Raw genomic sequence first — 69198 nt, 5'->3', positions numbered from 1 at the left:
CAGTATCGCTCGATCACTGTCACTTACAAAACACTAAACGCATAACTGCAGCGTTCGCAGAGTCAGGCCTGGTCCCTGCGATCGCTAACAGTTTTTTTGGTAGCGTTTTTGTGAACTGGCAAGCACCAGCGGCATAGTACACCCCAGTTGTAGTCAAACCAGCACTGCAGTAACACTTGGTGACGTGGCGAGTCCCATAAGTGCAGTTCAAGCTGGTGAGGTGGCAAGCACAAGTAGTGTCCCGCTGCCACCAAAAAGAAGACAAACACAGGCCGTTGTGCCCATAATGCCCTTCCTGCTGCATTCGCCAATCCTAATTGGGAACCCACCACTTCTGCAGCACCCGTACTTCCCCCATTCACATCCCCAACCAAATGCAGTTGGCTGCATGAGAGGCATTTTCTTTATGTCCTCCCGAGTACCCCTACCCAACGAACCCCCCAAAAAAAGATGTTGTGTCTGCAGCAAGCACGGATATAGGCGTGACACCCGCTATTATTGTCCCTCCTGTCCTGACAATCCTGGTCTTTGCATTGGTGAATGTTTTGAACACTACCATTCACTAGTTGAGTATTAGCGTAGGGTACAGCATTGCACAGACTAGGTACACTTTCACAGGTTCTCCCAAGATGCCATCGCATTTTGAGAGACCCGAACCTGGAACCAGTTACAGTTACAAAAAAAAGTGTAAAAAAACAAAAAAATATATAAAATAAAATAAAATAGTTGTCGTTTTATTGTTCTCTCTCTCTCTATTCTCTCTCTATTGTTCTGTTCTTTTTTACTGTATACTATTCTGCAATGTTTTATTGTTATTATGTTTTATCATGGTTGCTTTTCAGGTATGCAATTTTTTTATACTTTACCGTTTACTGTGTTTTATTGTTAACCATTTTTTTTGTCTTCAGGTACGCCATTCAGCTGCAGCGCGGATTTATTTATCTTGACAGCAACAGCGTTTGCTCCCACAATATATAAAGCCGTGACTCCAGCGGAGGTGATATATGCCGAAGCATGGGGGCAGCAGGGGCGGAGGAGCGATTTGCTCCTACCTTTTGCGGGAGGATGCCCCCATGCTTCGGCATATATAAATGGTGCATGTATGCCCATCATTAGAAGTGGGTGGATGAAGGGAGGTATTCTAGTGGTGGGCATACCCACCGATCAATCTCTTTTTTTCGTTCAGCCCACAGGCTGCATGAAAAAAAAAGATTACAATATATGCCCAACAAGGACCAGCAACGTACTGGTATGTTGCTGGACTTTTAATGGTTATACCAGAATGATGCCTGCAGGTTTAGGTATCATCTTGGTATCATTCTTTTCAGCCAGCAGTCGGCTTTCATGTAAAAGCAATCCTAGCAGCTAATTAGCCTCTAGACTGCTTTTACAAGCAGTGGGAGGGAATGCCCCCCCCCCACCGTCTTCCGTGTTTTTCTCTGGCTCTCCTGTCTCAACAGGGAACCTGAGAATGCAGCCGGTTATTCAGCCAGCTGACCATCAGAGACCAGAGTGGCTCCAAACATCTCTATAGCCTAAGAAACCGGAAGCTACGAGCATTTCATGACTTAGATTTCGCCGGATGTAAACAGCGCCATTGGGAAAGCATTTTATCACACCGATGTGTGGTCAGATGCTTTGAGGGCAGAGGAGAGATCTAGGGTCTAAAAGACTCCAGTTTTTTCAAAAAAGAGTACCTGTCACTACCTATTGCTGTCATAGGGGATATTTACATTCCCTGAGATAACAATAAAAATGATTAAAAAAAAAAAAAAATGAATGGAACAGTTTAAAAATCAGATAAAAAAGTAAAAAAATAATAAAGAAGAAAAAAAAAAAAAAAAAAAAGCACCCCTGTCCCCCACAAGCGTCGGTCTGGCGGCAAATTTAAACAGCAATTGCACCATGCATGTGAGGTATCACCGCGAAGGTCAGATCGAGGGCGGTAATTTTAGCAGTAGACCTCCTCTGTAAATCTAAAGTGGTAACCTGTAAAGGCTTTTAAAGGCTTTTAAAAATGTATTTAGTTTGTCGCCACTGCACGTTTGTGTGCAATTTTAAAGCATGTCATGTTTGGTATCCATGTACTCGGCCTAAGATCATCTTTTCTATTTCATCAAACATTTGGGCAATATAGCGTGTTTTAGTGCATTAAAATTTTTAAAAGTGTGTTTTTTCCCCAAAAAATGTGTTTGAAAAATCGCTGCGCAAATACTGTGTGGAAAAAAAGAAACATCCACCATTTTAATCTGTAGGGCATTTGCTTTAAAAAATATATAATGTTTGGGGGTTCAAAGTAATTTTCTTGCAAAAAAAAAAAAATTTTTTCATGTAAACAAAAAGTGTCAGAAAGGGCTTTGTCTTCAAGTGATTAGAAGAGTGGGTGATGTGTGACATAAGCTTCTAAATGTTGTGCATAAAATGCCAGGACAGTTCAAAACCCCCCCAAATGACACCATTTTGGAAAGTAGACATCCCAACCTATTTGCTGAGAGGCATGTCGAGTCCATGGAATATTTTATATTGTGACACAAGTTGTGGGAAAAATACAAATTTTTTTTTTTTTTGCACAAAGTTGTAACTAAATGATATATTGCTCAAACATGCCATGGGAATATGTGAAATTACACCCCAAAATACATTCTGTTGCTTTTTCTGAGTACGGGGATACCACATGTGTGGGACTTTTTGGGAGCCTAGCCGCGCACGGGACCCCGAAAACCAAGCACCGCCCTTCAGGCTTTCTAAGGTCGTAAATTTTTGATTTCACTCTTCACTGCCTATCAGTTTCGGAGGCCATGGAATGCCCAGGTGGTACAACCCCCCCCCCCCAAATGACCCCATTTTGGAAAGTAGACACCCCAAGCTATTTGCTGAGAGGTATAGTGAGTATTTTGCAGACCTCACTTTTTGTCACAAAGTTTTGAAAATTGAAAAAAGAAAAAAAAAATGTTTTCATTTTCAAAAACAAATGAGAACTGCAAAATACTCACCATGCCTCTCAGCAAATAGCTTGGGGGGTGTCTACTTTCCTAAATGGGGTCATTTGGCGTGGGGGGGGGGGGGGGGTTGTGCCACCTGGGAATTCCATGGCCTCCGAAACTGTGATAGGTAGTGAAGAGTAAAATCAAAAATTTACACCCTTAGAAATCCTGAAGGCGGTGATTGGTTTTCGTGGCTAGGCTCCCAAAAAGTCCCACACATGTGGTATCCCCATACTCAGGAGAAGCAGCTAAATGTATTTTGGGGTGCAATTCCACATATGCCATGACCTGTGTGAGCAATATATCATTTAGTGACAACTTTGTGCAAAAAAAAAATTGTCACTTTCCCGCAACTTGTGTCAAAATTTAAAATATTCCATGAACTCAACATGTCAGGTACTCACCAAGGTCGAGTTGCTGAGAGAGGCTCCCCTTGCAGCTGGGCGCACGACACCCTCTGGAAGTGGCACAGCGGGTATTGGGCACGAAGGAGCACGGGTCGCCAGCAGGTAGCAGAGTAGCTGGGCGGTTCTTCAGGTAGGGAAGAGATCCGTGTAAGGTGGCTGTCACCTCACTGAAGCCGACTGAGCAGGAATCTGGAGATGAAGGCTGAAGCCAGATGCAGAGGGTCAAACACAAGGCAGGAGTCCAGGAACAGGCCAGGGGTCAAACACGGCTAGTCAAACAGGTAGGTAATCCAACACTGGGGTGAAGCAGAGACAAAGTCCAAGAGCAGGCCGGGGGTCAAACACAGGTAGTCAAGCAGGAAGATGATCCACACTAGGATGAGGCAGAGGCAAGTCCAGGAGCAGGCCGAGGGTCAAACACAGGTAGTCAAGCAGGCAGATTTAGGAAAGTAGACACCCCCTAAGCTATTTGCTGAGAGGCATGGTGAGTATTTTGCAGCTCTCATTTGTTTTTGAAAATGAAAACATTTTTTTTTTCTTTTTTCAATTTTCAAAAATTTGTGACAAAAAGTGAGGTCTGTAAAATACTCACTATACCTCTCAGCAAATAACTTGGGGTCATTTGGGGGGTTTTGTGCCATCTGGGCATTTTATGGCCTTCAAAACTGTGATAGGTAGTGAGGAGCGAAATCAAAAATTTATGCCCTTAGAAATCCTGAAGGCGGTGCTTGGTTTTCGGGGCCCCGTACACATGTGGTATCCACATACTCAGGAGGAGCAGCTGAATGTATTTTGGGGTGCAATTCCACATATGCCCATGGCCTGTGTCATTTAGTGACAACTTTTTGTAATTTTTTTTTTTTTGTCATTATTCAATTACTTGGGACAAAAAAATAAATATTCAATGGGCTCAACATGCCTCTCAGCAATTTCCTTGGGGTGTCTACTTTCTAAAATGGGGTCATTTGTGGGGGTTTTGTACTGCCCTGTCATTTTAGCACCTCAAGAAATGACATAGGCAGTCATAAACTAAAAGCTGTGTAAATTCCAGAAAATGTACCCTAGTTTGTAGACGCTATAACTTTTGCGCAAACCAATAAATATATGCTTATTGACATTTTTTTTACCAAAGACATGTGGCCGAATACATTTAGGCCTAAATGTATGACTAAAATTGAGTTTATTGGATTTTTTTTATAACAAAAAGTAGAAAATATATATTTTTTTCCAAATTTTCGGTCTTTTTCCGTTTATACCGCAAAGAATAAAAACGGCAGAGGTGATCAAATACCATCAAAAGAAAGCTCTATTTGTGGGAAGAAAAGGACGCAAATTTCGTTTGAGTACAGCATTGCATGACCGCGCAATTAGCAGTTAAAGCGACGCAGTGCCAAATTGTAAAAAGTGCTCTGGTCAGGAAGGGGGTAAATCTTTCCGGGGCTGAAGTGGTTAAAGTGGTTGTAAACCCACTTTTTGGACTTCTACCTATAGGTAAGCCTAGAATAAGGCTTACCTATAGGTAGTGGAAATATCTCCTAAATGTGCGCCGTTTAGGAGATATTTCACTTGTAGTCCGCCGAAAATTCCAACGGCTCATGCGCAGGGAAGAAACAAAACTAAATGCAGTTTCTTCCCTAGCCTGTGCTGTTAATCGTGGCTCCTGTGGGCATGCCGGAGTCCGCGGCCCAGAAGGGGGAGGGGCCAGAAGATGGACGCTGCCTACACAGGGGACATCGCTGGATTCTTTTACAGGTAAGTGGCACATAATGGGCTAGTATGCAATGCATACTAGCCCATAATGCTTTACATTTGCAGGCTTTACAGTGAGCAAAAGAGGAAGTAAAACCCATCAGGGTTTACTTTCTCTTTAAGTTTTAGCTATAGATACGCCTATATTAAGGCTTACCTATGGGTAGTGTAAATATATCCTATACATGTACAGTTTAGGAGATATTTACTGTCCTAGCAGCCAGTTACGTCACTGGCGCATGCGCTCTGAAGGAATGGCTGCCCGTGCCGTTTCTTCAGAGCAGTGTGCCGTGACTGGAGGCTCCCGCGCGCATGCGCAGGAGTGACGCGATCGCGGCTCCAGTCAGGGCCAGAGCCGCGAACCTGGAAGGAAGGCCTAGTATAGATGGATGCCGTCTCCAGTGATGACTTTGCATCTCTGGAAGGCTTAGTTTTGAGGTAAGTTTTGCATAATGTGCTACGGTTTACAACCACTTTTTTTTTTTTTTAAACGCCCCTATCCTCTCGTGTTCGCACACAGAAGTGAACGCATACGTAGGTCGTGCCCACATATGTAAACGATGTTCGCACCACACATGTGAGATATCGCCGCAAACGTTGTAGGGAGAGACATCTATTTAGTTCTAGACCTCCTCTGTAAGACCCCTTTCATACTGGGGCGCTTTGCAGGCGCTACAGCGCTAAAAATAGCGCCCTGAAAGAGCCGCTCCTCACTCCAATGTGAAAGCCCCGAGAGCTTTCACACTGGAGCGGTGCGCTGGCAGGATGCTAAGAAAAGTCCTGCTAACAGCATTTTTGGAGCGGTGAAGGAGCGGTGTATAACGCTCCTTCACCACTCCTGCCCATTGAAATCAATGGGGCAGCGCGGCTATACTGCCAGCATAGCGCTGCTGCAGTAGCACTTTGCGCTGGTTGTAACCATTTTGCGGCTGGTTTTTAACCCTTTCTCAGCCACTAGCGGGGGGGGCAAAAGCACCCCCCCGCTAGCGGCCGAATAGCGCCGCAAAATTAAAAATAGCGGCGCTTTACTGCCGACGCACCCACCGCCCCAGTGTGAAAGGGGCCTAACTCTAAACTGGTAACCTCTAAAAATGTTTAAAGCGTCACTTATGGAGATTTTTTAAGTACAGTACCGTAGTTTTGTGCCATTCCACAAGCGTGTGCAATTTTAAAGCACGACACGTTAGGGATCTATTTACTTCCTTTTTTTTAATTTTTTTTACATACAGTGACCAGAGCAATATAGTGTTATCAAAGTAACACTGTACTACTCCTTTTTTTTTTTACACATTATGATTTCTTATAACTGAATTTTACAGTTATAAGTAACCATTTTTTCTGAATGAAAACGATTCATTCGGTGTTTACTATTGTGATTAGCTGTGACTGGCCCTGTCTGTACAGTGATCTGTCATGTGATGTGTCCAGTGGACTCAGATTGCTCCGAAGCGCGGCCGATTCATACGACGTCCTCCCAGGATAACAGAGCTCCCACTCGGCCGTCATATTACAATAGGCTGGGTGGGAGGGGTTTAAAGGGTCACACCCCCCATAAGCGATATTTTAGGTAATGGTGAGATCAGTCCCGGGAGTGTCTTGGTGATTTCGGATAGATCTCCCTATCATTGTTCCTGACTCTGTTCCTCTCTACCCGGGAATTTTAGGTATCCTGCCACCTTTGTGTGTTCCAGGTCCTCCTGTTACATGCTCCTTAATATTAAATAAAGCATACTGGGTGAGTGAGGAATGCTCATAATGGTCACATGAGGTGTGCAGACTCAGGAACCTAGCATTGAGATCTCACCAATAAAGTTCCCAGGAGACACGCAATATGGCCAAAAGTAAATAGACGCCTGACCATCGCACCCACTGTATGTGGACAGTTCTTCAAATGATTCAGTTCAGGTGTTTTTAGTGAAAAGTATTAATAATATAAAGATATTTTAATTGTGCACTCCCAACCCTGGGGTAATGCCGCGTACACACGGTCGGACTTTTCGTCTACAAAAGTCCAACGGACGCTGACGGACTAAAGCTGGCTGGTAATCCGATCGTGTGTGGGCTTCTCCGGACTTTCAACGGACTTTTTTAGCCTCAAATCCGACGGACTTTAGATTTGAAACATGCTTCAAATCTTTACGTCGTAAGTACGACGGACCCCGAAATCCGCTCGTCTGTGTGCTAGTCCGACGGACAAAAACCCATGCTAGGGCAGCTATTGGCTACTGGCTATGAACTTCCTTATTTTAGTCCGGTGTACGTCATCACGTACGAATCCGTCGGACTTTTGTGTGGTCGTGTGTAGGCAAGTCCGTTCGTAAGAAAGTCTGCCGCAAGTCCGCCGAAGGTACGTCGGAAGTCTGTCGGACAGGCTGTCGGACTTTTGTAGACGAAAAGTCCGACCGTGTGTACGCGGCATAACAGTTTGGGGAAGGCACTTTTCTGTTCCAGCATGACTGTGTACAATTCCAGCTCCATGCAGATATGGTCTGGTGTGGAGGAACCTTAGTTATGTAACGCTGTAGCCAAATACATTTCATATCATTTTATAGATTTGACATATAATTAAACTGTACTATGGTCCTTTTAATGACTGGGTATGCTGGGCATATTTCTCAGTATTTGTTCTTTATCTGTATGTATGGACTCTGCACAGTACCACTTCTCTTGTCCCGTATGCTAGGTGTTTTTTCCAGTATCATACTTACCTAGGTGGATGCTATATCTGTCCCCCGTCGCGTCTACACTGAGAACCAAACGATCAAACACTGTGGATCGCTCGGTTCTCACAGCTCCGTTAGCAGAGAGCTGCAGACTGTCAGTCACAGCTCTCTGCTCTCCTCACTCACTGGAGCGCTGGGCTGTGGAGGGGGCGGAGCGGCCAGCTCAGGCTCTCAGCAGCTCGCTGAGAGGCTGAGCCGGGTGTCTGTCTGGCGGATCCCGACTTCCATTGTCGTGATGACGCGGACCCTGGACCGTCTTCTGTGACATCAGCAGAGAGCGGACTTCAGCCCACTCTCTGCTGAAAATGGGTCACAGGAGTGCAAAACGAGCTTCCGCTGTACTTCTTCTTTAACTACTTGCGGACCGCCTGTCATCATTGTACGTCGGCTGTTTGAAGTGGAATACCGTTGCTAGGGCAGCAGAGAGCTGCCATAACCCCGGTATCCTCTTCAACAGCGGGCGGTCCGCTTTCAGATAAAAGTGGTCTGTGCGGTGGATTTTCGGTGAGATCACATCTATCGGGCGGGAGAGGGGCCCCCCCGCCGCTTACCGGAGCGGCCGGTAGCGGCGGAGACGATCACGTCCTCTTCCCTGTGAGGCTGGATGCCTAGTGAGGGAAAGATGACCCCCACTCGGCTCCATACCATTGGATGGCGGAAGGGATATCAAACGTCACTTCCGCCCAATGGTCTTAAAGGGGAATTTTTTTTTTGTAAATAAAAAAGACTATTTATTTATTTATTTTAAATTGCATTTAAGCGTAAATGTGAGATCTGAGGTCTTTTTGACCCCAGATCTCACATTTAAGAGGTCCTGTCATGCTTTTTTTCTATTACAAGGGATGTTTACATTCCTTGTAATAGGAATAAAAGTGACCCAAAACATTTTTTTTTTAAAAGGACAGTGTAAAAATAAAAAGTAAAATAAAAAAGAATTTTTTTCACTGAGCTCGCACGCAGAAGCGAACCCATACATAAGTTGCGCCTGCATATGAAAACGGTGTTAAAACCACACATGTGAGGTATTGCTGCGATCGTTGGAATGAGAGCAATAATTCTAGCACTAGACCTCCTCTGTATCTTAAAAATGGTAACCTGTAGAAATTTTTAAACGTCGCCTATGGAGATTTTTAAGTACCAAAGTTGGTCGCCATTCCACGAGCAAGCGCAGTTTTGAACCGTGACATGTTGGGTATCAATTTACTCAGCGTAACATCATCTTTCACAATATAAAAAAAATTGAGCTAACTTTCCTGTTGTCTTATTTTTTAATTCAAAAAAGTCGCAGATACGGTGTGACAAAGTATTTCAATGACCCCCATTTTATTCTCTAGGTTGTCTGAAAAAAAAAATTATATATATATATATATATATATATATATATATATATAGGTTCTAAGTAATTTTCTAGCAAAAAAAAAAATGTAAACACCAAGTCTAAACAATAGGCTCGGTCCTTAACCACTTGCCTACCAGGCACTTACACCCCCTTCCTGCCCAAGCCCCTTTTCAGCTTTCAGCACTGTCGCACTTTGGATGACAATTCATGCTACAATATACCCAAACAAATTTTTTGAATCATTTTCTTCACACAAATAGAGCTTTATTTTGGTGGTATTTAATCACTGCTGGGTTTTTTATTTTTTTACAAAAAAAAAAAAAAGACCAAAAATTTAGAAAAAAAAAAGTTTACTTTTTTTTTGTCAGTAAATTTTGCAACTAAGTAATTTTTCGCCTTCACTGATGTGCGCTGATGAGGCGGCACTGATAGGCTGAACTGGTGGGCATTGATGAGGTGGCACTTATGGGCACTGATGAGATGGCACTGATGAAGAGGCACTAATATGCTGCACTTATGGGCACTGATATGTGGCACTGGTGGGCACTGATAGGCGGCACTGGTGGACATGGATAGGCGGCACGGATAGGTGCTGATGGGCATTGATCGACAGCAGTGATGGGCATTGATGGGCAGCACTGATTGCCAGCACTGACTGGCATCGCTAATGGGCACTGATTGGTGGCAGTGGTGGGCACTATATGCTGGCACTGTTTTGTGACACTTTATTTATTGTAATCAGGGCACTGATGATTAATGCCCTGATTACATCCCTAGATGTCCCCCTGTGAGGAGATGCCGCTGAACGGCTCTCCTCTCCTCACACTCTGTCAATGTGAAGCGAGGAAAGCCGATTAGCGGCATCTCCTTGTTTACATGTGACCGGCTGTGATTGGACACCGCCATTCACATGGTTAAAGAGCCATGGACGCTCTTAATTGGACGCGTTTAATTGGAAAAAACAACTTTATTGAGATGTAAACATGGTATACATAGGTACATTCAACATAAATATATAGTATTGTACATAGCATATGTTTAATAAACTTATTTATACTATAACAATTGTATTGTTTTTGTTTCCCCTCAATAGAGTGGATCAGTTAGGTACATGTCTCGCCATCCTCCATCCATCTATCCCACACTCTAGAGTAGGGCTGTAACTAACGATTATTTTCATAATCGATTAATTGGCTGATTATTATTTCGATTAATCGGTTAATAACCTTTAAAATAAGTGTCGTGTGTAATTTAGTTAATATGTAAAGTTTAAAAAAAAGGCAATTTATTCTTAAATATCTCTATTCAGTAGTAAATGTAAATAACCAACTATATGGTTAGGGTGCAAAATCTCTAATCCACTCTGAGAATAACAGACAGAAGAGATATACTGTATATACTATTAGAGGAGATATTCTGTATATATACTATTAGAGGAGAGATAGTATATATCCTGTAACAGTATATTAAAGGGTGAATCTGGTAAATATCATCAGACTCAGAGATCAATTTTTTTTCATTTAAAAAACAAACAATATCTTCCTTCAAAAAAAATGTCATTTTAAGAATGTTTGTTCAATTTTCTAATCATTAGTGGGGTCAAATCGACGTTCATTTTCAACCACAGTGATGGGAAAATTTGGAAATAGAAAACTTCTTGGTCAAAGGAATTTTCAGACAGTGTATATGGTTTTCGTTCAGAAGTTACATTCATTTTAAAAACAGAATGTTAGAAACCAAGTGAAAATTTCATATGAAATGAAAAATTCTGTCATTCAGCGAATGTACAAAGATTTTTCGTATGAATATTCTCGTCTGAAAATTGATCGGTGTGGCCAGCATCAGGCTCCGTACACACCTATGCAATTTGCTTTTGATCTGTTTCTGCAGTGCTTTTTGCTGTGCGTTTTGATTTTTTGCGCACAGGATTTTGCATTTTTTTTTTGGACAATTTGTTGTTGGGCATATTAAAAAACACAAATTGCTGCAAAAATGCATTACATGTTTTTCTGCAGCTTCTCCATTGAAGAATATTGAACCAAAAAAGCACTGTTTTGTGTTAAAAAAAAAGTCCCTGACCCTTTCCAAATATGCAGCAGCTGAAAAAAGCATAGTTACAGTAGCGATTATTTGCTCCTTTTGTATTATAAGGGCTCATTTTAGTTTTTTCAACCCTGTTATGTTACTGGCCGATTAATCGATTAGGAAAATAGTAATCGATTAATTTAATAAACGATTAGTTGTCGATTAATCGATTAGTTGTTTCAGCCCTACTCTAGAGTATTTTTGCATACATCCTCTATGTGTATAGATCATTTTCCTGTATGGAAGGGTATCATTAATTTCCTTTTTCCAGATCTAAAGTGTAGGGGGCAGTGTCTGCATCCAAGATCGGGCTTTCACTTTTTGTGCTATGAATAAGGTTTCATACATAAATATGGCTTGGTATTTGTCAACTTCGATGTCGGGCAATAAGCCCAATAGACATAGCTTTGGGTCCAGGACCACTGGGGAGCCCATGTTGTCATGAAGGAAGCAAATTATCTGCATCCAGTAGGTTTGTATGTTAGGGAAGTCCCATATCAAATGATAGAATGAACCAGGGACCAGCACACATAGGGGACATAATGGGCTTCTTGTGGTTTGAAACTTGGCTAGTTTCAGCGGTGTTAGGTATGCGGACGCGGCTCTTTACAGAGATTGGGTCGAGCCGTGTCCTAGCAACACGGCGCGGCCGTGATCTGGGACGCCGTCATATGATGGTGGGCAGGCAGCAAGCAGTTAATCACTGCTGGGTTTTTTATTTTTTACAAAAAAATTTTGAAAAAAATTTTTTTTTTACATTTTTTCAGTCAGTAAATTTTGTAAGTAAGTAATTTTTCGCCTTCACTGATGTGCCCTGATGGGCACTGATAGGCTGAATTGGTGGGCATTGATGAGGTGTCACTTATGGGCATTGATGAGGCGGCACTTATGGGCACTGATTAGGTGGCACTGATGAGGAGGCACTAATATGCCGTACTTATGGGTACTGATATGTGGCACTGATGAGCACTGTTAAGCGGCACTGGTGGGCACTGATAGGCGGCACCATTGGGCACTGATAGGAGGCACGGATAGGCGGTACTGATGGGCATTGATAGGCAGCTCTGATGGGCGCCACTAATTGCCAGCACTGACTGGCATTGCTAATGGGTACTGATTGGTGGCACTTGTGGGCACTGATTGCTGCCACTAGTGGGCACTGATAGCTGGCATTATAAAAGAAGGATTCACCCCAGGACTTTAAATGAAGTGGGTACCGTTTTCACCAGTAAACAGAACAGTAGTAAATACAGTATAAGGTTTATTAAAGTAAAATTGTTTACATGCATAGATAATGCCAACAGTTGCCAATTTAAAAAAAAATACATAAACAAGAGATATTGGTACATAGATGTAATGGCAGTCATAGTACACGGGCATCATGCTACCCGACTAGTTTTGCGAGATCCAGCTTACGCTTCAGGGGTGGATGTGTGTAACAATGTACCACTGAGCTTGACCATGGCTAACAGGTGTGCAGCTCCAAGACGGCGGCAGCAGGTGCCTCACCAGGGAGCTGAGGGGGCGGAGTCAGATGGGACCCCGCCAGGGGCCAAGCGGAGAGCAGGCATGGCATGGGTATAGTGATGTATCCCAAAAGACCTTGTTAGTCCATAAAGAGTATAGGATGAGTAAAAGACCTGAGTCAAGGGTGGTAGGGACATGTAGATGGTGGAAAACATATTGTTCCTATGTTTTCCACCATCTCCATGTCCCTACCATCCCTGACTCAGTAATCAGTGCCCTGATTACATTCCTAGATGTCCCTTGCGTGGAGATGCCGCTGATCGGCTCTCCTCACCACACACTCTGTCAGTGTGAGGCGAGGAGCGCAGATTACTGGCACTTCATTGTTTACATGTGACCAGCTGTGATTGGACACAGCCGATCACATGGTTAAAGAGTCGCGGCTCTTTACACAGATCGGGGTCGTGCTGTGTCCTAGCAACACGGCGCGGGCGCCTGAGAGCGGCCGTTCTGGGACGGCGTCTCAGAATGAGAGCTGCTCTGCCTTCATTTGACGGTGGGCGGGCGGCAAGCAGTTAAAGTGATTGTAAGGGTATCGTGTTTTTTTGTTGTTGTTTTTTTAATAACAAGCATATCATAACAGCTCGTTTTGCACAGAGTAGCCTCGAACCTCGTCTTCTGGGGTCCCTTGGCGGCTCTCGCGGCTCCTCCCCACATCAGATAACCCCCTAGGAGAATCGCTCTCCCGAGGGGGTTACCTTGCGGGCGCGCTCCCGAATCCAGCATTCGGCGTCCATAGCCGCCGAATGTATGACTCGGCCCCGCCCCCCGCATCATTGGGTTTAATTGACAGCAGTGGGAGCCAATAGCTGTGCTGCTATCAATCTATCCAATCAAGACCTGAAAACCCCGGGCAGAGAGACAGCGCGTCCCTGACGGGTCAAGTTCCAGGGATCAGGTAAGTATAATGGGGGGCGGGTCACTTCCAGGTGTTTTTTCACCTTAATGCATAGGGTGCATTAAGGTGAAAAAACAAAAAGGTTTACAACCCCTTTAAGTAGTTAAAGCCAGTTTCTTCCCCTCTCCTAGCCGTCGGATTTCAGCTACTGGAGGGAGAGACACGGACATAGCCGAATCCAGGGGGGGCTGATTTACACCCAGATTTCAGTTGTGCCCCCTCGCAGGCCAGTCCTCCCTTTGATGTGATGCCTGATTGGCTGCTGGAATTGGGGGAGTAGATTTCTGCTAGTAGGGGGGGATTGGGGTGGGATGTGATTTGGGGGGCATAATAACTGTGTAGTGGATACTCCCACTTTGAATTATATATAATGTTGAAAAGTGACCCGCTGCTGCAGGCACCTGATAGCTTATCTGTATCTAATGTGATTGGTATATATATGGAATGGTGGGGCTGCGCTGCTGTAGTGATTGCCAAATTAATTTATGCAACAAACCTAACATGACATTGGTGTGCAAGGATGTAAACAATGGCGATTCAAATAATGTGACATCGAGCAAATAAATATCTAAAACGTGAGAATTCATATAATACAATCCATACCACTTCAGGTGCTGATAACAGAGCAATAAATATTAGAAAAAGAAGGTGCAAATACCGCAAAAAATATAAAATACGTAGACATTCATCTGTCAATATGCAGCGATTGATATGAAGACAGCAGAATATTAACAATGATTTATAAACATACGACTCCAAAGTAAAGGGGGAGATGAAGAATCTAAGTCTACTTTCACACTGAGGCATTTTTCAGGCGCTAAAGGGCTAAAAAAATAGCGCCTGAAAAACGCCTCCCCTCCCCCCAGTATGAGAGTCTGAGTGCTTTCACACTGGGGCGGTGCACTTGCAGGACAGAAAAAAAAGTCCTGCAAGAAGCATCTTTGGTGAATACATCGCTCTTAAAACTCCCCGCCATTGAAATCAATGGGCAGCGCTGCCGATGCACCCGCAAAGCGCTTCAGCAGCAACAATTTTACCCCTTTTTCGGCCGCTAGTGGGGGTGAAAAGCGCCGCTGAAACGACTGTAAAGCGATGCTAAAAACAACCACACCCCCCCTCCCCTCTTCGCACCCCCCTCCCCTCTACTCTTTGCACCCCCCTCTCCCCTTCTCTTCACACCCCCCTTCTCTTTACACCCCCCCTCCCCCCTTCTCTTCACACCCCCCTCCCCTCTACTCTACACCTCCCCTCTACTCTTCACCTCCCCTCCCCTCTTCACCTCCCCTCCCTCTACTCTTCACCCCCCCTCCCCTCTACTCTTCACCCCCCCTCCCCTCTACTCTTCACCCCCCCTCCCCTCTACTCTACACCTCCCCTCCCCTCTTCACCCCCCCTCCCCTCTACTCTTCACCCCCCCTCCCCTCTACTCTTCACCCCCCTCCACCTTACTCTTCACCCCCCCTCCCCACAAACCCCCCCTCTACTCTTCACACCCTCCCTCTCTCTACTCTTCGCACCCTCCCCCTCTCTACTCTTCACACCCTCCCCCTCTCTAGTCTTCACACCCTCCCCCTCTCTAGTCTTCACATCCTCCCCCTCTCTAGTCTTCACACCCTCCCCCTCTCTACTCCTCACCCCCCCACTCCTCGCCCCCCTCCCCTCTCTACTCTTTCCACCTCCCCCCTCTCTTCTCCTCACGCCACCTCCCCTCTCTACTCCTCACGCCACCTCCCCTCTCTACTCCTCACACCACCCCCCCTCTCTACTCCTCACACCACCCCCCCTCTCTACTCCTCACACCACCACCCCCCCTCTACTCCTCACACCACCACCCTCTCTACTCCTCACACCACCCCCCCTCTCTACTCCTCACACCACCCCCCCTCTCTACTCCTCACACCACCACCCCCCCTCTACTCCTCACACCACCACCCTCTACTCCTCACACACACCCCCCTCTACTCCTCACACACCCCTCACTCACACACGACCCCTTTCTACTCCTGCCACCCCACACCTCCCCTCTCTACTACTCCTCACACCTCCCCTCCTCACCCCCCCCCCCCCTCTACTCCTCACACCACCCAGACCATCCCCTCAGATCTCTCCACTCCTCACTTCTCTTGTCCCATATGCTGGGTGTAATTCTCAGTATCTGTTCTTATTTTCTATGTATGGACTCTGCACAGTACCACTTCTCATACACTTGTTGTTGCTCTTCTGCATTGTCTTTAGGAACAGACCGGATTGAAATGTCCAGCACTGATGGTTCCATGTGCAGTGTGCTGATTTGAGAGAACCTGGACCACCCTAGGGGCATTGAGGTGGATCCTGTAGGAGTGTGAGAAAGGTTACATTACATTTCATACCAGAGAGTTTTCTTCCTCCTTGCATTAGAAGATACACGCTCTTTTCCAGATTCATCGAACGGGGTGCCAATCCAAAGATAGAATGTTCTGTTATAGACGCCTCTGGATGGAGGGTCATCGTCTCCTCCTCCAGTCTTACTCAGCCCAATGGCTTAGCTATTGATTATGAACTGGAGAAGGCTGTACTGGGCTGACGCCGGCATGAAAACAATAGAGACTGCCAAGGTTGATGGTGCTGACTGAATGGTAAGATGCCAATGCATATCATTGTTCTTCAGTTCTATGTACAGGACCAAACAATCGCTAGTAGGGTTGCACCGAGACCGTTCTATTATTGGCGAGTACAAGTATCCATACTTTCAGACACGCACTCGCCGATACCAAGTACCGATACCCTTGTGGTGTGATTTGTGATTTTTTATATATATATATATATATATATATATATATATACATATACACACACACACATACATACACACACTTCTCTTTTGTGGCCCCTCCAACGAATCCCTGAGCGCCGTAAATGATATATACCCGTATTTACAGTATCTCACAAAAGTGAGTACACCTCATTTTTGTAAATATTTTATTATATCTTTTCTTATGACAACACTGAAGAAACTTGCTACAATGTAAAGTAGTGAGTGTACAGCTTGTATAACAGTGTAAATTTGCTGTCCCCTCAAAATAACTCACACAGCCATCAATGTCTAAACTTCTGGCAACAAAGTAGTGAGTACACCCCTAAGTGAAAATGTCCAAATTGGGCCCAAAGTGTCAATATTTTGTGTGACCACCATTATTTTCCAGCACTGCCTTAACCCACCTGGGCATGGAGTTCACTGGAGTCCTCTTCCACTCCTCCATGATGACATCACAGAGCTGGTGAATGTTAGAGATCTTGCGCTCCTCCACCTTCCGTTTGAGGATGCCCCACGGATGCTCAATAGGGTTTAGGTGTGGGGACATACTTGGCCAGTCCATCACCTTTACCCTCAGCTTTAGCAAGGCAGTAGTGGTCTTGGTGTGTTTGGAGTCGTTATGTTGGAATACTGCCTTGTGGCCCAGTCTCTGAAGGGAGAGGATCATGCTCTGCTTCAGTATGTCACAGTACGTGTTGGCATTCATGGTTCCCTCAATGAACTGTAGCTCCTCAGTGCCGGCAGCACTCTTGCAGCCCCAGACCATGACACTCCCACCACCATGCTTGACTGTAGGCAAGACACATTTGTCTTTGTACTCCTCACCTGGTTGCCGCCACACACGCTTGACACCATCTGAACCTAATAATTTTATCTTGGTCTCATCAGACCACAGGACATGGTTCCAGTAATCCATGTCCTTAGTCTGCTTGTCTTCAGCAAACTGTTTTTTGCAGGCTTTCTTGTGCATCATCTTTAGAAGAGGCTTCCTTCTGGGATGACAGCCATGCAGACCAATTTGATGCAGTGTGCGGCATATGGTCTGAGCACTGAGAGGCTAACCCCCCACCCCTTTAAACTCTGCAGCAATGCTGGCAGCACTCATACATTTATTTCCCAAAGACATCCTCTGGATATGACACTGAGCAGGTGCACTCAACTTCTTTGGTCGACCATGGTGAGGCCTGTTCTGAGTGGAACTTGTCCTGTTAAACCGCTGTATGGTCTTATCCACCGTGCTGCAGCTTAGTTTCAGGGTCTTGGCAAACTTCTTATAGCCTAGGCCATCGTTATGTAGAGCAACAATTCTTTTTTTTTCAGATCCTCAGAGAGTTCTTTGCCATGAGGTGCCATAATGAACTTCCAGTGACCAGTATGAGAGAGTGAGAGTGATAACACCAAATTTAACACACCTGCTCCCCATTCAGACCTGAGACCTTGTAACACCAATGAGTCACATGACACCGGGGAGGGAAAATGGCTAATTGGACCCAATTTGGACATTTTCACTTTGAGGTGTACTCACTTGTCAGCAGTTTAGACATTAATGGCTGTGTGTTGAGTTATTTTGAGGGGACAGCAAATTTACACTGTTATACAAGCTGTACACTCACTACTTTACATTGTAGAAAAGTGTAATTTCTTCAATGTTGTCACATGAAAAGATATAATAAAATATTTACAAAAATATGAGGGGTGTACTCACTTTTGTGAGATACTGTATGTATACTTATGTGCCTCAGAGGGGGCGGGATGACACCAACAGAATACATACAGTGAGAATCTCCTGTTTACACGGCGGCCTCTGTAATAGGATGTTCCGTCTCCTGGGCTGCTATTGGATGATGACTGTTCCATCTATCATAGGAGGCGGGACTTTGTATTAAAGAGGCCGCTAAGAAAACAGGAGCTTCTCCTGTATGTAATTTGTTGGCGCTCATCATCCCACCTCCCAGGCTGCACTGATGGCAATTGTGAGGCTGCATTGATTGGCACTGACTTATTTTGCTTCATAGTTCTTTATTTTAAATGTAAGTTTTTTTCCTGAAACCTCCCTCTCTTAAAGTGAAGGTGCGTGTTATGCGCGAATAAATATGGTATATCAAAATATATCGTTGGGGGCCACAAAAGAGATATCTATCCATCTCCAAATACCACGCCCGAGCTCATCTCTTCACCACACACAGCCACAAAGGCAAGATCATCCTTATTGGGCAGTGTATTAGTGTTCGGACGAACACACTTGGACCGAATTTTAATGGTTCAAAGAATGTCAGGCAATATGGTCGGCCCTCACGCATGTTCACTTCATCAAATCTGGCCCTCTTTGAAAAAAGTTTGGACACCCCTGGTCTATGGGAATGTTTGACCATTCTTCCAGAAGCACATTTGTGAGGTCAGGCACTGATGTGGACGAGACCTGCTGCAGTAAGAAAGGGCAATGTGATTTGAACGCGGTGCAGGAAAAGTGCACAGATCACCGGTTTCTCCCACCATGTTCTACTGTGAAGTGGGGCTTCTAGTGTACAGGTTTCAGCATTCCTGTGAATAAGTGTGAAGGGGGGGGGAGAAAAACTCAACAAAAAGGGATTATTAGTTGTAGGTAGGTTTATTACATAATTAGTTCACATTTGCAGCATGCTGCCGGCTCACTCCCAAGAACAAGAAACAAGTTAGACTATGGAACAGATTTGTTGCTAGAATCTAGTCAACAGTTAGTCATAGGCTTAATAAACTACATTTGCTAGCCACCGGATAGTCAGCTACTCCCACAACATTCACAGTGTAATGTAGGATCTGTGCCATTATTTGCGTCACTTTTACTGCAATCAGATGAATCTGTTATTTGAAGGCACAGAGTAAGAAGTTATTGTCAGAGGTGCTTTGTAAAGCCAGCTATTGGAAATGTTTAGACAGAAAGGTATTATTATACACAAGTTTTGTTGCATATTAGGTTATTTTTTTCCCCAGTATCATTCGGTTTATTTTTGTCTTTGTGCGATTATTGGTACAGCCAGGAATATATAATAAGTGCAGGATGTTCCTGAGGCCAAGAGCAGCTTAGACTTTTATACTATCGATTAACCAGAAAGATTTTTGGAATTCTGTAGCTCAGTTTTTAAAACAATCATTTAGGTCTTAAAGTTTAAAAAAAAAAAATTAGTGGACGGATCATTGAGGAGAAGGACGGTTACAGGTTGGCCTTGTCATTTGCGGTCACATGAGCAGAATGCTGAGTGTAGGTCTTGATCACCCTCTGTAAAACAACAAGTGTCGTTAGCAATTACAAATTAAAACCTTCTGAAGAATATATGTGAATGAATGGACAAGTGTATTTTGTGTTCTAAAGAAAACCTGTATTGAGAGTTAGGCCCCTTTTTTACATGGGCGAGCCGATCAGGTCCACCTCTCAGTTTTTCAGGTGGATCCGATCGGCCCCTCCAGTCTCTTCTATGGAGCAGCGGATTCATGTCTGGTGACTCCCACTGCAGACAATGAGGGACCTATTCCCCATCCATCTTGTGGCTCGGATGGGAACGGACACGTGGTCACGATTGTGCCATTGAAGAGGTTGGGCTGTGTCCGCGCCCACTTTGCATAGCATACCTGTCATCCACCTGCTCAGTGGATCATGCTTCATGGGGGCGCCGTGTGAAAGGGGCCAAACTGCAGGCTGCTGCTTTTGATCTGTTCAAAAGCTGTCTGACTACAATAGTGGGTTACTAACCCAGAAAAACCCATAACATTATGTAGATGGTTCGTTTCTAGCAAACCAGTTGTCCTCCCTGTCCTGGAAAAACAAACCCCATGGATCCATTGAGTAGAGGGGAAAAGCAGAACTCGTGGTAAGATCGTTATCCCATATGCAACTGGAGTGTTAGAAAAACTAAGGTAATGGCAGCAAAGTGTCCTTCAAGCCCAGCAATAAGCAGACAGAAGTTTGTACATATACATTTGCATATTACCTGTGCTAATCACAAGGTTTTGGTTGGGGCTGGTCTTTAACCCACTTCAATACTGGGCACTTTCACTCCTTCCTGACCAGGCCAATTTTCAGTGTTGTTAATTTGAATGAAAATTGTGTGGTCATGCAACACTGTTCCCAAATCAACTTTTTAATATTTTCATCCTTTAAATAGCTTTCTTTTGGTGGTAATTACCGGTAATTGCAGGTGGGTTTTTCTTCCTTTCTTTGTCCCTGTAAAGTAAAGGCATAATGTGCTTGTGTGCATCGCATACTAGCACATTAAGCGACACTTACCTGCAAACGAAGCCCACGTCGTCCCCACTGGAGGCCACATTCATCTTCGCCCATCTTCCTTCCGGGGCCGCGGACTCCAGCTCTGTAACTGGCCAGAGCCGTGTGATGTCACCGGCCGGTCACAGCACAGTCACCTGAAGAAATGGCACCGTAACCAATCAGAATTCAATTAACTTAAATGAGAACAGAAGAAGATGATCTGTGCCTTTTGAATGCCTTAAGCCCCATACACACTATCAGAAAATCGTAGAAAAAAATACCGCTTTCGTAGCAATCGTACGATAAACTGATCGTTCGCACACAGTTTTCGAGAGCTGATCTTGAAAGTCCATCTGATATTATCCGATCGGACGTGCACAAATATTTTTTTCATACGATGCCAGATAGTACGATTTTTGTTTAATTAGTACAGTTGTCGTTCGAAAATGCAATACAAATAACACTGCAACACGTTACATCACTTCCGAATTTTTATTCTGTCGTACGAGAATTTTCGTGACTTTAGTAAACTCTTCAGGTTTAATCTGAAATTAGCATGCAAAAAAAAAAAAAAAAAAAAACCAGACGATCATTCGCCCGATAATCTCATTGTGTATGTACCAGGCATTAGGGTAGGAGAATTTTCAGAAGCTCAATCACTTGCAATTAACAACTAACAATAGCAGTCAACCATTGGACAAATGTAATAAGTGGCTGTCTGTGATTTAAGCTACACAAGCAGCATATAGTATCAATTAATTAGAGACATCTGGTGCACTGAGAGATTGTTTGCAAATTATTGTGAATATATGTAACCTGTGTAATGTATGCCATAAGTAGCCATTTGTAGCCTTCGTGTTGTGATTGATCACCACCCTAAAATGATTTCCAGCAGTTTTAGCTGCGTGACCTCTGTGCTCCTGCCTTTATACCATTTTAATAAATACACCAATCGTATCAAACTGTTTATTTCTATTTTTTGTTCTGGAAAAAGCAGGGGAAGGAGTGAGATTTCCCCAGTTGAAGCAGCAGGAGTCTGACACAATGATGGAGAATCTGGTAACTATTAATCACCAGATTCTCCAAAACAAATATAAAAAGCCAGTGAAAATCTAGAGCAAAACCCTACCTAAAAAGGTACAATTTGGGCTGGATTCACATTTTAAAGGGGAAAAAAAATGTACGCGGGTGATAATTTGGAGCTAAATTCATACCAATAATTTCTATGTGTAAAGTTCAGTAAGAGAACGCAACCAGACTACAGCTTAGACCATATGAGCTATAAATTCTGATTGGTTGCTTTTTGCACTCTGCCATTACCCCTGTGGACTAATTATACACCTGTCTGCCATCTATGCAAAAATAGCCATACCTGGTATTCAGCTTGAAATGCTGTCCTGCGTTGAGAGATTTCACTTTACTACCCGGTCTGTTGGACACAAGTCACATGGACAGGAAGGGCATCTCTACGATAACGATCACAAAGATGCTGTCTCTTCTCCAATGTATTTATAGGTAGGTATGAGTTCATCAATAATGATTTCATCATATGTGAATTTTCACTAAAATGGAAACTCCCAGTTTAGTGTTAGGCTAATTAGGTAAAATCTGCCCAAAAAAAAATCCAGTTTTGAGGGTGTTATTTTTTTTTAAAGGAGGCTGTGTTCAAGGTAGTTTATTTCAGTGTGCTTTGTAGTTGTGCTTTCTTCCTTTTTTTTTTTTTTTTTTTTTTTGCACATTTAACTTTTTGTGTACAATTGCGTTTTAATTTTTTTTTTTAGTTTACGTTCTTTTTCTGTGCAAATGATGGGTTGTTTTAGGTACAACAGGTCTAGGATTATTGAAAGGAGCTTTGGTAACCCACAGAAGTCCAATAAAATCTATCACAACCTTCAAAAACGGCCAAATCCACATCAACTTTTACCATGATCCAAATGCATTTCGGCAAAATCTACTGATTTTCACCACAATTTTGGGGAATGTAAGCTCTTTATTTTCGCTCAACCCATCCATTACTAAAGATTAGCGTTTTATCTATCGTTGCATTTTAGTGAAAGAGGTGATGCTTTGCGATGTGGGCGAGTGGCTATCACTCAGAGATTGTGGAAGCAGGATAGATGGTTGTAGGCTGGACTCACTTATACAATCCTGTGCGGTGTGTAAACTGTAAATGTTGGACTTAATCCTTTCTAGCAATGCCGTAAATGGAACCTAAACCCAATAAACATTATCCGTTATAGGCAACATTTAGAATTGATGAGTGTGCCTAAGAAATACCCTGAAAATTGTAACTTTGGTTTTGAAATCCTTCTGAAAAGTAGCACTTCAGGTATACGAGTGTGCCTAGGCACTTCAAGACTACCGCTGTATATCTGCAGTGTGAGATGTAAGGAACTGCTGCATCTGAATTCTAGTCTCAGGTGACTTGAGATAAGATTAGGGCTTCATGTACATGGACTTTTCTCAACCTCTCCCTGAACGCTGGAACATCACAGCTAGTAATCCACGTTTAAAAATGTGCGTTTAGCACCGTGTGCAAGTCGTGTTTGCATTCAAGAGCATTTACTAACGATAACCTCAGGAGACCCTCCCAAATGATTAGAAAGCACTAAAAACAAGTATTTATTAACTATTTCAGCCATTCTGTGAGAGAACAGTGTGAGTAGCAGCTGAAAAAGCAGTGTGCTTGTAGCTAGCTGTTAATTTTTGATTGGTTTGTTAATATGGATCCCATGATGAGCATGTGTGAAGAAATGCTCCTGATGTTGCTTTTGCTGAGGCTCTAAGACGTAGAAAATTGCGTGAGAGGACCAGAGTTCATCGCTACTGGACACATCCATTGATGGCTCAACACACGTCCACAGAATACTTTTCTAATATGTATGTTCAGCTGCGTAATTACCCAGAGAATTTTTGTCATTTTACATGCATGTCAATTGCCACCTTTGACATTCTCTTGGAAAAGGTTAGACACCAACAGGAGGAAAAGCGTGCCACCAGAGGAACGTCTGTTGGTGACTCTCAGGTATGTGTACATATTTATCAATATCTCTATCTCTATTGTACAGCATAATTGGCTAATGAGGGGAATATCACATGGTATATCAAGCTTGCATACAGGGATAATTGAGTTTTTGGTGTGTTTTTAGCATTTTCAAGGCTCAAAAGTAATAATTAAAATGTTTCCCTTTAAAAACGCTACTAGACAAAAACGCGTCTAAACGCAGGTAGCCGCGTTTGAAATGCCTCTAAACACAGCTCCTGATCACATTTTTTTGGGTTCCAAAAAAAGCCTCTAAAACGCAAGTGCCTAGAAAAGACTATATAAACGAACCTGTGTACATGTACTGATAAGATAACAGAGGGGAGTTCAGGAGCAGTTGAAAAAAATGCCCAACTGCTCCTAAAACGTCCGTTTACCAGCAGCCGTGTACATGAGGCCTTAGTGATGTCATCACTATGCTGTTCTCCTTGGAGGCTCCAAGATGATGAAGCAAAACCACACCAAGATGGCCACCTCCGTACAGTGACACAGTGCAGACTAAGACGTATTGGGGGGGGGGGGGGGGGGGGAGGTTATACCAAAACTGGATCACTCAGTATCTGGTGCAGCTGTGCATGGTAGCCAATCAGCTTCTAACTCCAGTTAGTTTAGTTAAGTTTTGACAATAAAACCTGGAAGCAGATTGGTTTCTATGCAGCGATGCAACAGATTTTGCAAGCTCTAGTTTTAGTAAATCTCCCCCAGTAAGTAAGTGATCGAGAAATGACCTTGTACCCAGGAAGTGGCTTTATCTTGCCTCTGTAGCTCTCAAGACCTCCATAAGCCACGTCTGTTACCCAGTTTGAACAATAACAAGACATGTACGTTTCTTTAACAAAATTGTATATTTTTTTTGTTACAAAACTCATAGCAAGTTCTTCATTGGAAAAAGAAAGGCAATGCAATAAATGTAAACAAACATGCAGGATCACACAAACAGGAACACATTTCAATGTCCAGTTAACCCGTATCACATTTGTCAGAAAGGCCATTATATTCCACACATACAGTATGTGGTTTAATTTCTCTTTTGTATTTGAAGTTGTAGGCAATTATGATGTAAGAATTCATTATTTACATTATATATATCAGTATGTAACCTAAACACAATGGACAGGCTCATCTGTACAAATCTCCCATAAGTGAGAAGAGATCCCCGATTTTATTAAATCCTTCCTGTGCAGTTGCATGGAGGAGACCCCACTTCTTACAGGATTCTAACAAAAGTCAGAAGTACAGTTCTGCTGTTAAGTGAAGTGTTTGGTGGACAGAAGTCCAAAGCCAAATTTACATCAGTAAATTAGGTTTTACTCTAGACTTGTACGCAAAATGCACGTTCAAGCTATTTTGACTGTATTATACTATGAAAAGCTTACATTTCTCTAATAAAACAGGATCTAGCACCTCATCACATGACCTTAGCTTAGCATTGATCACACGGTTTCTACTTTTGGGACTTGGGGAATGATGTTCAGAAGAGCTGACCAATCAGCAGCTCTGCCTCTGCAATGATCCTCCACATCAACAACAACCATATGATTTATGAACTGATCACACAAAGGGATTCTGGGGAAAGTGCAGATTTTTCCAAAAAAAGGCAAGTTTTTTTCACAGCCAAAATCGTTAAGTTTCGTAACAGAACAGGATTATAAAAATAGCCCAGGTATCATTTTAACCATAGGGAAAATATACATTTTTTATTATTATTTTTTTTTTTAAATTAAACACACAACTATAAAAGTTAAATTTTTACTTTGCCAAACTGAGGTAAAAAAATCGTGTCACTATAAACAAATCATTACACTATTAGGTATACACCATGCTAAGGGCCCATCGCCCTAGTCCCATGTGACAACTATCTGGTCTGACAATTGGTTGTTTAGGCACCAAGTGCTACAATGTAGGGAGGCAGTGGACAGTGGAGAGCATCATGTCCCTTTAGGGGAATACCAGGTTTTGTTCAGGTGAGTAAACAGGGATGAGTGTGTAAAGCTATTCGCTAGAGGAAGTGACGGATCGTGGTTCCTAGTCAATCCCCTCCCCCTTCAGATAAAATCACCTCCCAGGGAACACAGTTAACCTCTAGATCGCCCCCTAGTGTTAACCCCTTCACTGCCATTTTTTTACAGTAATCAAATGTATTTTTATAGCATGGACCGCTGTATTAATGCCAACGGTCCCAAAAATGTGTCAAAATTGTACGATGTGTCCGCCATAATGTCGCAGTTACGATTTTGCGCAAACCAATCAATATACGCTTATTGCAATTTTTTAACAAAATTATGTAGAAGAAAACATATTGGCCTAAACTGAGTAAAAATTAGCTTCTTTTTTTTTTTTTCAAAAAAATGGGGATATTTATTATAGCAAAAAAGTACAAAATATTGTGTTTTTTTCAAAATTGTTGCTCTTTTTTTGTTTATAGCGCAAAAAATAAAAACCGCAGAAGCGATCAAATACCACCAAAAGAAAGCTCCATTTTTGGGAAAAAAAAGAACATCAATTTTGTTTGGGTACAACGTCGCAGGACCGCGCAATTGTCAGTTAAAGCGACACAGTGCCAAATCGCAAAAAGTGCTCTGGTTAGGAAGCGGGTAAATTCTTCCGGGGGGCAGGGGCGGACTGACCATTGAGCCACTTGGGCACTGCCCAAGGGCCCTGGGCCACTAGGGGGCCCCATCAGGGTTGCCAGCCTCAGTAAAACCAGGGACAGTATGTATAAATCTGTGTTTTTTTTACATCGGTCTGTGTAAACTGTGTGTACATGTATGTATATACTGTGTGTGTGTGTACTGTGTGTGTACTGTGTGGCCCCATATTCTCTGATTGCCTGGGGGCCCCATAATCTCATATTGGCCGGGGGCCCCATGAGTTATCAGTCCGCCCCTGCCAGGGGGTGAAGTGGTTAAGTGAATCATGTAATGGCAAACCTCTGTCCCTCATCCTTAGGTCATAGTTAACGCGGAGTGACCTGATTTCCTACAGCAGGGGTAGGCAACCTCAGCCCTCCAGCTGTTTTGAAACTACAAGTCCCATGAGACATTGCAAGACCCTGACAATCACAGACATGACTCCTAAAAGGCAGAGGCATGATGGGATTTGTAGTTTCACCACAGTTTGAGGGCCGAGGTTGCCTATCCCTGTCCTAGAGTTTACCTTAAAATTTTTGCTCTGCCAACCTGAACCCTATTGCTGTTGAAGTATTACTATATCTTGGAATGCCAAGATTTATGAAATCAAAACAAATACAAATCTATACATTGCGAAAATACATGAAAAACATTAGGTACCTGGCTCCCATGACAATACTTTTTGTATTCCTGATATTCACTGTTCTAGGTCAGTGACTCAAAATATTGAAGTCAGAGGCAGATCAGAAACATTTTTTTTTTTTTTTTTTAAAGGACAGCAATAGCAGTCTTTGTGTTTAAGGATAATACCCTGAACGTCCCAAAGGGTGTGTGTTTAGATAAATTATTGACTCCAGCCAAAGTTTTTTTTTTTTTAAGCAGAACTCCTGGCAAAATTTATTTTTTGTTCATCGAATGTGCTCTGAGTGTGCCGACGACAGAAACAGTCCATTTTTAAGACCGCTGGAACGCAGGGGTGCCGGACCATACTTGTGTGGGGAGGACCGGCGGGTCAGGAAAGTACATCTCCACTGTCCTCTCCCCTAGAACAAAACGAGCAGTTAACCCGTGCAGTGCTTACATGTCCCTGTTGCACAAATTAAACCCTACAGACTAAGGCTGGGATGCCATTAAAGTTCATGTGCGTGTAAAGGCAGGCGTCCCAATACTTTTGGTAATATAGTGTACATGAAGTGAGATGTGGCTCAGCAAAGTGAGGATATTATGCACCTATTACAAAGGAAATATATGTATGGAAAAAGGTTATCTGGCATCAGTCTCTCAATCAGGGTTCCTCCAGAGGTTTGTAGTGGTTACTGTGGCAGATTGATCTCATCCTCCCCCACCACCACCACCACAACAATGTCTGCATAGTTCTGGCACCAACATCATGGTCACAGTGATTATCAGTATAAGGGGGACAATACACTGACCACCAGTGCAAGACAGGTCCTCACTCTTTGCTTTGTTTATTCCAATATTTTCAACTATATTGACTGATCAAGCTAAAGGCTGATACACATGGGCCAAATATCAGCTGGTTCATCAGAAACCATCTGACATTTGGCCAGTGTGTACAGCAGCCTGTCCAACAGAAGACGCTCTAACGACTGGCTTTTATCAAACAGGTTTGCTGGAAAACCAGCATCCGATCAGCACTTGCAGCCAATGGCTGTGAGCGCTGATCAATGTATTCTGGTGGGGAGGTAGTCCCCCTGTCAGAACACAATAGCTCAGTGGGGAAGATCAATGTACTAACCTTGCTTGTGTTAGTACAGCGGTCAATTTGTTTTTTTCAGCCCGCTGGGTTGAAGGAAAAAAAAAAGTCTACTCATATGTACCTAGCATTGTGTACTGTTAGCTGTAGATATAATCTTTACCAGGGATTTCTTGAGAATTGAAAATTATTTAAAGGGTTCCTCCATTGTATAAATGGCAGAGAAGGCTGTTCTAGGATTTATTCTGTCTTCAATAGCTTTTCAGTGAAAGGCAAACTGCATTCTACAGAGTCTATAATAATGAATTCTTACATGGGTTGCAGATGGTGGTGTATGTGAATATAGCAATTCTGTACTGGAGAAGTTCCATCACGGATAAAGCTTAAAAACACGACATGCAATAAAAACACCAAATTATATATGTGAAGATTAAAGATCACTTATAAAACATACATACCACAGGTTTAGTAACACATGACTATTACAGATGATGGAAAATAAATGAAAGGAACCTGAGGATTTAGGAATACAGAAAGATTTAATCCAGCTGGAATTTATTAAATGTTTATCTGTCAGTTGCAAAGAATGGTTTAGCCATTTTGTATGCCTCCTAAGCATAAAGGCAGATGATAGACATGCATTAAACGTCCAGGACTACAATACCCTTCATGCAATGCATTGCCAGGGTTATTTAATAAGGCCATACAAAAGCACAGTTTGATGAATTGCAAAGTACAGTTACCCACTGTAGCATTGAGATATCAACTTCCATTACTTTACATTACAGCAGTCCAAACAATGAAAGCCTAATTTTCTGAAGTCTTGCTTAGGGAGGTAATGCTTTCTATTTTATGGACAAGATTCTCTTAAATTTTTTTGTAATCCTTGGCAATTATTTTTTTAAATAGTACAAGAAAAATAGAGCATTTTATAAGGTAAAAAATACTTATTGGAATCAATATGAAGGCATTTAAAGTTTACACTTGAAACAAGTAAATTTATCTTAACAGCACAGTGCTGTTTGCTCACCTTAAATGGCAGCAAGCGGTTTAGGATTGAATACTGCAGTAAGAAATTTGTGTCTGTACATAAAAATTTCAATATGCAAGTGAGAATTATTGCTCAAATAACTTTTGGACCAAACAGTTAGTTCCCACCACTGCCAGATCCAGAAATAGAATGGAGCAGCCACGGTTTGTAATTTATGACAGATAATATGAAGAGTTGAGCTTTTTTCTGAATAAACCAAATCAAAATGGAAGTATCAATTTTTTTTATTTTTTTTTAGTATGCTGCACCCAATACGTCCTTTCATTTTTAAGCTGCCAGCACCTGCATTAGTTCCCAGCATTGAAAAAAGAACGAAAAAAAAGCATAAATGGTGCCACCTAAAGGGCATAGGAAGAAATGGTTTCAGACAACTCTGAAAGTTTTTGTTTCAAAAGGAAACTCATAGCTAGACATACGTAGGTTGCCATTGGAGCCCTCCGCTGAAAACTCTACTTCCCTGACTGTCATGAGGATGCTTTGACATCAATAATATGAGCCAGTGACCTGAAATAAGCTAAATGATTAGGTCTGCGATTGAGATGTATTGAAGTCATGCAATCTGCATTTTAAGAAGAGTCAAACAACATATTTCTCTTATGCAAGATTCACAAGAAATTTGCAGGGTATGACAACCAGTCACCACCCAAAACTGAAACATCAGTTCTGCATGAACTAACCATTACACCTCAACAAAAGGTTTGTGCTTCATGCCACTTTGTATCTGTTAATCAATAGCTAGTGAGCCGATAAGTCAAATGCTACTAAAGAAATACAAAAATGGCTTAACCAACGTATAGAGGTGGAACAAGAAATGAATTTAGGCTTTCTTGGCCAATAGTGCAAAGAAAAGATGTGCAGTAACTACTAATAATCAGAAATGGCATTTAAACTTGCCTTTCATTACTGTTGTAGAAAAAGATTTCTAATTGGTGGTTTTTGCTCTTTAAATTACTGTTAAAAATGCACACCCACCTAAGTTTATCTGCACCAAAAATAAATTTACTGTACTTGTAAAAAAGTACATTTTGACAGTGTTCTGCAAATACTGAGTAAAGTAACACGGTAAAGTGGCTTTCCACAACAGGTGTCCCAATCCCTTCACAGTGATTGGACAGAAGGGGGCACCAGTACTGCAGGTCCAATAATATGAATAAAGGTTACAACCCCTGTGACATAAAAGTTTGTGGTAATCAGGGGAACACTTCCATTTATGAAATGCAGAGGTTATAACTCATCTTCAACATGTTTCTTGGCAAATTTTCCTGTGAGTTTTTCCTGAGCTTCCTTCATTGCTTCAACCACTGTAGGGAGAACAAAAAATGTTTGATACTTGCTCTTACAAACTAACTCCAGACACATTCATCTACATATTTTTATGCACAGTCCTCTCGAGTGGTAGGTTCCGTTTGTTTTAAGAAAAGGTCTACTAAGCTTCACATTGGTGCAGTGGATAACTTTTTAGTTTCCTCTGGCACCATACCCGGTTTGATTATACTCTCCAATTCCCAGTCATTGGAAACCAAAATTTTCATGGACTGCACTGGTGACATCCAACAAGCCAGCTGTATGCCATTTGGAATAAGCGACACTATAAAATTAGGCTGTATCGGTGTTAAGAACCAGCAGTACTGGATGTACACTTAGGTCAGGGGCATAAAATAATTATTCACAAAGCCCTACCCACTATCTTACAACAGGAATAAAACACTTCATAGGAATTGTGATGAAAAGGGAGACAGTAGATACCTTCTGTTTCAAGAAGGATCTAATATGTTTCACGCTAGTTCAGTGGAGGGCTTTTTGTTCTTTTTCCATCCATCTCACTAATAGGCTATTATGCTTTCTGGCATTTTATTATTTCAAAAGGTTTTATTGGGTTTCACACTGTTAAGTAAAATATATTCCAAGGTCCGTTTGCACATAACTGACCGTTTAGAAATGCTGTGGGATGAAAACCAGCCTATGTCTTGTGTACCAAACAAAGTGACAGCCATCTTAGCATGTGAACTGATAATGTTCACATGCTAAGAAGCTGAAAAAAGGTAGTATATAGACATCAATGTCTAGGGGGAAGGGATTAGGACGGACTACAACAAGAACGTAGAAAGTTTTGGGGGAGATTTTCTGGTATTTTTCATACAAAACAAAAGCTTACATTTTCCAAAAATTACCTGCTCAGCAATAGGCAGAATCAGCAGCTAGCACAAGTGATTTTCTATTTACTAAGCCCTATAATTTAGTAGTCTTAAAACTGAATTGCGATGATGGCCATAAATGCTGTACTTCAAAAAAGGCACTGTCCAAGCATAGCAGGACTTCTGATATAAGCTGTACAAACTAGGCCAAAAAAAAAAAAAAAAAATACACACCACAGGAAGATCTTTATTTTTTCAAGCTTGCATTAGCCATCTGACATACCTTGCTCTGCACTGCTGTAAAAGTACTTGTAACTTGGGTTCCCTTTTGAGTTTATTATCTCTGGATGAACGTGCCCACTGGGATCTAAAATACAAATTGGTTTTGAAACAAATTCATAATTCTGCAAACCACAAGCGCCTTATACAGTTTTGCTGCTTTGCTGACCACGGACTCTCCAAAAGATGTGCAAGTGGTCTATTGACAACAATTTATTCAGTGATGTTAACTAGGGCTGCAACTAACGATTATTTTCATAATTGATTAGTTGGTCGATTATTGTTTCGATTAATCGATTAATCAATTAATAACCTTTAAAAAAAAAAAGTGTGGTGTATAATTTAGTTAATATGTAAAGTTTTTTTTTAAAACAATTTATTCTTAAATATCTCTATGCAGTGGTAAATATAAACAACCAACTGTATGGTTAGGGAGCAAAATATTGAATCCACTCTGAGAATAACAGGAAGAAGAGATATACTGTATACACTATTAGAAGAGAAATACAGTTTTTTGTCCAATTTGTTGTTGGGCACATTAAAAAATACAAAATGCTGCAAAAACGCATTACATGCTTTTCTGCAGCTTCTCCATTAAAGTATATGGAACCAAAAAAGCACAGTTTTGTGTTAAAAAAAAAAAAAAGTCCTTGACCCTTTCCAAATACACAGCGGCTGAAAAAAGCATAGATGTGAACGTGTCCCATAGAAAACCATGTTAAATGAACTGTAGTGCGTTTCTACAAAAAGCACCAAAAAAAACACAAAGATGTGAACCAGGTCTAAGACGTTTAGTAACATAACGGGGTTAAAAAAACCTAAAATGAGCCCTTTTATAGTACAAAAAAAAGCAAATAATCGCTACTGTAAGGGGTTCACTTTTTAACTGTAGAACTGTGAAAGTAATATTTACAGTAGCGATTATTTGCTCTTTTTGTACTATAAAGGGCTCATTTTATTATTTTTAACCCCATTATGTTTCTGGCCGATTAATCGATTATGAAAATAGTAATCGATTAATTTCATAATCGATTAGTTGTCGATTAATCGATTAGTTGTTTCAGCCCTAATGTTAACAGATATTCTAAAAGTTCTCATATTGTTTGCTTTGTTGTCTTACCTGTCAAAAGGAATCCAGGAGCTCCAGCGGGAAACAAAAGGAGAATCGGGCTGTTCTGTGCAAAACCATTGCACAGAGCAGGTGAGGAGAATATGTTAGAAGGCCATGACAAATGTCTCTTTTTGCGACATACATTTTTGAAAGACAGCAAAGTAAGCAAAAGAGTTTCCCAGATCACTGGAAAAAGCAATAGTGCATTAAAGCAATGCATGGATAAAACAATGAATCCATCAGCAAGTAAAATGTGTTCCCTGTATAAGGGGTACAAAAAAAAAAAACTCCCTATTGAAACATCTTAAATGCAGCTGAAGCCTGCATTCCAGCACTATGGAAAAGTACTGTCCCTCCCAATAGAACACACTGGATTGCTAGAATCAATTAAAGATCTAAGTGATGATCAAGGTGTTGAAGGAGCAAGAGGAAAAGTATTGGAAAAATTTGGACTCCCTATATTTTAAGGATCAAACTTCACTAGCTTTCTAACCAGAGCCTGAGGTTAAGCATCCCGGAGGTCTCTCCGATTCCTGGAGGTGACTTGATCTTCTGGGCATCAGCCCGGGTAGGGTAGGTGGGTTTTTACCCCCACCCCCTCCTTTCATTTGGCCCCTTCCCCTTTTTTTTTTTTCTTTCCTCTTCTTTTCCCCATTCCCTCCCCCTTACCACTTTTTATATTTTTCTACTGGCGTTTCATGTAGCTTTTTCCCTTAAAAAACTTAAAAAAAAAAAAATAAAAAACTAACAGAGGAAGAAAATTGTATATTCCAACTGTGTACACAGGAAGCTCTGCTGAATACTTAGATCACACATCGTCTACACCGGTGCCCAGGCCTCCATTTTATCTGTACTTTAGGTTAGATTTATGTGTACAGTGCCTTGCAAAAGTATTCACCCTCCTTGGCTTTTTACCTATTTTGTTACATTACAGCCTTTAGTTCAATGTTTTTTTTAATCTGAATTATAATGTGATGGATCAGAACACAATAGTCTAAGTTGGTGAAGTAAAATTAGAAAAATATATACATAAAACTATTTTTCTCAAGTCGTCTTCCAGGACGGCACCCTGAGAGATGACTGGTCCACCTGACAGGAAACACAATCAATCAAGAGGTTAAAGGCCCCCGCCCCATCCAGATGCTCCTCAGTTTTTGATTGTTTCCCCACAGCGAAACCGTTTGTTATTTTTCTGCTGACCTAGAGGCCTGGGGCTGATGGTCTCCCCCTGGGAGCAGGACCAAATGCCTGGGGAGCCGCTAGGGTCTGGCCGGATGGTTCTCATCCTTCCTGGGGGGTTTTCCCAATCCATTTCTCGGGGGGGAGGCAGCAGAAGCAGGACCTGGGTCGGTGACTGTGCATCTCCTATAGAAGAACCCCCCCCCCCGAGTGCTGAAGGACCCTGGGTACTGTGGTGTACCCAGAACTTCAGGGGCCAAATTTCCTGTTGCCCTTCCTTACCTGTGCGGTGGCCGCGCAATGGCAGGAGTTGGTGTTTTTTCCTTCTAATGGCTTCAAGACTAGAGGGCGAGTCCCGTTCTGAGGTCTGGCCAGGGCTACCGTCCGTCCGTCTGCCTGCCCGTCCGTCCGTCCGTCCGTCCGCCCACCCACCCACCCACCGACCCACCGACCCACCGACTGGATTGACCGTTCGCGGGGGTCGCGCGGCAAGTATCTCTGCATGAAGAGCTGTTTCTCCCTGGCTGAGTGTAGCTTAGCGTCCCGGCGCTCGGCGCCATTTTCCTGGTGTTTATGACATCACTTCCTCCTCTAGAGGGGGGAGTGGGAAGGCTGCAGCAGGAAGTGACCTTTGTCCAGTACCACTTCTGGTCCTCGGCAAGATGGCGGTGGCGCGATGCAGCCAGCATACAAAGGATATAAAAAGCCACAGGGAACAGGCGCCCATGTCTCCTCTGCGTTCCTGTATGCAGCACCTCCAGCCGGAAGTAGCATGGAACACGAAAAGGAGAGACCTGCAGGGTCTGCGGCCATAGAAGAGACCACAGGGGGTGAGTCTGACCCCCCTTCGGAGGTTTAGAGGGGGAGGGTACCCCAACTCTTCTCCTCCGATTCTCACAGTGTATGCCAGTGTGTTTTTTCAGGGGACGATGCTATTGCCCGTGAGGTTGCCAGCCGTCCTGTGAAATCCTCCACCCACTCTAAAAGATGTGGGAACTGTAATGACAGGCTACCCCCAGATCATCCAAAACCCTTCTGTTTTAAATGCATGCAGAAGTTGACAGGGAAGGAGACATCTCAGATGATGAAGGAATTCCTTACTATGTAAACTGAGATGCTGTCCACCTTAAAGTCTTTTCAGGCCACCCTTAAGCCTAGGGATCCAGAGGCTCACTCTAGTAAGGATGCCTCTTCCCAGGAGAGCTTTGCCTCCTCTAGGAGATATCGGGCGGATGTACTGAAGTACCCACTCCCCCACGTTTCCGAGGAAGAGTGTGATTCAGAAGTTCCTAATCAGGAGGTTTCTGATGAAGGGGTGGTGGACAGCCAAGAGGAGGATGGGAGGGAGGAATCCAGGTCTAGCAGACATATATTTTCTGCCGACGACATGGAAGATCTTCTGAAAGCTATTTATGCCTCAGAGGAGATTCAGGAGCCTGCTGCACAGGTGTCCGCTCAGGATAAGATGTATAGAAGCTTGATTAAACCTCAGGCCAGGGTCCTTCCGGTACATTCCGCCCTTATGGAAGTCATCCTAAGGGAATGGAAAGAACCAAAAAGAAGGCTTCTAAAATATAAAACCTGGAAGCGTAGATGCCCCTTCTCTGAGGAGAATGAGGAAAGGTTTTTCAAAAGTCCTAGACTAGACACCTCCTTAGCACAGGTCTCTAAGCAGTCGGATCTTTCCTTCGAAGATACCGGTAACTTTTAGGATCAAATGGATCGCAGGGCTGAAGCCATTCTACGCCGAGCCTGGGACGCTAACGCTGCGGCTATGAGCCCTGCATTGGCTTCAGCTTGCATCACAAGGAATGCCGACACGTGGGTCTGTAAATTAATGGACCACGTATCCCGAACCTCCAAATCCAGGGAGGTCCTGGATTCTCTGGAGGTCATAGGGAATGCTGTCGCATATTTAGCTGATGCTGCGGTTGAGACAGTGCGTACGACCGCTAAGACAGGTGCCTTGCTAAACTCAGCCAGGCGAGCCCTCTGGGTTAAGACCTGGGATGGGGATAGCTCATCCAAGACCCATCTTTGTGGTCTCCCTTTTGAAGGGACGCTCCTTTTTGGTGCTGGCCTAGATCAGGCTTTAGCCAGATCTACCGAGAAAGGGAAAAAATTTCCTACCAAACCTAGGAGAGAAAGGAAGTGGTTTTTTCGTGGCCCCCAGGCAAAAAATAGCTTCTCTGAGAAAAAGGTCTCCCCTAATAGATGTTGGGGCGCAGGAAAAGACAAACAAAAGACTGGCGTTCTCTTTTCTAGCCAGAAGTCAGCTGACAAGACCCCCAAATGACTTTCCGGTAGGGGGCAGACTTTCCCACTTTGCCTCTCAGTGGGAAAGAATCACCCAAAGTCCCTATGTTCTTCGGATCATAAGAGAGGGTTACAGATTGGAGTTTCTCTCCCCTCCACCCCCCAAGTTTCTCTTGACCTACCTTCCCAGGGATCCCTGCAAGGTGGTAGGAATCCTTCAGAATAGAAGAGTGCTGGCCAGTCAGGAGGTTATAATACCTGTTCCAGTGGACCAGCAGGGTCAGGGGTTTTATTCCCACGTTTTTGTGGTACCAAAACCCTCAGGAAGGTATTGTCTTATTATAAATCTAAGGAACCTCAATGCTTTTCTTAGTTACAAGAAGTTCCGCATGGAGCGTCTATTCTCTCAGGAGACATCTCCTCAAAGATGTGTTTATGGTGACCTTAGATTTAAAAGACGCCTACCTTCATGTCCCCATTTTTCAGGGCCATCAAAGCTTTCTGGGATTTGCGATCGCCTCTCCAGAGGGAGTGCAACACTGGCAGTTCACAGACCTCCCCTTTGGACTGGCATCCAGTCCGAGAGTCTTCACAAAGTTCAGGGCAGAGGTGGTGGCTTTTTTACACCTCCAGGGAGTGGCATTGATTCCCTACCTGGACGACATTTTGATTTACAGTCTAAGTCGGGATCAACTACTTCTGGATCTATCCAGAGTAATGCAGACCTTAGAAGACCTGGGATGGATTGTCAGCAGGGAAAAGTCCTCGCTGACTCCTGCTCAGACAAAGCTGTATCTAGGTTTCCAGGTGGACTCCTCAGAGCAAAAGTTAGTTCTGCCTCAGGGCAAGGTAGAGGGCCTCATATCAGCGGTCAGGTCGCTGTTACAGGCAAACACCATCTCCTACAGAGGTATCATGAGAGTTCTGGGTCCAATGACGTCAGCCATCCCAGCAGTTCCTTGGACACAGCTACACTCCAGGCCCCTCCAGCACTTTCTTCTATCCTCTTGGGACAGAAAAAGAGACTCTCTGGACATAGAGATAGCCATTCCGGTCAAAGTAAAGAACTCCCTTCACTGGTGGCTCCTTCCTCAGAGACTTCAAGGGGGCCTCCTTTGGAGCCAACTTCAGCCTCTCAGGTTAACGACAGATGCAATTTCCTGGGGGTGGGGAGCCCACCTAGAGGATCTAATAGCTCAGGGGTCCTGGAATTCAGAACAAAGAAAGGCCTCCTCCAACTTTCGAGAGCTGTTGGCCATAGGAGAAGCACTAAAGGCTTTTGAGGGAAGGATCAGGGGCCAGGAGCTGCAGGTCTTATCAGACAATGCCACGGCAGTGGCGTTTCTGAATCATCAGGGGGGTACCAGATCTACAACACTCCTATCCCTATCAGCAGAGATCCTGTCCTGGGCGGAAAGTCGGATTCCTTCCATCTCCGCAGTCCACATAAAGGGGACATTAAATGTAGAGGCAGACTACCTCAGTCGGCAGCCGATTCTGCAGGGGGAATGGGAACTGAATCCAGAGGTCTTTTCCCTTTTAAGTCGGCAATTCGGCGTTCCAGAGATAGATCTCTTTGCCCGCAGGAAAAGCAGAAGGGTAAAGAGATTCTTTTCCCTTCCTCGAGAGAGAGGCTCAGAGGGGATAGACGCGTTGGCACAGGTCTGGAACTTCCGACTGGCCTATGCTTTTCCCCCTCTGGGACTAATTCCGAGGGTCCTTCAAAAGCTGTTCCTCTTGGAAAGCAAGTTGATTCCAATAGCCCCTTGGTGGCCCAAGAGAGCCTGGTTTCCAACTCTGCACAGTAGGTCCATAGCCCCACCGCTTCACCTTCCTGTCCGGGGCGACCTTCTCCTTCAGGGTCCAGTCCGCCACCCAGACCCCAGCTTCTTCAAGCTGACGGCCTGGTTCTTGAAAGGCAGAACCTGCGGGAGAAGGGACTGTCGGACAGAGTAGTGGATACACTGCTCCTTAGTAGAAAGCCAGTCACAAGGCATATTTACGCCAAGACCTGGGCGATTTTCTCTCGCTGGTGTCAGGAGAGAGGGACTTCTCAAAGAGAGATCCCTGCCATCTTAGAATTTCTCCAGGATGGAGCAGATCTAGGTTTGGCAACCAAGACGCTTAAGGCGCAGGTTTCAGCCTTGTCCTGTTTCCTTGAGAAACGTTTGACATTACACCCCCTGATCAAGAGATTTCTCTTGGTCAGGGAGAGGTTGTTCCCTGTTCAAATGTCTAGGTTTCCTCCTTGGGACCTTACACTAGTACTGGAGGGGTTAACAAAGGCCCCCTTTGAACCAATAGCTCAGATCCCACTTAGGATCCTGACCTTTAAGTTGGCCTTTTTACTCGCAATCACCTTAGCTAGGAGAGTAGGTGACATTCAGGCTTTTTCTATTAAAGAACCATTTTTTTCTTTATTCGAGGACAGGGTTATACTTAGGCAGACCCCCTGTACCTCCCTAAGGTAGCATCAAAGTTCCATAGGACTCAAGAAGTGGTGCTGCCTTCCTTTTGTAGTAACCCCAAAAGTGAAGGGGAAGTTTCTTTTCATTGTCTGGACGTCAGATGCTGTTTATTATCCTACCTAGAAAGGGTTAAGGAATTCAGAAGGTCCAGCCATCTTTTAGTTAATTTTTCAGGCCAAAAGAAGGGCCAACAGGCATCCAAGGATTCTATAGCCAGATGGATTAAGCATACCATTTCGTTAGCCTATGAGCAGTCAGGTAAAGCAGCTCCTAGAAATCCTAGAGCGCATTCCATGCGATTTCTGGCAACCTCCTGGGCGGAAAGGGCCGGAGCTTCGGTGGAGCAGATATGTAGAGCCGCTACATTATCAAGCCAGAACACGTTCCTGAGGCATTAGAGTGGAGTTACTATCTCCTCAGGACCTGGCATTTGGCAGGAAGGTCCTGCAAGCGGTGGTCCCGCCCTAAAGGTAGGCCTGAGCTACTTGCTCTTCTCTCAGGGTGCCGTCCTGGAAGACGACTTGAGAAAATAACCAGTTACACTTACCGGTAACGGTGTTTCTGGGAAGTCTTCCAGGACGGCAGGCCTACTTCCCACCCGTTCTATTTAGAAAAGATGTAATGTTTAGAGAGTGTGGTGGTGGTTATGTTTTTCACTCTCGTGCACTGGTGTGGGTCAATACTTTGTCACAACTGAGGAGCTGTGTTTCCTGTCAGGTGGACCAGTCAGCTCTCAGGGTGCCGTCCTGGAAGACTTCCCAGAAACACTGTTACCGGTAAGTGTAACTGGTTATTTTCATAAATTAAAAACTGATAATTGGCATGTGCGTATGTATTCACCCCCTTTGTTATGAAGCCCAAAAAAAAGCTCTGGTGCAACCAATTACCTTCAGAAGTCACATAATTAGTGAAATGATGTCCACCTGTGTGCAATCTAAGTGTCACATGATCTGTCATTACATATACACACCTTTTTGAAATGCCCCAGAGGCTGCAATACCTAAGCAAGGGACACCACTAACCAAACACTGCCATGAAGACCAAGGAACTCTCCAAACAAGTAATGGACAATGTTGCTGAGAAGTACAAGTCAAGGTTAGGTTCTAAAAAAAAAATATCCAAATCTTTGATGATCCCTAGGAGCACTATCAAATCTATCATAATCAAATGGAAAGAACATGGCACAACAGCAAACCTGCCAAGAGACGGCCGCACACCAAAAATCACGGACCGGGCAAGGAGGGCATTAATCAGAGAGGCAGCACAGAGACCTAAGGTAACCCTGGAGGAGCTGCAGAGTTCCACAGCAGAGACTGGAGTATCTGTACATAGAACGACAATAATAGGGCTGCGCATCTTCACTGGCCTCACGATTCGATTCGATTACGATTATCAAGTCAACGATTCGATTCCGCGATGCATCACGATGCATTACGATTACAGCGCAAGTCCGCAAGTTCTCATGGTTTTCATCAAAAAAAAATTCAAGTAGTCAGGAGGACTCCATTTTTTTAATTCTATCTGTTCTTAAGAAAAAAAAAGAGACAGCAGAGGAGCTCCAGGCTCTCTTCCACAATACTAAAGGAGATGATCAGAGACTGCGGACATGCTACAGGAGATGATCAGAGACTGCGGACATGCTACAGGAGATGATCAGAGACTGCGGACATGCTACAGGAGATGATCAGAGACTGCGGACATGCTACAGGAGATGATCAGAGACTGCGGACATGCTACAGGAGATGATCAGAGACTGCGGACATGCTACAGGAGATGATCAGAGACTGCGGACATGCTACAGGAGATGATCAGAGACTGCGGACATGCTACAGGAGATGATCAGAGACTGCGGACATGCTACAGGAGATGGTCAGAGACTGCGGACATGCTACAGGAGATGGTCAGAGACTGCAGACATGCTACAGGAGATGGTCAGAGACTGCGGACATGCTACAGGAGATGGTCAGAGACTGCGGACATGCTACAGGAGATGGTCAGAGAGTGCGGACAAGCTACAGGAGATGGTCAGAGAGTGCGGACAAGCTACAGGAGATGGTCAGAGAGTGCGGACAAGCTACAGGAGATGGTCAGAGAGTGCGGACATGCTACAGGAGATGGTCACAGACTGCGGACATGCTACAGGAGATGGTCACAGACTGCGGACATGCTACAGGAGATGGTCACAGACTGCGGACATGCTACAGGAGATGGTCACAGACTGCGGACATGCTACAGGAGATGGTCACAGACTGCGGACATGCTACAGGAGATGGTCACAGACTGCGGACATGCTACAGGAGATGGTCACAGACTGCGGCGGACATGCTACAGGAGATGGTCACAGACTGCGGCGGACATGCTACAGGAGATGGTCACAGACTGCGGCGGACATGCTACAGGAGATGGTCACAGACTGCGGCGGACATGCTACAGGAGATGGTCACAGACTGCGGCGGACATGCTACAGGAGATGGTCACAGACTGCGGCGGACATGCTACAGGAGATGGTCACAGACTGCGGCGGACATGCTACAGGAGATGGTCACAGACTGCGGCGGACATGCTACAGGAGATGGTCACAGACTGCGGCGGACATGCTACAGGAGATGGTCACAGACTGCGGCGGACATGCTACAGGAGATGGTCACAGACTGCGGCGGACATGCTACAGGAGATGGTCACAGACTGCGGCGGACATGCTACAGGAGATGGTCACAGACTGCGGCGGACATGCTACAGGAGATGGTCACAGACTGCGGCGGACATGCTACAGGAGATGGTCACAGACTGCGGCGGACATGCTACAGGAGATGGTCACAGACTGCGGCGGACATGGCACAGGAGATGGTCACAGACTGCGGCGGACATGCTACAGGAGATGGTCACAGACTGCGGCGGACATGGCACAGGAGATGGTCACAGACTGCGGCGGACATGGCACAGGAGATGGTCACAGACTGCGGCGGACATGGCACAGGAGATGGTCACAGACTGCGGCGGACATGCTACAGGAGATGGTCACAGACTGCGGCGGACATGGCACAGGAGATGGTCACAGACTGCGGCGGACATGGCACAGGAGATGGTCACAGACTGCGGCGGACATGCTACAGGAGATGGTCACAGACTGCGGCGGACATGGCACAGGAGATGGTCACAGACTGCGGCGGACAGGGCACAGGAGATGGTCACAGACTGCGGCGGACAGGGCACAGGAGATGGTCACAGACTGCGGCGGACAGGGCACAGGAGATGGTCACAGACTGCGGCGGACAGGGCACAGGAGATGGTCACAGACTGCGGCGGACAGGGCACAGGAGATGGTCACAGACTGCGGCGGACAGGGCACAGGAGATGGTCACAGACTGCGGCGGACAGGGCACAGGAGATGGTCACAGACTGCGGCGGACAGGGCACAGGAGATGGTCACAGACTGCGGCGGACAGGGCACAGGAGATGGTCACAGACTGCGGCGGACAGGGCACAGGAGATGGTCACAGACTGCGGCGGACAGGGCACAGGAGATGGGCACAGACTGCGGCGGACATGGCACAGGAGATGGGCACAGACTGCGGCGGACATGGCACAGGAGATGGGCACAGACTGCGGCGGACATGGCACAGGAGATGGGCACAGACTGCGGCGGACATGGCACAGGAGATGGGCACAGACTGCGGCGGACATGGCACAGGAGATGGGCACAGACTGCGGCGGACATGGCACAGGAGATGGGCACAGACTGCGGCGGACATGGCACAGGAGATGGGCACAGACTGCGGCGGACATGGCACAGGAGATGGGCACAGACTGCGGCGGACATGGCACAGGAGATGGGCACAGACTGCGGCGGACATGGCACAGGAGATGGGCACAGACTGCGGACAATAATGCAGAGTTGTGGTGTGATGAATGCACATAGAAGACAATTTATGATATGGACTTGTGTCACAGCGCCCCCCCCCCCTCCCCCTCCGTACTCACATGCTGCTCTGCCGGTGGCAGCCTGTAATGAGCAGGGCGATCTGCCTGCTCACCATCTCCCCCCGATCTCCATTTGTGCGGCCGGTGTTCCGCCGGTTGTCACATCTGAGGTGGGCAGTGAATTCTCCCGGGAGAGCGCTCCGTGCGTAAAGCTGTTATTAGTGTGTATATTGCGGTCATGTGACACTCGGCCGCGCCTCCCTCCTCTCACGTCTCTCCTGATGTCAGCCCCGCCCGCCTCTCTTCTGACCTGATAGCTCCAGTCAGTGGGCGGAGCTGACATCAGGAGAGACTGAGAGGAGGGAGGCGCGGCCGAGTGTCACATGACCGCAATATACACACTAATAACAGCTTTACGCACGGAGCGCTCTCCCGGGAGGGGGCGGGGCCAGAAATCGATTATTCTGGTCGCATGCATCGATGCCGCATCGGGGACACCCGAATCGCGATGCATCGATGCTGCGATTAATTTCAGCAGCCCTAGACAATAAGCCGTACGCTCCATAGAGTTGGGCTTTATGGCAGAGTGGCCAGAAGAAAGCATTAACTTTCAGCAAAAAACAAAATGGCACATTTTGAGTTTGCGAAAAGGCACGTGGGAGACTCCCAAAATGTATGGAGGAAGGTGTTCTGGTCTGATGAGACTAAAATGGATTTTTTGGCCATCAAAGAAAACGCTATGTCTGGCACAAACCCAACACCTCACATCACCCAAACACCATCCCCACAGTGAAACATGGTGGTGGCAGCATCATGCTGTGGGGATGTTTTTCGGCAGTTGGAACTGGGAAACTGGTCAGAGTTGAGGAAAAGATGGATGGTGCTAAATGCAGGTATATTCTTGAGCAAAACCTGTACCACTCTGTGTGTGATTTGACGCTAGGACAGAGGTTCACCTTCCAGCAGGACAATGACCCCAAACACTGCTAAAAGAACACTTGAGTGGTTTAAGGGGAAACATGTAAATGTGTTGGAATGGTCTGGTCAAAGCCCAGACCTCAATCCAATAGAAAATCTGTGGTCAGATTTAAAGATTGCTGTTCACAAGCGCAAACCATCCAACTTGAAAGAGCTGGAGCAGTTTTGCAAGAAGGAATGGGCAAAAATCCCAGTGGTAAGATGTGGCAAGTCCATAGAGACTTATCCAAAGCGACTTGGAGCTGTGATAGCCGCAAAAGGTGGCTCTACAAAGTATTGACTTTAGGGGGGTGAATAGTTATGCACATTGACTTTTCTGTTCACAATAAAAATTTAGATATCTATCTATCTATCTATCTATATATATATATATCTCTATATCTATATAAAACACACAATCTTCAAAGTTGTGGGCATGTTCTGTAAATTAAATGATGCAGATCCTCAAACAATCCAGGTTGCGAGGCAACAAAAACACGAAAAATGCCAAGGGGGGTGAATACTTTTGCAAGGCACTGTATATCCCCCTCCCACACATTCCTGGCAAAAAGGCTCATCAGTAGAGGGTGCTGCAGCGACTACCAGCTGGTTACTGGAAAATCACAGGTAAATGCACATATTCGCCAGCACACCAAGGATCCCTAAATGCCATCCAAAAGTTTTTATTGAAGAATGATCACATCACAAGAGAAAGTGCAACGTTTCGGAGCCTTGCAGGACCCCTTTGCCAGGCATGTGAGGTTTTTGTGTACGACATTTACTGTACCCAATCTGATATGCGTCTGTTAACCACTTCAGCCCCAGAGGATTTGGCTGCTCAATGACCAGAGTACTTTTTGCGATTTGGCACTGCGTTGCTTTAACCGACAATTGCGCGGTCCTGCGACACTGTACCCAAACAAAATTGAAGTCCTTTTATCCCACAAATAGAGCTTTCTTTTGATGGTATTTGATCACCTCTGCGGCTTTTATTTTTTGCGCTATAAACAAAAAAAGCGTGAAAATATTCACTGCTTTTTACTTTAACGGCACGCAATATTTTTCACTTTTTGCTATAATAAATATCCCCCAAAAATATATATAAAAAAAATTTTTTCCCCTCATTTTAGGCTGATATGTAGTCTTCTACATATTTTTGGTAAAAAAATAAATAAAAATCGCAATAAGCGTATATTGATTGGTTTGCGCAAAATTTATAGCATCTACAAAATAGGGGATAGTTTTATGGAATTTTTTTTGTTTTTATTAGTAGTGGCAGCGATCTGCGATTTTTATCGGGACTGCGACATTATGGCGGACACATCAGACATTTTTTACACTATTTTGGAACCATTGTCATTTATACAGCAATCAGTGCTATAAAAATGCATTGATTACAGTATAAATGACACTGACAGTAAAGGGGTTAACCACTAGGGGCGGTGAAGGGGTTAAGTGTGTCCTAGGGACTGATTCTAACTGTGAGGGGGCTAGGCTTCAACACACAGGACAGTGATCACTGCTCTCGATGACAGAGAGCTGTGATCACTGTCCTGTCACTAGGCAGAACAGGAAAATGCTTTGTTTACAAAAGCATCTCCCCGGTCTTCCTCTCTGTGACATGATCGCAGGCACCCGGCGGACATAGAGTCCGCGGGACCTGCGGTCAAGGAGACCGCGGTGGGCGCGCATGCAACACCACTTCTTAAAAGGGGACGTACCTGTACGCCCTTTTACCTACCAGTACCATTCTGCCAACGTAAATCGGCGTGCGCTGGTCGGCAATCGGTTAACTACTTGCCAACCAGCCGCCGTTGTACTGCGGCAGGTTGGCATGGCTGTGCAAATCGCTGTCGTTGTGCATTGGCTCTTTAAATCGATATAGCAGGCACGTGTGCGCCGGCAGTGTGTCCCCGGAGCCGATGCGCGTGACCGGCGGGCGCGATGTCCACCGGGCACCCACAATCGCTCCTCACAGAGCCAGAACGGGGATCTGTATGTGTAAACACACACACACACATACCAGTTCTGTCAGGGGAGCAGAGACAGATCGTGTTTTCCTACTAGGTAGGAACAGTGATCGGTCTCCTCCCCCAGTCAGAACACACAGTGAGGGAACACATTTAATCCCTTGATCACCTCCTAGTGTTAACCCATTCCCCGACAATGACATTTATAAAAGTAATCAGCGGCTATTTTTATCTCTGATCGCTGTATAAAATATCGCGCAATTTTCAGTTAAAGTGCCGCAGTGCCATATCGTAAAAATGACCTGGTCAGGAAGGGGGCAAATTCTTCCGGGGCTGAAGTGTTTAAAAAGGATTTGTTTTACTGCTTCTAAATAAATAAATAAAAATTACAAAAAAAAAAGAAAGAAAGAAGTGTTCACTATAAGCATTTCAAGGGTTTGTCACGTCAACTGAAGTGCAAGTTTAATACAATGCAGGCAATTATTTGTGCCTATAGAAGCTATAATAATCATAACTTACCCAGGAAGATAATTCTTGGGATGTATCCACCATCAGGGCTATATGCATCACCTTTTGGTTCCTCCTCATCCTAGATTTAGAAAAAGAGCATAGTTGATACTTTTAAAAAGAGTTGGTCATCATAATCTACATATAATCAAACACCATTTCAAAAAAAAAAAAAAAAAAAAAAAAAAAAAAAAAAAAACCACTGTTGTTAAGCAATACAAGGCTTCATATACACTAGCAGCTCCTAACCTTAAGTTTAGAAGCCTTTAGCTTTTTTTTTTTTCAAAAGCTCCAAAGCTCAACTCCATAAAAGCCTATGTGCCCATGTACAAATAGGCTTTTAACAGAGTTTAGGAGCTGTAGCATTTAGGCGAGGTTAAACCTCCCTCTCTAACGTGGAAGAATCGTGTTCAGGATATGAATGTTTTAATGGCTGGAAAATGCAAAATGCTGAAAAAATGCAGGTTTGTGGGTTCACTGCATTTTGCGTTTTCCTGCAGCCACGGTCAGGTTAGGAGAGTTTACATGTAGTCTACGATCACCTTTCTGCACCTAGTCTGTGACTGAATAGTAAAGGAGAAGCAGCAGTCTGATGAGCTCCTCCCTCTACTCTTTGCGCCTGTCAACATGCTCTATGCACTGTAGTGCAGTCTAATTAGCCCCCATTTCTGAGCAGCCGCTCTCCTGGTCTACATTCTACTGTACTTGGAATTTCGAGAGTCAAATACAAGTTCTTATACTAATTGCATCTTTTTTTTTTTTATATATTCCTGGAGTTTATTAATAGCGTATACAGCATATAATAATAATAATAATAAATTATATATATAAAAAGGGTTAATTATTTCCTACAGCAGTTATTCAAGAACATGAAAAAAAAAAAAAGAAGTTTAAGCAGAAGCCAATTTACTTTTCAGTATGTTCTGTTTCTGCTGAGCAAAACAGGATCATTAAAATGAAGCCCACACATGTACCAGGAAAATACATAGACTCCTGTATAAAACCAATGAAGGCACCAGTACTAGTCACCAAGACAATCTGTCAAACACATTAATCAGCAATCCTAGCAAAAGCGCGCTAGGCATTTAAGGTCAGAATGTTAGTTGTAGGAATTATACAATTGGTGAGTTTGGATGCATCAATTTCAGGGACTAAGCAATATCAACCTCCAAAAATGAAGTAAAATATAAAATCATATCCTCCATTTCCTTTCAGCCTGTTTAACACATACATATATACACACACAAACTTCTTGTTACCCTTAAGGATCCATGAACACTGGACGTTAAAATGACATTATAAAAACTCCAGTAGCTTTGCGGTGAGTCTTTCAACGTTTAATGTTTTTGCAATAGCGTTTTTTTAATGGATCAAAAACGTTAGAAAACGCTGGCGAGTCACGTTTTTGAGCGTTTACCGATGTTTTTTCAGCGTATGGCATTTTTTGTGGTCAGGAAAACGACTCCCGAACGCGATTTTATGGCGTCCAGAAAATAGCCCATAAACTCCACTGCTGATAAACATCCAAAAACGTCCATGTGTGCATGGAGACATAGGATAACATAGAGGGGAGTTTATGTGCTGTTAAAAAAAAAAAAAAAAAAAAGCCCAAACTCCCAAAAACGGCCGTTTATGAGCTTCAGCGTGCATGGAGCCTTAAAACACATATACATACAATATATATATATATATATATATATATATATATATATATATATATATATATATATTTATATTAAAAGCCCTTAACACAACCTAACCCTTTCCTTCAAGCAGGAGCTGGCCTTTATTTGGTTCTTAACACTAGGAAACACAGACCGGCTTCCCTATCATGTGATTGGCTGTCACAGTGATCACACAATCGGGAGCCTCATGATTGTAAACAGTGGCTGGGAGCCAAAGGAGACAGCTCGGTCACTTGGGGCACCAGGGAGTACACTCCCAATACAACAAGGTATACCAGCTGTACACCACCACACTGCTGCTACATATATGCATTTGGCCAATGTTAACAGGTTTACATAACCCATGTCTAATGCCATTAAAAAAAAAAAAAAAAAAAAAAAAAAGAAGAAGGACTAAAAAAAAGTATACTATCACTGCACAAACACCAACAATACTAAAGAGGGGAAGGGGATTCCTGACCAAGACACTATCTGCATGGAGTTTGCATGTTCTCATGAATGGGTTTAAAAGTCCCAACTGCAGACTCCTATGGCAGACTCTGGTATCAATCAGTGGAGTGGCTAGTGCAGCTCTGGTATGCATTTCAGTGCATGGAGCCAGAAAAAGTAAAATTAGAAATGCACTAACGATTGCAACGCAGTGATGGTAGCAGGGAAGCGCCTTATGGTCCAAATATAAAATATTTTTAATTTTTTTTTGGTACAAAGATAGTTGTGACAAAATAAATAAATAAAATCTATTATTTTGTGTTTAGATTTATAAAATCTACCCAAAAGGTGGTATAGCAGCTAATTCACATATTTATCTTACTAAAATGATTATAGCTCCAATCCACACCGAACTAACGATACAATATGTGAAGCTAGTAAAAGTTAAAGTTAGACGCATTCAACTGAACTTGTTCTGTAATGCTGAAGCCATTTTGTGGTTTATCTGAGCTACTTCTTCAGTTTGAATGAATGTCAAGAACATATCTCAGCATTTATATCCAGACTGGCAGCACAAACACCTTAATCCTAAGACCATGGAATAGCACTTCCACCTGGCAGCACCAGGGCTGTCAGTTCGAATCCCAACCATGGCACAACCTTCCAAGATTTTGCATGTTCTCCCTGTACAGGTTTCCTCCTGCTACTCCTGTTTCCTCCCACACTCGAAAGACATGCTGGTAGTTTAATTGGCTCCAGTCTAAATTTGCCCTGGTATGTGTAGGTATGCATGTGAGTTAGAAACCTTAGATTCTAAGTTTGATGGTAGAGACTGATGTAAATGTACAATATATATGTAAAGCACTGTATAAAAATTGTTGGCGCTATATAAGTGCCAATAATAATAAAAGTAGATGTTGATTTCTGGGAGTTGTAAAACCACCCAATTCTAGTTACATAATCCCATTCTTGGTATCAGGAAGTTTGCATAGGTCTTACATTTTCAATTCACATGACTGAAGGTGTGAATTGTCAAACTGCTGGATTAGAGATGGTAAAATGGCATTATATATGGCAGACAGATGGTGTCTGAGGCCCCTACCCCTGTTTAGGGTAGGTTGTTCCAGTTTGACCTACAGTAAATGGCCTCATTCATGCCCCTTGCCAACTAGCTGTCCTCTCTGCACCTTAGACTGGTCATACATTATACAATTTTCTTTAGATTTACCTTCAACTATGTAGTGCAAGGGCTTGTCTGATTGCATACAAATTGAAAGTGTTTAGGTTTGACCTCATATTATATGGTTTTGGTAAATCTAAAAGGAAAATTTTATTTAGAAAATTGTGTTAATGTATGACCAGCCTTAAGCCTCGTACACGCGATTGTTGGCCAACCGAGCATCTGATTAGAAATGTGCCAAAAAAAGTGCCAAATGTAATAAAGGGTGGGGGGGAAGAGCAGAACGTCCCCTTTTGGGTGAAGTTCTGCTTCATATTTGGTAAGGAAGCATGTGGTTTGCCAATTGCAAAGCTGGGACTCAGAATGCTAGCCACAGACAGATAGCAGAGGTCTTATTTGCAGCCTACTGCCTGGTGGTGGTGGTGGTGGGGGTGGGGGGGGTAATCTTATACTGGCTCTGGAGCTCAATAAAAGGTGCCTTATAAAAAAAATGCATTAAATAGTTGTGTGTTCCTGCATAGATGTATCCAAATTACGTGTAAGTGAAAGTACAATTAGGCTTTAATTTTTTTAAAGGAATCTGCCAGAAGTCAGCTTTAATAAACCAAGGGATCTTAACAAGCAGCAGCTGGTCTCTCACCTCTACATTCACCATCACAAAGTTGTGACAGAGTTCAGATATCTCCTTGGACTCTGCAAACTTTGGCTTCAGAGCTGCATGAGAGAAACATGAAAAGAGTGATGATTTAGAGGCATCCAACCAGCAGGGTTAACGGATATACAAAAGAACAATATTTTAGGTGAGTTCCAGCACGATCCACACTAACATGCAACTACCAGAATGTTTTTTAGGTCCCAAAGGGCATAGCAAGATTTCTCATGTTGCACTACAGATTTAGATTATATGTACATAATCAGACTCATAAATGACCATATTGCATGCTTTCTTAAAAATATAGCCATCAAGGAATAAAAACAAAAACGTGGCCCAATGAAAAATAAATACAAATGACATTTGCTGCTTTGGTTTGTGTACAAATAAATTAATAAAATAAAATACATATATACAGTAAGGTCCATATATATTTGGACACAGGCGCAATTTTTCCAGGTATGTACCAAAACATATTCAAGCTATAGTTATATAATGGGCTGAAAGTGCACACGCTCAGGTTTAATTTGAGGGTATGTACATCCAAATCGGAGGAAGGGTTTAAGGATTACAGCAGCTCTTAAGAACAGCCACCCTCCCCCTTTTTCAAGGGGCCAAAAGTAATTGGACAATTTAATCAAAAGCTGTTTCATGGCCAGGTGTGGGCTACTCCATTATTTCTTAATCAACTAAGCAGGTAAAAGGTCTGGAGTGGATTCCAAGTGTGGTATTTTGAATCTATTGCTGTGAACCTACATCATGCGTTCAAGGGAGCTATCCATGCAAGTGAAACAGGCCATTGTAAGGTTCCAAAAATGAAAAAAAAAACAAAAAACAAAACCATCAGAGAGATAGCAGCAACATTAAGAGTGGCCAAATCAACAGTTTGGTACATTCTGAGGTAAAAAAGAACACATTGGTGAGAGCAGCAACATAAAAAGGCCTGGACATCCAGGGAAGACAACAGTGGTGGATGATCGCAGGATCCTCTCTATGGTAAAGAAAAACCCCAGTCACAACATCCAGACAAGTGAAGGACACTCTCCAGGAGGTGGGCATTGCATTGTCAAAGTCTACAATCAAGAGAAGACCTCACAAGAGCAAATACAGAGGGTTCACCACAAGGTGCAAACCATTCATAAGCCTGAAGAATAGAAAAGCCAGATTAGACTTTGCCAAAAAAAAAAAAAAACACAACAGACCAGTTCTGGAAAAGCATTCTTTGGACGGATGAAACGAAGATTAATCTGTCCCAGGATGATGAGAAGAAAAAAAAAAAAAAAAAAGTGGAAAAGGCTTGGAACAGCCCATGATCCAAAGCACACAACGTCATCTGTAAAACATGGTGGAGGCAGTGTGATGGCATGGGGATGCATGGCTTCCAGTGGCACTAGGTCATTGGTGTTTATTGATGATATGACAGAAGACAGAAGCAGCCGGATGAATTCTGCAGTGTTTAGAGATATACTGTCAGCCCAGATTTAGCCGAATGCAGAAAAGTTGATTGGACGGCGCTTCACAGTACAGATGGACAATGATCCAAAACACACTGCAAAGCAACCCAGGAGCTTTTGAAGGAAAAGAAGTGGAATATTCTGCAATGGCTGAGTAAATCACCTGATCTCAAACCCAATTGAGCATGCATTTCACTTGAAGGGAAAACTAAAGGCAGAAAGACCCACAAAACAAAGAACAACTGAAGACAGCTGCAGTTAGAGCCTGGAAAAGCATCAGAAAGGAGGGAACACAGCCTTTGGTAATGTCCATGGGTTCCAGACTTCAGGCAGTCATTGCCAGTAAAAGATTCTCAACAAAATATTTTAAAAAGGATGAACATTTTATTCGATTATATTAATTTGTTCAATTACATTTGAGCCCCTGAAAATGGAGGAACTGAATGGTTGCAGTTCCAAAAACTTGTACTTGATATTTATGTTCAACCCCTGAATTAAAGCTGAAAAAGTCTGCACTTCAAATTAATTTGGATTGTTTGGTTTTAATTTTGATCTGGTGGCATACAGAGCCAAGAGTATGAAAAGTGTGCCTGCGTTCAAATATATATGGACCTAAAATGATAGATATATACATTTTATGTACACATACACACACACACACTGTATATCTGCTATATAGGCAAATATAATGTAATGTTTCATTAAAAATGATCTTTAGTATGTTTGGCATTATGCCTCACTGTATACAATTTTCTTTAGCAATTTCTTTCTGTTGCAAGATTTCCCACATGGAGATCATGCCAGTAGCAATACTTAGGTTACAGACTGACAACACCAAAGGTGGCCATACACGGTACAATCTGATGGTAGATCTAAAGGAGATTGTACAAACGACTGTGGTGTAAGGGCCTGCTTGATTTGATACAAATTGAATAGATTGTTCAGGTGGGTCCTCCTATTACACAGTTTTGGTAAAGCTAAAGGAAATTGTGCAGGGATTATACAAACAGATTGTATAGTGTATGGCCGCCTTAAAAAGGAGAAGTCCAGCCTGAGCTCATTCAGCTGGGCTTCTCCTAAGGGTCACAGAAGTGCAATTAGTTTTGCACTCCTGTGACCCGTTTTCAGAGGAGAGCGGTCTGCAGTCCGCTCTCCGCTGCCGTCACCATGATCAGTCCAGGCAGTGCGTCATCCCGACTCAGGAAGTCCGGATCCGCCAGCTGCCTGGACTGATGGCAGTTTCAGCGAGCCGCTGAGATGGCCGCTCCCCGCCCCTCCACAGCTCAGCGCTCCAATGAGCATAGAGGGACATAGCAGGAGAGCTGTTGACTGACAGTCAGCAACTCTCCGCTCGGGGAGGTGAGAGAACCAAGTCATCGTCAATATTCGGTGGCTCGGTTCTCGGTGAAGAGGCGGCGGGGGACAGATGCAGCATCAGTCTGATGCTGCATCCACCTAGTCAACTATGAATATGCAAAAAAAAAAAACAAAAAACAAAAACACACCCATACTTCTCTTTTAAGCCACTGTCTTGCAATTGTCAGACGGGACATTATGCCAAACTTACTAAACAGTAGATTTCAGGCCCATTCACATTGATGAGTCGCAGTGGAGTGTGTCATTTCTAGGATAAGGACATATATTTTTTTTTTTCCAGGACAAACAGGGCTTTTTTGTTTGGCAATATGGTTCTGGAAAATGATTTTTTGTTTTTCTTTTCTATGTAGTCTATAGACAAACAATTAGAAAACTATAGATGTTATTCTATAATATATCCGTTTAAAATCTCACTCAAATCATTATGTTTCTGGTACAAGGCATCGCAAATGAAATAAGGGCATTTTTTCAATTTTGCACTTTTTTTAATAATAGCTATATTTTTTAAGTAGCTAAGGGAGGACGACAATAATTACGGCTGATTTAGGTTACCTAAGGAGTAAAGTGTTCAATCAGGGAACAAAAAAAAAAAAAAAAAAAATTTATATCCCTCACTTTGCTTTACCAGACCTCTTTGATCTGAATATGAACCAAGGGTCCTTTCACACTGAGGCGGTTTGCAGGCGCTATTGCGCTAATAATAGTGCCTGCAAACCGACCCGAAAGCGCCGCTGCTTTGATTCCAATGTGAAAGCCCTGGAAAGCTTTCACACTGGAGCGATGCGCTGGCAGGACGGTAAAAAAAAAGTCCTGCTAGCAGCATCTTCGGAGCGGTGAAGGAGCGGAGTGTATACCGCTCCTGCCCGTTGAAATCAATGGGACGGCGCGGCTATACCGCCGGCAAAGCGCCTCTACAGAGGCGCTTTACGGTGGTTTTTAACCCTTTCTCGGCCGCTAGCATACCGACGGTAAAGCGCCGCTTACAATAGCGGTGCTTTACCGCCGACGCCGCCCCCGCCCCAGTGTGAAAGGGGCCTAAACAAGGTAAATACAATGCAACAATAATGCTACATTTTATTTCTGAATGACCAAGCTTTGTTTTTGGCTGTAGCAGCTGCTGTAATACTCAGCAAGAGTTGCTAGAAACATGGGCAGGAAGGGACAGGGTGTATTACATATGTTTACTGGGCTTGCTATGTATGCATAAGGTATGCAAACTGTTAAGGAATAGGAGGATAATGAAGTATGCACAAGAAGAATACTGAACTTTGTTACCTTTGCAGGCTCCACACCATGTCTTATGTATCACAAGCATTATCGGCAGGCCACTGTAAAGAGAAAAAAAAAAAATCCTTTTTTTGTTTACCAAGCTAAAAGTGAACTATACCCCTGACACCGCTATTGAGAGGTATCTTACTTGGCTGCTTGTCAGGACCTATATTAAATCGGATCAAAGCCATAGTTAGACAGCTTGCTCGGGCATTTGTAACACTAACCCTAAATAACCCAAAATGCAAAACGTGTGCAATGGTATTGCACAGAGAAGCCCCAAACCTCTTCTGGGATTCCCCGTTCCTCTTCACGGTGCGCCCCCCAAAAGGAAGCCACTTTCTATGGTGGAGCACTTGCGGGCTCTCTCCCAAGCTGAGCTGTGTGCAGCTATCTGCAGCCCAACGCCCCCCCAGCATTTGATAGACAGAAGTCTAGAGCCTGTGAGAGGGGAGAGAGAACCAGAGCTGCTGCAGCGGGTACAGCGCTAGATCGATCCAAGACTTGGGCAAGTACATGGGGAGGTGACTGGAGAGGGGGATAAATACTAGTGGAAGGATTTTTATCCCAATGTAGGTAATGCCTTCTAGATTTACAACCACTTTAATAGATATACAGGATGTACCCTGACCTACACATAAGTGCAACAGGCCGTCTTTCTACAAGCAGGCAGGAACACCAAAGTCTTCAACAAAAGACTAACTTTATGCCGTCCATCAAACTTCATAACCCAAGTTTGTAATCAAGTTGATTAAAGATGGGCTGTTATGGGACACTGCATGTGCAGCACAGTGTACACCACTTGTCATTTCCAACATCTGTAAAAAAACAAGAATAGAAATGGGATGATACAACATCTGTGCATGTGCAGGATACACATCATAAAAAGTTGACGAATAGCTAAAAAGGAATAACAGAAAGCTGGTAGAAGCTGATAGTATAGCTTTTACTATATTCTGATGCTCCGAGAGGAGAGATATTTCCTGTCCCCTTCCTGACCATGCCAATTTTCCGCTGTCACACTTTGAATGACAATTGCACAGTCATGCAACACTGTACTCATATGACATTTTTATCATTTTTGAGAGAGTTTTCTTTTGGTGGTATTTAATCACCACAGGGTTTTCTTTTTTTTTTTTTCAAATGAAAAAAAGTTGAAAACATTTTTAATAAAAAAAAACTTTTTTTTTTTAGTTTTGGTTTTAAAATTTTGCAAAGTAATTTTTCTCTTTCACTGATGTGCACCAATGTGGCTGCACCAATTAAGGGACATGTACACAGATAATCAGTGTCCTCCTGTCAGGATTGCCGGTTACCCGCTCTCCTCTCCTAACGATATGAGGAAAGTACTGCAAATAACCGGCAAGGCTGTTTACTCTAAACAGCTGTGATTAGACACAGCTGATCACATGGTAAAGCTCCGCTGGAATTGGCCCTTTACCACGATCTGTGATCGGCTGTGTCCGAAGAACACGACAAGCACAGAGCACGCAAGGAGTGTGGGTCTGAAACAGTCGCAATGTAGCCGTCTTTCGGCTAAAGCGTGGTAAGGAAGTGGTTAAAAGACTTTACAGGTACTCAGTTTAGAGCCAACCATGAATTATTGCTCTCAATCTGTTGTTCACTTACACAAGCTTGACCTATACTGAGCTTTTTATATGGGGTATGTACTAAGGGGCTTTAAAATATTTTTTCTTCATTATGTTAGCATGGGCAGGTGACAGGTCCTCTTTAGTGAGCCCCCAATGCCTCTCCTGCCCTCCAATGCAGCTACTTCAGCATAGATTGTGAATTCAAATTTTTTGTAAAGAATACATGAATGAAGAATGAATTTTAGCACACACAAAACCCAATTTTTAGATAAAATATAAAAGATAATGTCACACCAAGTAAATAGATACCAAACATGTCACACTTTAAAATTGTGCATGAGCATTGAATGGCGACAAACTACGGTACATTAATTATCCATAGGCGATGTTTTAAAGCCTTCACAACAGGTTACCAGTTTGGAGTTACTCAGGAGGTCTGGTACTAGAATTATTACTGTTGCTCTGATGTTCGCGGCGATACCCCACACGTGTGATGCTATCAACGTATACATATGTGTGTGGGACCTTCATGCATGTTCGTATTTGCGCATGAGCACAGACTGGAGCGCTTACTCTCTTTTTTTTTTTTTCTTTTTTTTTTTATCAACGTTATTGCCATCACAAGGGATATAGCATGTGATAGCTTGGGCAATGACAGGTACTCTTTATGGAAGGATCTGGGGTCTATTGGACCCCATATCTCTCCTCTGCCCTCCAAAGCCTATTATCAAACCGACCAGAAGCTTTCACAAGCCAGTAACTGCTTGTTTACATCAGACTACGACTGGAAGTGACGAAATCCTTGTCACTTCTAGTTTCTGATCTCACAGAGAGGGAGGAACAAGGTCAGTTCAGTTCCTCCGTCTCTGTGTAGTGCACTAGATGCCGCTGGTCTTAGTGGTCCCAGGCTTCTTGATGGAACAGGAGAGCCTGTGAAAGGCAGAGGGAGAGGACCCACTTCTGCTGCCTGTAGAAGTGATCAAGTAGCTATATAGCTGCTCAAATCACTTTTACAAAAAAAAAAAAAAAAAAAAAAAAAAAAGAAAAGGAACCGGCAGCTGAAAATTGTGATACCAGGATGATGCCTGTAGCTGCAGGAATCATCCTGGTATAACTGCTTCAATCATCATATAAATGCACCTACAGCCAGGAAGTGGTTAAGGACATGCTAAAGAAAGCATTGAGTGCACCACATACAACATATGAAGTCAGTAAGGACATTACCTGCTGGCAGCCTCCTGCTTCCCATCTTCTAGAGTTCTCCAGTGAATGTGATCTCCAAAACCTGTGGGGAAAAAAAAAGAAATAAAAAAATAAGTAGATAAGGGGGACAAAAGATGCAGGTCCATCAAGTTCAACTTCTATGTGCAAAAAGTCCCCTCAGCTGAGCCACTGCAGGCCCAGAGTGCCTTCGGCTGGTCAACCCCTATCCCCATAGACTCCTTGAGCCCAATCTGCCGGCAACATGAGGCCTGCTGGGTGTTGAGCACCAGGTAAAAAAATTAAAATCTCCTCATGCATCGCAGTGCTGCAACAGAATCCTCAACACAGGCTCACTGACAGCTGCCTATGAGCGAGCTCCCTCTAAGGCTGAGTTCACACTAATGCGGCCACGGGTCCCAGCATGGGGTCCGGTGTGTCCCTGTACAGTGATTCAGGTGCGACTCCGATCCAAATTTTTGCCTGAATTTGCACCTGAAATTGGAGCCAAAGACGCACAGGACCCTTTTTCATGGACCGTGACCACCCATTGAGAGCCGGGCACACTCTCCTGTCAGGCGAAATGGATGCAGGGAAACCCAGGTCCAATACGCAGAAGCGGGAACCCAGCCTAATAGCCAGCACTACTACAGCGATAGCCACGATCTTTCAGAAGCCGTGCAGAGCGACTTCTCTTTTGCATAGTAACCCCCAGGGGAAGGGGAAGTCGCTTGCTCAGATTTTTTTTTTTCTATAAATACAAGGCATTCTCTAATTGAATAGAGTGGAGTTGCAGGACAGTGACATCTCAATTTCCATGCAAGGTATTTAACTTTAACCTCTTTAGGACTGCCCGCATTGTACTGCGGAAGAGCGGCTCCTACAGGCACGGCGACGTACCTGTATGTCGCTGCCTTCTTCAGGGATTCAGGGCACGGGCAAAAGGGACAGATTTTTTCTTATAAAAAGCAGCACACACCTAACCCCCTGATTACACAGATAGGTTAACCCCATCCCAGCCAGTGTCATTAGTACATTGACAGTTTATATTATTACTACTGATCATTGTATTAGTGTCACTGGTGAGGTCAGAGGAGTTCCCACCCAGTGTCAGTTTGCTTGCCACACACTATCACAGTCCCACTATAAGTCGCTGATCACCGCCAATACTAGTATTTTAAAAAAAAAATTCAGTATATACACACACACCATAGTTTGTAGACGCTAGAACTGTCACACAAACCAATCAATATACTCTTATTAGGATTTTTTCCCAAAGACATGTAGCAGAATACATTTTGCCCTAAATTTATAAAAGAAATTAGATTTTTTTCATTGAATATGTATTATAGCAGATAGCAAAAAATATTTGTTTCAAAATGTTTGATCTATTTTGTTTACACAACAAAAAAACCCAGTGGCCACCAAAAGAAAGCTCTACTTGTGTGAAAAAAAAAAAAAAAAAAACGATATAAATTTAGTTTGGGTGCAGCAATGCATGACCACGCAATTGCCAGTTAAAGTAGCACAGTGCTGAATAGCAAAAAATGGCCTGGTCATGAAGGGGGTAAAATCTTCCGGAGCTGAAGTGGTAAATAAATGTTTGTAAATGCAATATTACTCTTTCTATTAACGTTGCCTCCTTTGCAGTGCACTGTGGTGATACTGCCTGTACATTAAGGTTCCTTTCACACAGAGCGGAGTCTGCTCCGATCAGCAGGGGATCGATATGGGACAGATGTCAGGTGTTTTAAACACTCATGCTTGTGCAGTTCATGTCCAGTGGACACAGTTGGACCTGCGACAGCTCTAAGAACAGCCAGATGTAAACAGATTCTGTTGTCTGTTTACATCAGGCTACCAACGATCTGTCGCGTTTAGACTACATTCACACTAGTGACAGTTCCTGCTGCGGCTCTGGCCCTCTTCACTATAGTGACAGGTCACCAGTGGCCGCAGCTATTAGCGGCTCTCTCTACAGCCAGCGATTACATGCTGTGATCACTGGCTGTGCAGAGAGCTGCGGTGGCACCTAGCCGGTAAGTGCTGCAGCAGGCAGGGCTTTTTAACACCCTAGGCGAAACCTTATTTTGCCATCCCCCTTGGCTCCACCCCCTTTGCCCTGCCTATGTATACCCCATCTTTTTAATGAAACGCCCATCAAATGCAGCCTCACCGGCGCCCATCAATGGATGTTTGCTTGCTTCCATTCATTCAGGAGTTTTAGACACAGAAACAGTCCTCCACCGCCACTGTGCCTCTGACACTACGTGCGAACGAATTGGCGGCTAGCTGCTGATGCTGAGACTTAGTTGCTGCAGAGAGAAGAGAGTAGAAACACCAGTGGCTGGGCGCCCTAGGCGGCTGCCTAGTTTGCCTAGGGGTAGCACCGGCTCTGGCAGCAGGAATCAGAAAATTCCTGCCCTTACAATTCGCACCAGCCTTAACCGCCGGTGTGAATGTAACGTTTGGTCCAGAAAAACAGAAAAGGACGTAGTCTATTTCGGGACCCGAATGGACTTGGAGGTAGGTGGCTGTAAACAGACACTGTTTACATCCGCCTGTCCATAGGGCTGCAACGAGCTTTGGATCGAATAGCAATGCCTGTGCAAGAGGGCCCTAATATGCATTACATTAAGCTCTATTTTTTTTTTTTTAAATGGGCTGCCAACGCATCCCAGTGCATTCAAAATTGGGCCTGACACTTTTCCTCCCACACAGTACTGCACAATCATTTGTTGTGGTCTGGTATCAGACTCAGTGGTTCCCATAAGGGTTCAATACTAGAACCGCTGTGTTTAAAGAGGAAGTGGTGTTATGTCATGTGATCGGTCGTAGGCATTGTTTGAGTATTCTGAGAGATGGCACCAGAATAGCCCAGAAGAGGGTATGTGTGCAAAATGTAATGTTTATTCATGTACTTATATATTTGTTGTCTATCTATAATTTAAAGTGCAGATTCCATTGTGTGGTCCTTTGGATATGCCAGGGGCTGCACTTGAGGCCTTTTGCATTTAACAGTTTGACCACCACTGCCATCCATAAGCTGAGCCCCTTTCCTCCCTCCCTATCCCCTCAGCAGAGCCCCAAAACAATCCCTACAAGCATAGGCCAGTTTGCTATAAGAGGGTAAAAAAGCCCACTCACCTCATAAATTCACTCCGCTGTGTACCCCTTCCCAGTTCCAGAGTACCTTCAATTGAGGCTGCTCCCCCATACTGGAGTCTCCACGGCAAAGCCACAAAGTCTGCTTGGCTGAGCCCCCTAGTCCCCTCAGATGAGCTCCAAAACAATCCCTACAAGCAAAGTCCAATTTACTATAAGTTATATATGTTTTTTTTTCAGGCTACATACATAGGGTTGCCCTATGCACGACAGGCCAAAAGAAACTCCTGCACCTTCTTGGGCTTGAGTGGCGTACGAAAACCTGCGCCTGCTGGCTGTGATTGGGGCGCCATTAATAATAAATGGCACTGCAAACATGATGCACGTTCATGCAACGCTGAGATGTGACTAGAGCCTCAAAGGGTTAAAAAAGCCCTCCCCCCACCCCAAGTTTCAGAGTCTCCTTGGTTAAGCCCCCTTAGTTCTGTACCCCACAATCCTGAAGTCATCTAGGCTGAGCCCCCCACAGTCCCAGAGTACCCACAACTGGGCACCCCCTCCCCCCATATCACCACAGCTGGTGGGTACCCCCAGTTTCCCTTGTCCCCACATCTGGGCACCCCTCGTCCCCAGAGTCCCCTCAGCTGGGCACCCCCTCGTCCCCGCAGCTGGGAAACCCCTTGTCCCCTATCCCCACATCTGGGCACCCCCTCGTCCACAGAGTCCCCACAGTTGGGCGACCCCTCAGCTGGGCGTCCCCAGAGTCCAGTCAGCTGGGCACCCCCCGTCACCTCAGCTGGGCACCCCCTCATCCCCACAGCTGGGAAACGCCTTGTCCCCTCAGCTGGGAAACCCCTCGTCCCCAGAGTCCCCACATCTGGGCACCCCCTCGTCCTCTCAGCTGGGCACCCCCTCGTCCACAGTCTCCACAGTTGGGCACCCCCTCAGATGGGCGTCCCCAGAGTCCCCTCAGCTGGGCACCCCCCCGTCACCTCAGCTAGGCACCCCCTCATCCGGGCACCCCCCGTCACTCCCTGTCCCCAGGGTCCCCTCAGCTGGGCACCCCCTCGTCCCCAGAGTCCTCTCAGCTGGGCACCCCCTCAGCTTAGCATGCCCTTGTCCCCTCAGCTGGGCACGTCCTCGCCCCCACAGCTGGGCACCCCCTCGTCCCCACAGCTGGGCACCCCCTCGTCCCAAAAGTCCCCTCAGCTGGGCACCCCCTTGTCCCCACAGCTGGGTACCCCCCCCAAGGTCCCCCTAGCTGGGCACCCCCTTGTCCCCAGAGTCCCCACAGCTGGGCACCCACTCGTCCCAAAAGCTGGGCACCCCTCAGCCCCCTCAGTTGGGCACCCCCTCCTCCTCCTCATCCCCTCACCTGGGCACCTCCTCTTTCCCTCAGCTGGGCACCCCCTAAACCCTACAGCTGGGCACCCCTCATCCGGACACCCCCAAGGTCCCCTCGTCCCAAAAGCTGAGCACCCCCTCATCTGGGCACCCCCTTGTCCTCAATGTCCCCAAAGCTGGGCACCCCCTTGTCCCCTCAGCTGGGCTCCCCCTCACAGCTGGGCAACACCACAGCTGGGCACCCCCTCGTCCCCACAGCTGGGCACCCCCTCGTCTCCAGAGTGCCCACAGCTGGGCTCCCCCTCGCCCCCACAGCTGGGCGCCCCCACAGCTGGGCACCTCCTCGTCCCCTCAGCTGGGCACCCCCTCGTCCCCAGAGTGCCCACATCTGGGCTCCCCCTTGCCCCCACAGCTGGGAACCCCCTCATCCCCTCAGCTGATAACCCCCCACCCCCACAGCTGGGCACCCCCTCGTCCCCACAGCTGGGCACCCCCTCGTCCCCAGGGTCCCCACAGCTGGGCACCCCCTCGTCCCCTCAGCTGGGCAACCCCTCGTCCCAAAAGTCCCCTCAGCTGGGCAGCCCCTTGTCCCCACAGCTGGGCACTCCCCCAAGGTCCCCCCAGAGTCCCCACAGTTGGGCAACCCCTCGTCGCAAAAGCTGGGCACTCCTCAGCTGGGAACCCCCTCGTCCCCTCAGTTGGGCACCCCCTCGTCCCCTCACCTGGGCACCTCCAAGGTCCCCTCGTTCCAAAAGCTGGGCACCCCCTTGTCCTCAGAGTCCCCACAGCTGGGCACCCCCTTGTCCAATCAGCTGGGCTCCCCCTCGTCCCCACAGCTGGGCACCCCCTCAGCTGGGCACCCCCTCGTCCCCAGAGTGCCCACAGCTGGGCACCCCTTGACCCCTCAGCTGGGCACCCCCTCGTAACCAGGGTCCCCAGAGATGGGCACCTCCTCCTCCCAAAAGTCCCCTCAGCTGGGCATCCCCTCCTCCCAAAAGTCCCCTCAGCTGGGCACCCCCCCCAAGGTCCCCACAGCTGGGCACCCCCTCGTCTCAAAAGCTGGGCACCCCTCAGCTGAGCACCCTTTGTCCCCTCAGTTGGGCACCCCCTCCTCCTCTTCCCCTCAGCTGGGCACCCCCTCCTCCCTACAGCTGGGCACCACCTCATCCGGACACCCCCAAGGTACCCTCGTCTCAAAAGCTGGGCACCCCCTCGTCCCAAAAGATGGGCAGCCCCTCATCTGGGCACCCCCTTGTCCTCAAAGTCCCCACAGCTGGGCACCCCCTTGTCCCCTCAGCTGGGCTCCCCCTCATCCCCACAGCTGGGCACCCCCTCAGCTGGGCACCCCCCACCCCCTCAGCTGGGCACCCCCTCGTCCCCAGAGTGCCCACAGCTGGGCACCCCTTGACCCCTCAGCTGGGCACCCCCTCGTAACCAGGGTCCCCACAGATGGGCACCCCCTCCTCCCAAAAGTCCCCTCAGCTGGGCACCCCCCAAGGTCCCCCCAGCTGGGCACCCCCCCAAGGTCCCCAGAGTCCCCACAGCTGGGCACCCCTTTATCTCAAAAGCTGGGCACCCCTCAGCTGAGCACCCTTTGTCCTCTCAGTTGGGTACCCCCTCCTCCTCGTCCCCTCACCTGGGCACCTCCTCGTCCCCTCAGCTGGGCACCCCCTCATCCAGACACCCCCAAGGTCCCCTCGTCTCAAAAGCTGGGCACCCCCTCGTCCCAAAAGCTGGGAACCCCCTCATCTGGGCACCCCCTCGTCCCCAGAGTCCTCTCAGCTGGGCACCCCCTCGTCCCCTCAGCTTAGCATGCCCTTGTCCCCTCAGCTGGGCACGCCCTCGCCCCTACAGCTGGGCACCCCCTCGTCCCCACAGCTGGGCACCCCCTCGTCCCCAAAGTCCCCTCAGCTGGGCACCCCCTCGTCCCCACAGCTGGGTACCCCCCCAAGGTCCCCCTAGCTGGGCACCCCCTTGTCCCCAGAGTCCCCACAGCTGGGCACCCACTCGTCCCAAAAGCTGGGCACCCCTCAGCTGGGCACCCTTTGCCCCCTCAGTTGGGCACCCCCTCCTCCTCATCCCCTCACCTGGGCACCCCCTAATCCCTACAGCTGGGCACCCCCTCGTCCCCTCAGCTGGGCTCCCCTTCACAGCTGGGCAACCCCACAGCTGGGCACCCCCTCGTCCCCACAGCTGGGCACCCCTCAGCTGGGCACCCCCTCGTCTCCAGAGTGCCCACAGCTGGGCTCCCCCTCGCCCCCACAGCTGGGCACCCCCACAGCTGGGTACCCCCTCGTCCCCTCAGCTGGGCACCCCCTCGTCCCCAGAGTGCCCACAGCTGGGCTCCCCCTTGCCCCCACAGCTGGGAACCCCCTCGTCCCCTCACCTGGTCACCCCCCACAGATGGGCACCCCCTCGTCCCCACAGATGGGCACCCCCTCGTCCCCAGGGTCCCCACAGATGGGCACCCCCTCGTCCCCTCAGCTGGGCAACCCCTCGTCCCAAAAGTCCCCTCAGCAGGGCAGCCCCTTGTCCCCAAGGTCCCCCCAGAGTCCCCGCAGCCCCTTGACTCCCTCAAGGTCCCCCCAGAGTCCCCACAGCTGGGCAACCCCTCGTGCCAAAAGCTGGGCACCCCTCAGCTGGGCACCCCCTCGTCCCCTCAGTTGGGCGCCCCCTCACCTGGGCACCTCCAAGGTCCCCTCGTTCCAAAAGCTGGGCACCCCCTTGTCCTCAGAGTCCCCACAGCTGGGCACCCCCTTGTCCAATCAGCTGGGCTCCCCCTCGTCCCCACAGCTGGGCACCCCCTCATCCCCAGAGTGCCCACAGCTGGGCACCCCTTGACCCCTCAGCAGGGCACCCCCTCGTAACCAGGGTCCCCAGAGATGGGCACCTCCTCCTCCCAAAAGTCCCCTCAGCTGGGCACCCCCTTGTCCCCACAGCTGGGCACCCCCCCAATGTCCCCAGAGTCCCCACAGCTGGGCACCCCCTCGTCTCAAAAGCTGGGCACCCCTCAGCTGGGCACCCTTTGCCCCCTCAGTTGGGCACCCCCTCCTCCTCCTCATTCCCTCACCTGGGCACCTCCTCTTTCCCTCAGCTGGGCACCCCCTAATCCCTACAGCTGGGCACCCCCTCATCCGGACACCCCCAAGGTCCCCTCGTCCCCACAGCTGGGCACCCCCTCGTCCCCTCAGCTGGGCACCCCCTCGTCCCCTCAGCTGGGCACAGCTGGGCTCCCCCTTGCCCCCACAGCTGGGAACCCCCTCGTCCCCTCACCTGGTCACCCCCCACAGATGGGCACCCCCTTGTCCCCACAGATGGGCACCCCCTCGTCCCCAGGGTCCCCACAGATGGGCACCCCCTCGTCCCCTCAGCTGGGCAACCCCTCGTCCCAAAAGTCCCCTCAGCTGGGCAGCCCCTTGTCCCCACAGCTGGGCACTCCCTCAAGGTCCCCCCAGAGTCCCCACAGCTGGGCAACCCCTCGTGCCAAAAGCTGGGCACCCCTCAGCTGGGCACCCCCTCGTCCCCACAGCTGGGCACCCCCTCGTCCCCACAGCTGGGCACCCCCTCGTCCCCACAGCTGGGCACAGCTGGGCTCCCCCTTGCCCCCACAGCTGGGAACCCCCTCGTCCCCTCACCTGGTCACCCCCCACAGATGGGCACCCCCCTCGTCCCCAGGGTCCCCACAGATGGGCACCCCCTCGTCCCCTCAGCTGGGCAACCCCTCGTCCCAAAAGTCAACTCAGCTGGGCAGCCCCTTGTCCCCACAGCTGGGCACTCCCTCAAGGTCCCCCCAGAGTCCCCACAGCTGGGCAACCCCTCGTGCCAAAAGCTGGGCACCCCTCAGCTGGGCACCCCCTCGTCCCCTCAGTTGGGCGCCCCCTCACCTGGGCACCTCCAAGGTCCCCTCATTCCAAAAGCTGGGCACCCCCTTGTCCTCAGAGTCCCCACAGCTGGGCACCCCCTTGTCCAATCAGCTGGGCTCCCCCTCGTCCCCACAGCTGGGCACCCCCTCATCCCCAGAGTGCCCACCCTTGACCCCTCAGCTGGGCACCCCCTCGTAACCAGGGTCCCCAGAGATGGGCACCTCCTCCTCCCAAAAGTCCCCTCAGCTGGGCACCCCCTTGTCCCCTCAGCTGGGCACCCCCCCCAATGTCCCCAGAGTCCCCACAGCTGGGCACCCCCTTGTCTCAAAAGCTGGGCACCCCTCAGCTGAGCACCCTTTGTCCCCTCAGTTGGGCACCCCCTCCTCCTCTTCCCCTCAGCTGGGCACCCCCTCATCCCTACAGCTGGGCACCCCCTCATCCGGACACCCCCAAGGTACCCTCGTCTCAAAAGCTGGGCACCCCCTCGTCCCAAAAGCTGGGCACCCCCTCATCTGGGCACCCCCTTGTCCCCTCAGCTGGGCTCCCCCTCATCCCCACAGCTGGGCACCCCCTCAGCTGGGCACCCCCTCATCCCCAGAGTGCCCACAGCTGGGCACCCCTTGACCCCTCAGCTGGGCACCCCCTCGTAACCAGGGTCCCCACAGATGGGCACCCCCTCCTCCCAAAAGTCCCCTCAGCTGGGCACCCCCTTGTCCCCACAGCTGGGCACCCCCCAAGGCCCCCCCAGCTGGGCACCCCCCCAAGGTCCCCCCAGCTGGGCACCCCCTCATCTCAAAAGCTGGGCACCCCTCAGCTGAGCACCCTTTGTCCTCTCAGTTGGGCACCCCCTCCTCCTCGTCCTCTCACTTGGGCACCTCCTCGTCCCCTCAGCTGGGCACCCCCTCATCCCTACAGCTGGGCACCCCCTCATCCAGACACCCCCAAGGTCCCCTCGTCTCAAAAGCTGGGCACCCCCTCGTCCCAAAAGCTGGGAACCCCCTCATCTGGGCACCACCTTGTCCTCAAAGTCCCCACAGCTGGGCACCCCCCCGTCCCCACAGCTGGGCACCCCCTCGTCCCCACATCTGGGCTCCCCCTCGTCCCCTCAGCTGGGCACCCCCTCGTCCCCAGATTGCCTACAGCTGGGCTCCCCCTTGCCCCCACAGCTGGGCAACCCCCTCCTCCCCACAGCTGGGCAACCCCCTCCTCCCCACAGCTGGGCAACCCCCACAGCTGGGCAACCCTTCATCCCCAGGGTCCCCACAGATGGGCACTCTCTTGTCCCCTCAGCTGGGCAACCCCTCGTCCCAAAAGTCCCCTCAGCTGGGCACTCCCTTGTCCCCACAGCTGGGCACCCCCCCAGAGTCCCCACAGCTGGGCACCCCCTCGTCCCAAAAGCTGGGCACCCCCCCACCCCCTCAGCCGGGCACCCCCTCGTCCCCCCAGAGTCCCCACAGATGGGCACCCCCTCGTTCCACAAGTCCCCTCAGCTGGGCAACCCCTCGTCCCCACAGCTGGGCAACTCCTCGTCCCAAAAGCTGGGAACCCCCTCATCTGGGCACCCCCTTGTCCTCAAAGTCCCCACAACTGGGTACCCCCTTGTCCCCTCAGCTGGGCTCCCCCTCACAGCTGGGCACCCCCTCGTCCCCACAGCTGGGCACCCCTCAGCTGGGCACCCCCTCGTCCCCAGAGTGCCCACAGCTGGGCTCCCCCTCGCCCACACAGCTGGGCACCCCCTCATCCCCAGAGTGCCCACAGCTGGGCTCCCCCTTGCCCCCAGAGTGCCCACAGCTGGGCAACCCCTCGTCCCCACAGCTGGGAACCCCCTCGTCCCCACAGCTGGGAACCCCCTCGTCCCCAGGGTCCCCAAAGATGGGCACCCTCTCGTCCCCTCAGCTGGGCAACCCCTCGTCCCAAAAGTCCCCTCAGCTGGGCACCCCCTTGTCCCCACAGCTGGGCATCCCCTTGTCCCCAGGGTCCCCAAAGATGGGCACCCTCTCGTCCCCTCAGCTGGGCAACCCCTCGTCCCAAAAGTCCCCTCAGCTGGGCACCCCCTTGTCCCCACAGCTGGGCACCTGCCCAGAGTCCCCACAGCTGGGCACCCCCTCGTCCCAAAAGCTGGGCTTCCCCTCGTCCCAAAAGCTGGGCACCCGCTCAGCTGGGCATCCCCCACCCCCTCAGCTGGGCACCCCCTCGTCCCCACAGATGGGCACCCCCTCGTCCCCACAGATGGGCAACCTTTGCCCCCTCAGGAGGGCATCCCCCAAGGTCCCCACAGCTGGGCACCCCCCCCCCCAAGGTCCCCAGAGTCCCCTCAGCTGGGCACCCCTTCGTCTCCTCATCTGGGCACCCCCTCATCTTCAGAGTCCCCACAGCTGGGCACCCCCTCGTCCCAAAAGCTGGGCACCCCCTCGTCCCAAAAGCTGGGAACCCCCAAGGTCCCCTCGTTCCAAAAGCTGGGCACCCCCTTGTCCTCAGACTCCCCACAGCTGGGCACCCCCTTGTCCCCTCAGCTGGGTTCTCCCTCGTCCCCACAGCTGGGCACCCCCTAGTCCCCACAGCTGGGCACCCCCTAGTCCCCAGAGTACCCACAGCTGGGCACCCCCTAGTCCCTTCAGCTGGGCACCCCCTCAGTTGGGCACTCCCTTATCCCCAGAGTCTCCACAGATGGGCACTCCCTCGTCCCAACAGATGGGCACCCCCTCGTCCCAACAGTCCCCTCAGCTGGGAACCCCCCTGTCCCCAGAGTCCCCACAGCTGGGCACCCCCTCATCCCAAAAGCTGGGCACCCCCTCATCCCAAAAGCTGGGCAACCCCTCAGCTTGGCACCCTCTGTCCCATCAGTTGGGCACCCCCTCCTCCCTCACCTGGGCACCCCCTCGTCTGGGCACCCGCTGATCCCCTCAGCTGGGCACCCCCTTGTCCCCAGAATCCTCATAGCTGGGCACCCCCTCGTCTCCTAAGCTTGGCACCCCCTCGTCTCCAGAGTCACCTCAGCTGGACATCCCCCCATCCCAAGAGCTGGGCACCCCCTTGTTCCAAAAGCTGGGCACCCCCTCGTCCCCAGAGTCCCCACAGCTGGGCACCCCCTTGTCCCCACAGCTGGGCACCCCCTCATCCCCCCCAGCTGGGCACCCCCGTCCCCTCATCCCCACAGCTGGGTACCCCCTCGTCACAAAAGCTGGACAGCCCCTTGTCCCCAGAGTCCCCACAGATGGGCACCCCCTTGTCCCCTCAGCTGGGCACACTCGCGTCTCAGCTGGGCACCCCGTCCCAAAAGCTGGGCACCCCCTCATCCCCCCTCATCTGGGAACCCCCTTGTCCCCACACCTGGGCACCCCCTCTTCCCAAGGGTCCCCTCACCTGGTCACCCCCCTGCTGTTCCAATGAATATTCCCCTCAGTCCAGTAAGAATCCACCAGGTGACCCCCCAGGCTGTACACATCCCCCATCCCCCTCCTCTGTACTATAAAAGATCCATAAAGTATGAATTACCCCGGCCCAGTCCGGCCTCAGCACACACCGCCGCCCCGACACACAGAACCACAATGCCGGACAGGAGAAGCACCGAACCCCGGCCTTCTGACAGCAGCATGTTACCGGGAGAGCCGAGCCTGACACCGGACCGAGAATATCAGGAAACCGGAGTCCGGGGGAAGTGATGTGAGGAGGAAGGGGGCGGGGCCTTCCACTGACTGGGAGGAGTCACAAGAGAAATGAAATGGATATAATGTAAGCAGAGCGGGGATCACATTGTACACCTGGGGGAGGGAGAGGGAGATGACATTGTACACCCGGGGGAGGGAGATGACATTGTACACCCGGGAGAGGGAGATGACATTGTACACCCGGGGGAGGGAGATGACATTGTACACCCGGGAGATGACATTGTACACCCGGGAGAGGGAGATGACATTGTACACCCGGGAGAGAGGGAGATGACATTGTACACCCGGGGGAGGGAGATGACATTGTACACCCGGGGGAGGGAGATGACATTGTACACCCGGGAGAGGGAGATGACATTGTACACCCGGGAGAGAGGGAGATGACATTGTACACCCGGGAGAGAGGGAGA

General features: G+C 46.8%; 1 protein-coding gene across 2 annotated transcripts; it reads right to left on the bottom strand.

Moving 5' to 3' along the window:
* Window positions 1–24615: 24615 nt before the first annotated feature.
* On the bottom strand, window positions 24616–68815 carry TXNDC12 (thioredoxin domain containing 12). Of its 2 annotated transcripts, XR_012235348.1 has the most exons (8): window positions 68616–68815; window positions 56833–56893; window positions 54023–54075; window positions 49905–49978; window positions 45983–46052; window positions 31606–31689; window positions 26946–30488; window positions 24616–26788 (listed from the first exon to the last, which is right to left on the bottom strand). XR_012235348.1 is itself a non-coding variant. In XM_073593537.1 (7 exons), the coding sequence occupies exons 1-7, from the start codon at window positions 68713–68715 to the stop codon at window positions 30412–30414; spliced, it is 519 nt and encodes a 172-aa protein (XP_073449638.1). In that variant the 5' UTR covers window positions 68716–68815; the 3' UTR covers window positions 24616–30411. The 2 variants fall into 2 exon arrangements, 1 of the variants encoding a protein (XP_073449638.1); XM_073593537.1 differs by having other exon boundaries at window positions 24616–30488.
* Between the last annotated feature and the right edge of the window lie 383 nt (window positions 68816–69198).

The sequence above is a fragment of the Aquarana catesbeiana genome, linkage group LG07 (assembly GCF_042186555.1).
Source record: "Aquarana catesbeiana isolate 2022-GZ linkage group LG07, ASM4218655v1, whole genome shotgun sequence".
Lineage (NCBI taxonomy): Eukaryota > Metazoa > Chordata > Amphibia > Anura > Ranidae > Aquarana > Aquarana catesbeiana.
The sequence above is the reverse complement of the archived record's forward strand: the minus strand, read 5'-3'. Positions and strand labels throughout refer to the sequence as shown.

Coding starts and splice junctions, on each gene's coding strand:
- TXNDC12 (XM_073593537.1), bottom strand. CDS start 68,715: ATGCTGCTGTCAGAAGGCCGGGGTTCGGTGCTTCTCCTGTCCGGCATT. Junction 46,053..49,904: donor TTGTGATGGTGAATGTAGAG/GTGAGAGACCAG, acceptor TTCTAAATCTAG/GATGAGGAGGAACCAAAAGG. Junction 30,489..31,605: donor TTACAGCAGTGCAGAGCAAG/GTATGTCAGATG, acceptor TTCTCCCTACAG/TGGTTGAAGCAATGAAGGAA.